At 44.9% G+C, this 67,107-nt stretch overlaps 1 protein-coding gene and 1 non-coding gene across 2 annotated transcripts; both read right to left on the bottom strand.

The window, feature by feature from the left end:
- Positions 1–6,538: 6,538 nt before the first annotated feature.
- PIWIL1 (piwi like RNA-mediated gene silencing 1) lies at positions 6,539–37,985 on the bottom strand. Its single transcript, XM_041729247.1, has 21 exons — positions 37,964–37,985; positions 33,039–33,124; positions 32,456–32,567; positions 28,150–28,275; positions 27,251–27,465; positions 26,775–26,896; positions 26,557–26,637; positions 25,712–25,909; positions 25,177–25,288; positions 19,037–19,163; positions 18,733–18,850; positions 18,116–18,230; positions 16,875–17,062; positions 16,433–16,505; positions 14,687–14,887; positions 14,476–14,579; positions 13,339–13,409; positions 13,028–13,181; positions 9,317–9,442; positions 6,812–6,959; positions 6,539–6,655 (listed from the first exon to the last, which is right to left on the bottom strand). The coding sequence occupies exons 2-21, from the start codon at positions 33,114–33,116 to the stop codon at positions 6,539–6,541; spliced, it is 2,586 nt and encodes an 861-aa protein (XP_041585181.1). The 5' UTR covers positions 33,117–33,124; positions 37,964–37,985.
- Positions 12,391–12,497, bottom strand: LOC121475867. Its single transcript, XR_005983819.1, has one exon. It is a non-coding gene; the product is annotated as a U6 spliceosomal RNA (small nuclear RNA).
- Positions 37,986–67,107: the final 29,122 nt, after the last annotated feature.

Genomic DNA, 67,107 nt, shown 5'->3' with positions numbered 1-67,107 from the left:
CACTGGTGCCCTGTGGCAGGAGAGCCCCATTGCACCCGTGTGGGCCAGGGGCGTCGTGGGGCCACACTGGTGCCCTTGCCCCGAGGCTTGTGGGAACCTGGGGAGGCTGGCCCAGCTGAAACGGAAAGCTTGGCCATGAGGGAAATAGATGGCTTGAAAAATAGGGAGAAACATAAAATGGTGGGAGGGGGCCGACGGAGGTCACTGGTACACAGCTGTCACTAGACCGAGTATCTGGGACCCCGAGAGGAAATCCGACCAACCCAGTGTCGTCTTGCTAAGTCCGTGGGGCCCTTGCCCAAGCAGAGCAGTTTATCCCCGTGAGGGAAGGCTCCAACAAAGCCAGGTGCATCGCTGAGTGCCCTCCACTGTGGGCGACTTGCAGGGCTGGACCCTTGCTCCCGAGGATGACATGGTCCTCCAGTGCATGCATGGGGGGGGGGGGTGACCGGAGGCCCCACGTGGAATGAAACACTGACAGACAGGCTGGACTGGCTCTGACTGACGCTAGAGCTGAATGCACACTCATCTATGGAAGGCCCCTAAAAATCTGGGGGGAAATAGGCCACCGAAGGCTATAGGGGACGAATGACCAAGGTTAGACAAAAAGCCTCTATCAACAGATGGGCAGGCTCCGTCCTGTGCATGTTAACCCCGTTCCTGAATATGTTGTGGGCGTGAATCTTCTACAGGATCCGGATCGAACCAGGCCAGGTGAATCTGGGTGGCATAACTGGAGTCATCCCTCAGCTCAAGCAGCCACATCACTACAGGCGTAAAGTCAGGAGGCTGGGGGGCCAATACCAGCAGGAGCCTAGAGCAAGGGTCATTCTGTGTGGCAGCTCCCTGGATGACACAGAAGTGACACTGAATACAATACGAACCTCCCCCAACCCTGAAATGGTGCAGGTGTTACAGGCTTTTGCTGGTTGACTGGAGACCTTTTATTCCCCATCTAGCACATATATTAAGACTTTTGTATTATTTGGTTGAGAAGGGAGTCAGTGGGCGCAGGGTGCTAATCCACAGGCGAGCACGGTGGTGAAACAAGTCCGAGCCCTGGAGTGCTTGTGCCAAACCTGAGTGGTGAGCTCCGCGTGCGCTCAGGTCAGGAGGGTTTGGCTAGGGCCCGGGGCAACGACAGAGTGAGCAATCCTCCCTTCCAGTTACTTGCATTGGTTCAGTACGGATCTGTTCTGGGAGCGCTGGTTATACTGCTGAGGCTTAGACTGGAAGGTCGTATCTGAGAGAGCCATGGGTAGGCCGAGGGGACCAGAGAGCTTTAAGAACAGAGGCTGACTTTATGGACCCAATGAAGCAAGCCCCTTGGGAGAAACTGGCCTGGTACCTGGCTTCCAGGGCTCCAGGGGGAGGAGGGAGGGGCGCTGACCAGGTGAGTAAGGAAGGTCACTGCCTGGCAGGTGCAGGAACCTCAGGACATTCGGGGGACCTCAAGAAGCGAAGCAATCCTATCTGTAGGTATTGTGCGTGTGGTGGCAAACACTTGGCTGGGCTCTTAGCCTTGAAAGGCTATTAAAAGCTCTGATAGTCCTTAGAAGTTCTAGCAAAGCAGACTCAAAAGAACCTAAATGACCAGGGACTATTCTTGCTGCACTCACATAAAGAATTATGCAGGAAAAAAAAGAATTATGCAGGTTTGATAAAAATGGACTTATTTTGCCTCTGCTATAAACAAAACTGATTTTAGAGCAGGGGGTGGGGAACCTGTTTCACTAACACACTGTCATGGGTGCTGATGCCCATTTTCACTGTCCTTGAGTGGGTTATCCTGTATCGGTAAAACTAGGCTGGATCCTTAATTCTGCCTTCCTTGCATATCTGGCAGATTTTCTACCTCACTACTTGCACACTGTAGGTCTGACCTGTAGGACCACCTCCTCAAAAGAGACCACTGTCCAACTGGACTGACCTCTTTAGGGAATGTGGAAGGACAATGCTCAGCCCGTGCCTGCAAGTGCCAAAATAATGGCTCTAACGATGGTGGCTCAGCTTAGTGTAGGGTAATGTCTACAGCAGATGCTGGGCAGCTTCTTGCTTCCCAGGTCCTAAACTCTGCCTTTCCAGCAGGAAGCAACTACAGCTCTCACTGTCCCCCCTCCTTCAACCACGAGGAATGGAGCAACGCTAGGGTGGTGCTGGCTCCTAAGAACCAAACTACTACTATGCTGCTGGAGAAGCCTGGAGCGGCTGACACCGCCCTGACCCGCCCCCATTGCAGTGTGAGCCCCCACTTCCACTGAAGCTCACAGGCAAGGAACTCTTGCTGAGATTGCTGGGGAACCCGGAGCTGCTGTTTGTGCTGCTGCTGTGGCTTAGGGCTGCCAGTCTGTTCCCGGTGCCTAGCTGTAGGGGCCTGGCAGTGTGCAGGTGGTATGGGCCAGAACGATATACGAGGAGGTGGGGGGAGGGAGCTGGGCAGGAGTGACAACTCTCACTCCCATCCTCGGGCCTCTGTTGCTTTCTCCCCTCTGGCCTGGGATCTCCCACCACGCTGGTCACTCTGTAACAACTGTGGGTGGTAGTCCAGGCTGGGCGGATAAATGCTGTGTAAATGCCCCGCATTGCCCTTGTCCACGAGTCACCCTGCGTAACTGTGTCATCATTTGGCGTGGCTTGCTCTTTTGGTTCTGAAGTACGTCTCAGGCCCGAGGAGACCTTACTGATACTCCTCTACCTTCAAACTGGGGAAATAGAGGAAGCAGCTCTGAGGCACAACAGGGTGCCCCAAAGGCCTTTTTTTTTTTTTAGGATGGAAAAAACACTGCCAGGTTTGTAGGCTGCCGGGGATAAGAAAAGAAAATGCTGATGCAGGGACAGGAGAGACATGATTATAAGGAGCAACCTCCCTGAAGAGCCAGGTGTCTTGTGCACAAGTGGCTGAGGGTAGATTTAGAAGCGAAGAGCTCTGTAACCACAAACCCACAGAAGACTCCATCTGGCGGTCCTTCGGCTGCTACGTGGAAGTTCTCAGCGGTGCTTGAAAACAGCCGAGAGCAGGGTCCAGAGTGGACAGGGAGCATGGCTATGGCACGGCAGGTGTCAGGAGGGGAGCAGGTGTAGGTGACCTCTAGGACAGCAGAGCACAAAATTGGGATAGGACTCAAGCTGAGCAGCATTCGAGGCCTCTGTTATAGCCACAGTGAAGCAGGGCTGTGGGGCACATGGGACACAACAGTAGGAAAATGCTGTACTGAACTGGTGGTTTTGCCATGTGTGAGAACGAACACGACCACATAATGAAAGCAAGCCAGGGACTGAAGTCACCACCGGGTCTGAGCCCAGGGGGTACAGAACAACAAGAGGAGGGCATGTGGATGAAGTGCGGGGCACCTGGCTGCTCTAGGCCCAGCGGACTGGAGGTGTGGCAGACACAACAGCACCACCCGAAGGCAGGAAGTGTCCTGGAAGAAAGCTAAGTGTCCTGGAAGAAAGTTAGGTGTTCAGAAGGGATGGGAACTCCTCAAACAAGGGGGCTGTGAAGACATGATGGTGAATTCCAAAAGGCTCCATGAGAAGTTCCAGAAGAGCAGAGGACGGGGTCAGAAAAAGCAATCTCAGGAGGTCCTCTCAGATTCTGAAAAAGAAGGATGATGGGAGCACTAAGCTGTGTGCCAGTGGTTCAGGGTGTGTCCAGGGATTGGGGGGGGGGCGCCTCTGGGTAACCAAGGCAGGTCAGGAGGGGTATTCTCAACACAGAGCCACGAGGGCTCTCCATGGACATGATCCCTTTTTCAGAAACTGGGTTGGAATAATATACAGCCAGATCTACACCTAGCCCTTGAAATCTTGTGTCTAATGACACCACCAATTACATGAACTTGAATCAAACCTTAAACTATACAAAAATAACCTGAAGATTTCCACCACAGCATTAGACTGCCTTTGCTGCTGGGAAATGGAAGATCTGACACAGGACAGTGAGCAAGAATTCCAGGAGCACGCTCGGTGCAAGGATCTGTGTGCTCCAGGAAATGCCACACCGAATCTACAAAACTGAACACTACCTGAGGGGTGAGGGGAGAGCCCGTGTCTGCCCCTACAAGTAGCCTCATCCCTGTATGCATTTCTCTGCAGAGCCCCCACCCAAGCACAGGATTACCTCAGGGATTCCTGAGACTGATGGGTCAGGCAAGGGCTAGGAAGGAAGAGCTTTCCCGGGTAGAATTCATGTGGACTTCTCACTTTAAGGAAGCAGCCCAGATTTCAGTCCATTTCTGTTGCTTGAAAGTGCCACAGCAGATGCCACAACAGGCCAGACTCCTGCACAGGCATTCTGTACACTGCTCTCTCCAGAGCCAGATGCAGCCACCACTGGCATCAAGGAGCTGACTGTCCTGCGTACTCCGTCTTCTGGGTGTGGCCCTCAGGACATTCCTACAGGGAGCTGTTCCTTCACCAATGCCTGCATGGGCATCCTACCACCCACTCCTGGACACAGCCCATGAGCCAGGCTCCATCCATCCAGGTGGCACATCCCTCTGGTTGCAGAAAGTGTAGATCACCAAGACTTCTAAAAGGGTGAGACAGACCACAAAACCTAGACTTCTCTGCCCATCAGTCAAAACCAATGTAGAAGAAAGCAGGAACAAGTGAGCACCCCCATATCCTCTCATCAACCAGATTCTAGGTGCTGTCTCAGTTGGCATTCGCCCAAATTCCAGACAAACCATGTGGGATGTGTCTAAGGAAGGGGTCAGCTGGTCTCCCTGAGCGGTTCTAATTCTGTATCTGGCATGGGCCCAGTGTTCGCTGTTATTACAAAGCAAAGTAGGTGATGTTTAAACAGATTAAATTCTGGAAACTACACCTGGGATGAAGGACCAAGCCAATCCGTGACTCCTTTGGCTGAAACTAATTTGAGCAGGTTTTCTGTTCCCGATAGCAAAGTCTTTTAGACTTTAGTGAGGGTCTCTTGATTACTGCAACTTTTCTAGATTTCATTTACCAATTTCTCATGGTTTTAAAGACATTAAAACCTTTACACTTTAAGAGATTGTTAAAACCGAAGAATGACACTTTAATGACCTAAAAGCTCCTGACTAGGCCTACAAATCTGTAAGTAAAAAATACCCCAAACCAATCTTCCAAGTTGTAGGGTCAGACTTCCTCATACTCCTTCATACCAGGACAGCCTCAAGTGACTTCTGTCACATAATCTGGTCTCTGGCCCTCCTCTAAAACCTCACACTTTCTGTTCTTTTTTCTTCTACTGTTTATAGCCCAAGCAGGTTAAGGAGCCTGGGCTAATAAGCCAATGACAGTGTTAACAACAGTTATGAGCTTGAAGAACTAAAAGGAAAATCAAATGGTTTTCATTCACGTTAATGAGGCTAACTCCAAAAAGGATTTATTTGATAAGACCAAGTATAATGATGTTAAGACAAGGGGTTCATGTATGAGCGCTAATGCGTAACATGCATCACAATTACAAGTAATGTTTAAAGGGGTTCTCAAAATACAGGTTTTACTCATTAACTGCATGCCAGCTCTTTGCAAAATTTCCTGAAAATTCCTACAAATACGTACATGTGAATAATTACAATCATCAACTTCCAGATAATGTCCTGCTCAGTCTGCATTTCCTTACAAGCTTGGGCTCTCAATTCTTGTCCTATGAACACTGAGGTTCAAAAGTGATGCCGATTTAGCTTTTATAAATGGAACTGTATCCTTTTGAAAGAGCAAGCTCTCCAGCATTCAAAAAGAATTCTTTAAAAATGGAAAGAAAATGCATACACTTTCAGTAAAAACAAACTACACTATTCATGGATAAGGTGATGATCCAATTTTATTTTATTTTATAACAAGTAGAAGGATGTCCCTGTTGCAAACAAAATAAATAGTAATGTTAATATAGGTTACTGACCTCTTTTTGTTAAAGAGTCTTAAAATGTTTCTTTGGACAGAAATTTAAAACTTTTCAACCATCTTCTTCGAACCCCCATACCACCTAGCCCCAAAATGAAATAAAAAAATCAGCCTACTTCTTCATAGAGTCTACCATTCCCACACCTTGTGTAAGTTATTCAATGGCAGTTTTATAACTTTAAAATAGATCAAGTAAAATAAACCCAAATAAAACCCTACCTTACAGCTGTAGTGAGTTTCCCACTTTTATGCCTTTCTCTCCTTTAAATTAAGAATATTTCAAAAAGATTAATTAATGTAGGTTTACAAAGCAGGACTTGCTCACTCCTGAAAGTACTTTCAAGTAAATTACCACTTTTCAAATAGTTTAAGAAAGTTTGTTTATAATACAAAGTACGGTATCCACATTTTTTTCAAAACAAAAAATTCTCACAACATATTTGAGAAGTAAACAAGATAAAATATAAAACTTTAATTTTTACCTATAAGCCAGTCACAGCAGCAATGCTACACACGAGACTCCAGACCTAATTCCCTTCCCAAGTTTCATCTAGAAAGGTAACAGCTAAAAAAAATAAAAACTTTAAAAAAATCCCAAAGTTACAACTTCAAACAGAAGAAACGGCTGCGTTTCGTCGTCTCCTGAGGGTCAGAGGTAGTACAGGCGGTTGGACAGGGACAGGTTGGGCTCCCTGTGAATGCTCTGGCCCACGAGGAAAGCCAGCTTGTGGGCGTACTGGCAAGGAGCAGGGACTCGAATGACGCCCTTTAGTGGAAGAAACACAGGGCTGTTACTCTCGATCTGGTCTCCTGTATCACACATCTCAATATTAACTTTAAAAGTCTCTGAAAACAGTAACTCCTTTTTTTGAAAAGTGAAGCTCACGTATGTGAGTTCATGTCCCTAGGGAAACACACTTACTGGCCAGTTATAGTAGACGTGACACAGCTTGTATGTGAGCCTCTGTATGTGGTCTGGCTTCAAGCCACTGCTGTCATAGATGACGTTATAGTGTGTGGGAGAAACACTGCCACTTCTCACTGCCTGGCTCACGATAAAAAAATCATACCTGGAATTATAAGAGAAAAGCCACATGGATGGGAGGCTCATCCGTCTGAAAGCTGAGGTTAACATGGGTCCAGTTTTTCACAGGGAGAGGTCTCATATTCTCATGTAACCTAACCTCTTCAGGATGAAATGTGCTTCCTTCACATCCATGACACTTGCTGTTCATGGACCATTCTGGAATGCTTATGTGTGACAGATGTTTAAGAAACCACTATTACTTAGATTTTAATTATCTGTCACTGACACCTCAGGGAACTCCACACATGCCCAGGCCGCCAGTTACAGCGCCCGGCGTAGGCGAGGCACTCACAGCTGTCCACCTGCACGCCTCAGGGCACACTGGTGTGGCTCACAGACCACAGAGGTCCTAGAGGGCAGCAGCAGTGGGCGAAGGTAGAGGAGCTCTCCTTTCAGGCACTGTCATTCCCAAAATATGCTTTTGCCCTAGAGCCTTTCCCCTTCTTGTTCCCACTGTAACAAAAGTATGCTTCATTTTCATCATCAAGGATGCAAAGCAGATTCTTAGAGGACTTGAGAGGCCCCAGGGACAGAAGCAGAACTAGTGCAGGACCCAAACAGTAAAGCAGATACCAGGAATGCAAACAGAGGAACAGGGTATCTGTTCTTCCCACTTTCTGAAGCAGCAATAACACATCAATCCAGAGATACTGTAATCTGACCTAATAAAGCTATAAGGAAATTACCTGTGCAACTTGCTAGCTCTGCTGAAACTAGACAAGTCCGAACACCACAACTGATACAGAACAGATTATTTTTATTTAGAAGGAGGGTTTCAGAGACATTAAGCCACTTGGCCCAAACCGTAGAGAGACCACAACAGGGCTAGAGTCAGACCCTCAGTTCCCCGACTCAGGCACATTAGCGTCCAGAGTACTGGCAGCTAATGGGACTCTGCTGGTCCCTACAAGTTGGGTTCTCCAGGTGCATGCAGAGCATCAGCAGCTAAGTTTTAAACAGCATCTAGTAAAAAGTAATGAAGTGTTTTCATACTTCATAATTCCACTTGGATTTTACCCAATCTGTTTATGTCAGCTGTCTCCCAGTCAATGTCTGCCCTGAGCTGTAGTTAGCACAGCAGGAGTGTTAGTAGAAGAGCCATGGGGTCACTCGGAGTGGTTAGAGGGTCCTGCAGGAAAGAACTTTCTATGTTAGCATCTTAGCCACTTTGTCTCCCACAGCTGATTTTCCCACTAGTAGAATCCTCTGGCACTGCCATAACTAACACCTGCTTGAGAAAAAGACAGAAATCCAAGACAGGGTGGCTCAGAGGTCTGCCTTTGGCTCAGGGTATGATCTCAGGGTCCTGGGATTGAGTCCCACATCGGGCTTCCTGCAGGGAGCCTGCTTCTCCCTCTACCTCTGTCTCTGCCTCTCTCTCTGTCTCTCATGAATAAATAAATAAAATCTTAAAAAGTCTCCTCTCATGAAAAAATAGAACCTTTTTTTTTTTTTTAAAAGAAAAGAAATCCAAGATAATGCATCTCAACGTAGTAATTTCCATCCATGGTCACCTAACAGAACTGACTAAAGAGAACTAAAAATCTGTGTTCCCATTTATCTACATAAAGTTAGTGTTGTAAAGTCTCATTTACTCTAGGTCTGTATAGGAAGGGCATTCTGCATTAGCAGCTCTGCACCCAGGCCCACTATTTATCCTAATTAAAGCTGCCTTTTTAAAAGCTCCAACATGTTGAAAAAGAAGAATGGTCCTAACAGTGTGCTCTCCTGAAGACAGCACTACTGGACTGACAGAGGAGCCACTACTCTCAGCAGCATCAGGATCCCCTACCCCCTAGGCCTCACCCCATAGTGTTTTTGAGGAGCCAGTTTCAGCAGCCAATAGCTGCTGGGTACGAACACCATCAGCAGGCGGCCCCAGTGTGCCTGCAGACATCCTAGCTAGCTGGCTTTTCCATGGCAAAGTGTAGCTCCAGGCTACATAAAAAGCTTTGTTTACTACTCAGAAGCTCCTTATCTGCAGCTGTGTTTCAGATGAAACTTTCTGACCTCTGGATAACAAAGCATTATCAATCTCAACATTTTTACTAGGAAACAATCTGTGGATGAGGTCACATGTTAAAAAAAAATACAAAAGCAATCTACAGTAGCAATTCTTACCCTCTCTATGTCTAATCAGTGCCACAGACAATAACCCTATTCTCCCAGAAAAACTACATGAAAACCTATTCCCCCCAGGCTTCACCAATACTAAATCATAGGCTTTATTATTATTACTGGATCAAGCTAATTGAAAACTTTATAAGAAATAGGAGAAAAAGTAAACATGTTGAAGTTGATAAAGCAAAAAACAATTCCACATAATCGTACAGAACTTACCATTCTGGTCTGGTAACTTCTACATCAATAACCGTCCCGGGAAGTGGGTTCTGAAGTCTTCCTCCAGACTGAGCAAAAAATCTGGCATTCACGCGTTTCTTCACCACAATTACCGTTAGTCTTGGGCTTAAAGGTGATGATGATGAATGTAATGACATGGAGTCTGTCATGCTTACAGGCACTCAATCATTGACATTCACATTCACATACTCCATTTAAAAAGAAACCCTCTCCCTGGGATCCCTGGGTGGCTCAGCAGTTTAGCACCTGCCTTGGGCCCAGGGCATGATCCTGGGTCCCAGGATCGAGTGCCGTATCAGGCTCCCTGCATGGAGCCTGCTTCTCCCTCTGCCTGTGTCTCTGCCTCTCTCTCTCTCTGTCTCTCAAACCCTTTCCCTTTCGAAGCAGAGTATCTGTCCAAGCTATGAAGGGACACTCCACACTTTGTACAGACTTAGACAGGGACCAGGAGTCAACTGTGAGTAGAGAACAGGATGGCATGTGACATGAGGTCACACACATGTTCCATCAACAGACAAGCATGCTGCTCACCTGGCACACAGAAATGACAGATTCAGCATGCTTCAAAGCACACAATTTGGAACACTCTTCAGTGGGCATTTTGTACTAGGTGGAAAATAAGATCTGAAGTCTAAACTGGCTGGTAGGGAAGCTAGGTGGAGCACTGTCAAAGTCTAACCCAGCATTACTGGTTCACGAGGTACTGGGGCCCCCTGTCTCCCATCTTCCTCTGGGGGCCCCACCACATGCTGGCAGAGGATGTACCCTTTGCATCCCCCGCTGCGTCCCACTGCCCGATCCAGCTGGTTTCCATATACCATGATGAAACTCTCTTCCCCTGAGCACCCAGTGCAGCACCAGAGGCCACCTGTTGGCCCTTTATGTGCCTTCTGGCTCTGTCTGGGGGACAGCCCTTCAGGTGGCAGCACACATGTGCTTGAATACCTTTCACACCTTTTCTACCATCTCTGAAAGGTCCATTTCAAAAGCACCCCCTGGAGTATGTGGGCTGGCATATGGAAGGTACTCAGGAGTGTGCTGGAGTATATCAGACATTTGAGAGAAGTACTGATGCCTCCATTTTTCCTGTGCCTTTTCCCACCTGGAACATTAGCTCTTACAGAGCAGAAATACACCTGACTTCAAACTACATGACACAGAGGGCTTACACGCAGTGGGATCTGGTCTGGCTTGGGAAGGTAGTTGACAATATGCTGTTGGGACAAATGATCAGAAGGACCCTGATGAGGGAACTTCTGTTCAATGATAAATCTAATTTTGCTCCCTCATGGTATGAGTAATCAAATCCAGAAGGGATAGGGGGCTGATTTTACATAAGCAGAGGGTATTTTTAGAAATATCACCATCTACCCAAGGAGGTCTATTACTGCCCAGTTACTGTAGCTCTGGATGTAACAAAGTCAGTCTCAGGAGCCAAAAGACAAAGTGGATTTCAGTTCTCTGATATCACAAGAAACAACATAGGAAATGTCAGGACAGAAAGACAGGTTGTAAGTACGAAGTGACGTTTTTGATTTATCTAATATCCTAAATCAACTAATCCATTTTACTTTTTTGTAAAAAGCTGACATCAACATTTCAATTAAAAAACAAATAAATTGTGGTTCTAAGAACAATTACAAATATTTACATCCAAACTGCAGCTCTTCAAAGTGAGGAATAATTCTTGGATATTATTTTATTTTCTACACAATTTCAAGCTTTTTCTGGATAAGCTATCTACCGTTTACTGAGTACTTACTGGGTACTGCATGAAATATTTAATTATTCCCATTTATTCCTTTTGGTACCCCCTTGGTTACCTGCTTCCCTGTTTCACAGATGAAGGCAAAGCTGGGATGAACCCACCTCTACTCCTGGGACACCCTGCACTTTATCACTGATCTTGGTAGCCACCAAGTACAGCACAATTCACACCATGGAATCCACTTCCTGGGACAGCTGGTTATGCTTTCATTCAGGCCTCAACTTGAAACCACTTCCCTGTACAGTTTACCCATTGCCTCAGTGGGAACTGGGCAGGTAAGCCCCAGTAGCCGCCACAGTAGCCACCCCATACTAGTGCCGGACACCAAGAAGGACTCTGGTCAAACGCTCACCAGGGCCACCATCTCTTCAAAGGCAATTTTTGCCACTGCTTCTGGGAACCAAGCCCAAAGGACTCAAAAGATTCAAAGTAGCAGACATGCAGGCACCGCCAGGGTCACAGGGAACATTTCCCACGTATCAAACACGCAGCTCAACTCAAGACTGGAAGAGAAGCTTGCTCTATAACCTCTACTCTTTATTTCTTGAAAACTCCCTCTCCTCTAGGTGTGTAGAAAAGGTCACTGAGGCTGGATGATGCTGAGGCGAAAGCAGTAAACAAAGAGGAGACAAGAAAGTGGCCACCACGTTGGACTGCCCCTGCCCCTATGGCCACACCGCATCATCCGTGTGGACAGCACTTCCAACTCTGAGAAACACACCCAGCAAGGTTTACAAAATTTCAGAGACCGAAAGAAAATCAGTAACATTATTTTAGTGAGAAAATACAAGCATTAAGTTTTTTAAAGGAGACAGAAAAGAACATTAAACTTTCGTTTCCAAAACATTAGAAAATGCTTGTTAGCATTTTAATCTAAAACACAATTACTTCAAAAGAAATAGAAACATCCCTGACTTCTCTGAGAAGTTACTGGCATAATAAACTAATTTTAAGAAATGTGTAGAATCAACACTTAGCATCTGGCCACAGAAGCCTTGGAAATACCTTTCAGTTCAGCTAGAAATAAGAAGCAAGCACTTAATGCTTGCCCTACAGGTCCCAAATCACACTAAGCTCAGATAAAGTCAATGGGTTTCAAAAATCCCTCATTTCTACAATACCAAATGCTGGCTGAAAAGGTCTGACAAAAATAACCAGTGTTGCAACATGTATGTGCAAACAGGCCTGTTGGATTTCTTAAGTATCCTTAAAAATCAAATTCACAAACCTTTATGATTTCACTAATCTTTATGAATTCGCTAATAAGCTCTTATTTTTTTTTTAATAAAATATGGAACGCTTCACGAATTTGCGTGTCATCCTTGCGCAGGGGCCATGCTAATCTTCTCTGTATCGTTCCAATTTTAGTATATGTGCTGCCGAAGCGAGCACGCTAATAAGCTCTTAATACAACAGTCCCCCACCTCAGCTTGCTCCCAATCCGACAGAGACAGTAGCAACAAGGTACAGCATCTCCCAGGAGACGAGACACATGGCAACCATCTTCCCTAGATCAAGTATCAGTTCAACCAAGTTCACAAAGAAATTAAACAAGTATTTGTTGGACAAAGAAATCGAGAAAGAGTAAATTAATATGGTTTGGAATTTATTCTAATAACCAATTCTGTGGATGCCTACAGAAGTACCAGAATCTCAGATTCCCCACACCTCAAGGCTACAGGTGAGAAAAGTGGCAGGCAGAGAATCGGCAAAGGTATCTCCATACGTCTTATCTCTCCCTGGCAGGAGGGACCCTTCTCAGGACCTCTCTGCACCTCTGGCCCCTCCCCATTCCACACCCTCCAGCCTCCTGCACTCCTGAGGCTGGGTTCTCACTGACCCTTGCACCAAGGAACTAATTAATTTGAAAGACAAAAGGTATAATTTTATAAGAGAAAATGCTTTGCAGTTTGCATGCTTACTTGTAACCTCTACCAACAGATTTTAGGCAATCCAAAAACTGTGGTACTTCATAGTTAACCAGTGTTTTCAGCTGACCATCTCCTACACCATCCCGATACACAATAATTCGACTTGGCATGTATTCATTGCAGCTATTCCAAGCCCTCAGAGCAGCTGAAAGAAAGCCAGAAAAGTTTTAAATAAATTAACACAGAACAAAATGGTGTGTTGCTACCAAATTCTGGGCACGTTTTTCAATAATGTAACTTTAGGATAATTTCTTGGAGACCCCAATTCAGACACCAGGACGGTAACCCTCCCGGAGACTAACCTTGCAAGCAGACTTTGAGCCCATCTACAAGCTCTTGTCCTCGATCTTGAAATACACAGCGAGAGAACCAGCTGTTTGGAGAGACCAGGACCAGGGTGAGAATGACATCAGGTTGTACCTTTTGGAGCACTTTGTATTTATTTCTCTCTCAGCAGCTTCTAATGTTTAACCCCTTTTAAGATAACTGCTAGTATCTCCAATACTTTATGAAATCTTAAACAGAAATAACAAGATACACCTAACATCACAAATGAAACTTATTATAAATCAACATTCTATTTCCCCTGCTGAGGAAAAAATAAAATTTAAACTAATACCCAGAGAGAGCTTGCAGATTTACACCTAGTACACACAGATCGCACTTCTTGCTCTGTTCTTTGGAAGTCATTTATTACAGGTTTCACTCTTATAAAAGCTACAAGACCTTGAAACACACCCATTAGCAACACACGTCAATATACCTTTAATTTCCATCCTTTCCTATTCTCAGCAATTCTTTTTAAGATTTTATTTATTTGAGAGAAACAAAGTGAGAGAGAGAATGAGCAGGGAGGAGAGGGAGAAGCAGACTCCCTGCTGAGCTGGGAGCCTGATGCGGATTTGATCCCAGGATCCTGAGATCATGACCTGAGCCAAAGGCAGACACTTCACTGACTGAGCTCCCCAGGTGCCCCTTGGCAATTCCTTTAGTTCTAAGAAAAGCACTAAAAGGTGATGCACTATGTTGATACACAAGTGACTGGGTAAAATGAAGTGGGTTTTTCCAAAATAAAGTCAACACAAAAACTTTGTATTTCAGCAGTCAATAAAAATTATTAGAGAAGTTTTAGAGATGGTTGCATTTAATGAGATGTACCCTCCCCCACCCCCAATCATAAAACAGCCTGAAATGCAATCTACTATAGATTAAGGACCAATGAACAAAGTTGAAAACAGCAGGGCAGCTACTTATTTTACTTCCCTACTTTTCTTGCTTATCTAATGTAAGAGAAGTCAACAGGTTGAAAAGAAGGAAGGAACAGAATCCTAGAGCCCAAACCTCGCAGACCCCCAGAACATGGGCCCTGCACCCCCACCTGCTCCTGCCCATAGTCCAGCAGCTAATGAGTCATCACCCTGCCCCCCACTGGCACTTACCGGGTCATCCCTTCATTGATACTTGCAACAAATCCTGCAATTGACCTCCGTCCAGCTGTGGTATCATGGTAACAGTCAATGCCAACTATCATGGCCAGCTTTAGCTTTAACAAAAATATTGTAGTTTTAGATACAACGGAATACCAGCAGTAGTTAGAAAGTAAATCCATTGTTCTCAAACAATGAAAACTTATGCACCACTTAAACTTACAGGCATATCAACCCTCCAGAGCTCCCCTCCCATCTTGCAATTCATCTGCAGGGCGATTTTGGTAGCAATGGCCATGACGGTTTGCTGTTTGCCAAGGGTCCGGGCCACCACACACTGACTGGGAGTAGGGCAGTCTGTACACAAATATTTCTTAATGGCATCATACTTGTCTTTCCGATTACTCGACAATAGACAAACAACCTGCAACCAAGAAAATGTTCTCTTTACAAAGAATCAGGAAGCTGATGGTAAGGTTCAAGGAAGAGAAGAGGGAACCACACCCACCCACTGGATGTAAAACATCTGTCCAACACTGTCTCTGCCACAGAGCTGACAAGCTCCACGTAAACTGCTAGATACTGTTCCCTCCACTCACCTCAGGGATAGATGCTAATAACGGAAAGAAACCCCATGAGGCCAACAACTCAGAGCTGAACACCATAAGAACTTAGCTAAACATGCTCTAGTACCAGTTTGGAATAACTTCAAGATAGGGAATAGAGCAGAACAAGTTAGCAATAACCTACAGGTGGACAAACAGGTCTTCCACCATTCTCACAGTTCTCATTTGCTCACCACCCACCGAGGATCATGGATTTCAAACTTTTAAAGCTCAGGCTGCTCTCTGCTCAGTGGGAAGTCTGCCTCTCCTTCTCCTCCTGCTCCTACCCCCAACTTGTGCGCACTGTCTCATAAATAAATAGAATCTTATTGAGAACCTGATTACACTGAAATTTCTTACAAGTCCATGGACAATTCTGGGGACAAACGAGAGTGCCTTAAACATATGCCTGCTAGAAATGGGAAGACATCAGTCAAAGGGCACAATCTTCCAGTTATGAACTGAGTACATTCTGGGGATCTACTGTGCAGCATAGTGAACACAGTTAACAACGCTGAGTTGTGTACTTGAGAGGTACTCAAGACTGGATCCTAAATGTTCTCAGTACCAAAACACCCACCTGTAATTATGTGAGTTGATGGAGGAGTGAAGTAGCCTTGCTGTGATAATCACTGTGCAACATACACGCATATCAAATGATCCCACTATACACCTTAAACCCAAAGTGTTATGTCCATTAGATCTAAACACTAGAAATAAAACAGTCCATTCCTGCCCAATCCCAGTTTGTATTCTAGAGCTGAATCCAGCTCTTGGACTCATTGCTGTGTTCTCCAATTAATGCTCTCAGATTCTTCTCTAGCCCCTGACAAAATCACTTTGCCATCCTACGTGTCTTCATTACTCCAGACAATGGTGACAGTACTCTGCCTGTGGCATCTGAGCAGGAGATGAACAGCTAGAAAGGGGACATATTAGTTGAAGCCAATTTACTTCTCAGGTTTAAAGCCACATACACATGTTCACATGTTGTTTATCACTGCATCTGTCTTTGCCACCTTATTACTTCATACCTGGACATGTGCTGAACAACGAATTGCTTTTACTATTTGTGCCTATTCCCCATGAAATTTCATGGAATTAAAGGCTTTGAGTCCAAATACATTTCAGATGGTCTTGTTCCCCCCACCTTCCCACACCAACTGCAGTGCAGATAACAAGCTTGCAGACACACAACTAAAGCCAGCATTAAGAGAACTACCTTATGAAGGTAAAATACATATTTTGTGGACAGTTTGTGAACCTAATTACAACATTTCAAACTCAAATTCTAAGATTTACAAATGCCGTTTTTAAACCAAGTCAGTCCAGGACAGCTGCCTAGGTACCAGTCAGCTACTTACTATCTGGGTATCGGATGTAACTTTCTGCTGTAAGACTCTCAAATAGGCTTCAGTTCGATCATCCACTTCAATCCTAGAATGGAAATTTGTTAGCCAACATTCAGAAAAAGTAATGAAAAATGTACTATGCATAAAAAATTTCCTGTAGTTTATCACACATGAAACACTTCTGTATAAAATACAAAACACCAAGACTGGCCATTTAGGCAAAAGGTTGTTTCTAATGCGAATAGCAGCAATAATTTGGGTAACAGTACTGCTTGTCCTCCCACCCATTCTTAGTTACTAAAATACGTTTCTGCATCCTCATTACAGGGAACTGTATCAGATCTTTAAACATAATCTAGGTAACGTGTTTAACCCTTTTATCACTTTTGCATTCCCACACCCTCCAAATGACTACTAATCAATTTTCAGAGTAGAAATGACTTGACAGACTTACATTATTGCTTTTTTCATTTGTATACCCATGGCTGGTGTAACTTTAAATAGATTTTGTATCAATGAATTGGCTGCTTCATAATTTCTTCGAGTATAGATCAACAGCCAGTTATCTAGCGGCTTAACGCTAATTAATGGTGCACCTCTTGTTTCTTTTGACCAATCTGCAAATTGTGGATTGTAATCGAACTAGAAGAAAGTTCAGAGACACTGTGAATTCCTCTGCATGTTCTCAGTTACACACCCAATAAGCCTGTAACAGTTCTCCTGTGGCATTCTGACCCTTAGGGGACTACTCTTCCATTTGGACTTGATGGATAAACAAAACACCCCAAGAAGGGAGAAAAGTACAGTCAGGTGCCTGAGGATGATGGGACCCTGTCACAGCTAGCACATGAGTGCTTCTCACACAAGGCCCTCCCCTTGGTGCTGCCTGTGCTCTCCTTCATCTTCTAACACATGACAAGGACAGGTGCTACCTCCCCCTCATGATAAAGATACAAAACAAATACAGCTTTAAAAGTTAAGCAACTTGATGGAGGTGTCCCACTGAAAGCAGGCAAGGTAGAAAGCTATCAAACTTGAAGTACACTGACGTGGTGCTATTTCTCATAGAGGAACAAACCCAGTGCTTCCTCCGTGTCCTACCCACCTCCCTCACAGCCGTTATAACACAGAGATGTATTCTGTGACCAATTCTACAGGGATCATAAAAACAACTGCAGTTAAGACATTGAGCTGTATGTTTAGGTTGTTTTTCATAGAACATGTAGAAGGCAGAAGGGTAGTTTTCTATAAAAGGATTTTTAAAATTCTGGTACTTGCAGTGCTTCAATTATACAAAAACATTTTTAGAAGACTTGTTTCCCTTTTCTGAAGATAAAATATATAGGCATCACAATATTTATGTCCCTACAAACAAATGGTCCAGGCAAAAGTGAAGCCAGATAAATTGAAAGTTTTCTGTATTAGTGGCAGACAAAATACCAACCCAATCGCATAAGATTCTTCTATACCTTAAGTAATTCAGTTCTTAGAAACAGATTAAGCCAGCTTTCAGTGAAGTCTCATGGATGATCAGAGGACCATGTGTATCTCTGCTCATAGAAGGTGAAAGGGTAGGTGGGGAGGGATGGGGAGGGGGGAGGAGGAGAGCAGACTGGCATGTAATGGGGTTATTCCTGCTTTACTGTGCACCAGACCCAAATCTGATGTGACTGACAACTTTAAGAACTGCCTTACTGTTTTTCCACCTTGGTGAATCTTTTCAGCTTGCAAAATTCTTCCTGAGAAGGACAGTAAGTTGGAGTCAAAGCTCAAACCCCAGTCTCGAAGCTCCCTCTGAACATTGTCATCTCTGTAAATTTAACATATTTACGTGGCACTCAAAGTAAGGAAATGCAGAAAAACCAGACATATGCAAATAGAGATCCAGCACAACCCACAACTTCTCTCAGGACTGAGAGCGTAGTGAGGATGCCAGGACACACAGATGTGCTCTCCGTATCTCCCTCATCATGTCCTGAGGTCCTTCAGGGTAGCCTCTAGCCTACACTTCTGATACCCAAATGACCTTCCCTTCAAAGTAAATCCCTCCATGTTAGAGAGAAAATAGGTTTGTCTTAAAAATTTCACTTTCTGCTTGATTACTGTTTTCTAATAGAAGAATAAGAAAAGGCCACAGGCTAGAGTTTAACCTTAACATTCCCTGACAAACAGCAGGCTCACCCACAAATACCAAGAACCCACCCCAAATACTGAAAACACAAAAGAAAAACAAAATTATTTTCTATCACTCCCAACCCACAGAAAAGAACACAAAACCGAAACCATGCCCCAGTGAGAGGCAGAGGACTTACTTATGAATGTAATCAATGAGTCTTCCCACTTCACGCTGCCTTTGTTCTGGAGTCAGCCTTGTATGAACAGCTAAGTCTTTCATCACATTAAAATCATTACGCATCTTATCAGTTAGACCTTCAAATAAAATGTTGAAAGGTATATGATTATAGAAACAAGGATCACATCTAAACGTTTGGAGTGCGGGGTGGTGTAGAGTGAGGGAAACGACAAGGGGAATGAGGCAGCAGTAAGGGCTTTTCTGGGGGGCTGTGAGGACTCCAAGAGGTAGAGGCAGGGGAAGCAGCCCGAATACAGCAGTACCTGTGAGATAGCAGAGCTCGGGGATGAGCATCGCAGGGCCCGGCAAGGTGCCACCAGGGCCACGCCTTCTCTTAGGCTGACTGACCAGAACAGGTTGTTTTAAGTCGGTGATTTCCTGGTTGTATTGCTAGTTATAAAAAGAAGGTGTCACTGTTCATGTAAATGCCTTTAGTTATAGGTCAGTGGGCCCATTTGCTTTTTTTAAATTGAGAATTGATGCCAATAGTAAGGCTGGTATCAGTATCCAAGCAAAGCTTAAAAAGTACATCTTTAATCCTGGTAGAACAGGTTGTGACTTACATGTATTACTGAGTACATCAACTTTCTTCCTAAAGACTTAAGAGCCTCACTGTCCTCGACCATCTAAATTCTGAGTTTTAGTCACAGTTCACTTAATTTTGTGATATTTTGGTTTAGAAACAGAAGCCTACGTAACTCTGGGTCCTCACGACAGAATTCCTCCAAGACTACTAGTATTACAGCAAGAAGTGGTATAGAAAACAAGTCTTGCTATGACATATAACAGTACATGGGGAGAAGGAAGAAGTTACCATGTCAGAGAACATTCTTAATTACGAAAAATTTTTACAAAATGTTGACACTTGGTAGAAGCTGGATTTCAATTCAGTAGTCTTTTCTAAAAAGAAGATTTTATTTTTGGGGGGCAGGGAGGGTATGAGAGGGGGAGGGACAGAGGGAGAAGCAGACTCCCTTCTGAGCAGGGAGCCCAATGTGGGGCTCGATTCTGGAACTCTGGGATCATGACCTGAACTGAAGGCAGACACTTAACCGGCTGAGCCACCCAGGCACCCCTCCACTCAGTAGTTCTAAGATTCCCCATAAGCACTCACTAAGGTAAGTTTCACAACTGGTAAAAAGACAAAAAATGCTGACTTTTGTGAGTTCATGTATGCATGAGATGGCTTGTGCGCCTGGAACAAGAGGCTTCCCTGTGTTATCTCGGTTCATCTCTGGCCCTGTGTTCTCTAGAGATCCTCTTGTACCCTCTTCTCCTGGCATCTTTTAACATCCTGATTAATTTGGCTCTTTTTACTTTCAGAGAGCCACACATCTGCATGCAGTAGCACACAGGGATGAGTACCATGATGGCCCTTCTGTTAGTGCCACTTACTCAGCAGCAGAGGAAGTACTTTCTGTTCCCTATTCCCACCCTATGCCAAGTTCCAGGCCACCTAGTCTCAGGAACTAAGAGACCATGAATTCCAGTCTGTTCTGACTTTGTCCTATATAGACTCTACCAACCACTCAGGAAAAAAGTTAACTTTTCTATTTTAGGTAAGAAAATTTCAAGAACACTCTTATCTGATCCCTGCTTCATGTGCCTGCACTACGGATTTTATCACACTGTCTTCTTTATTGAGATACAACTGCTCACAGGCCCCTCCCTTGCACGTCACTTGTTGGGTGCACAGAGCAGCAAGAGTGTGGGAGTAGAGTCAGTTGCATTCCTACATCTGCCCTATCTCGCCAATGGGCCTTTAATGAGTGCTTCCCTGTTATACAAAACTTTGGGATGCCTTTCCTATATTCTTAGGGCCCAAACAAAAACCTGTCAATTCTTTCAACATCTTTTCCTACATCTAAGAACTGAGCTTGTGATTAACATTACTGTCAAACCTTTTCTTTTAAAAACTGACCATGATCTTCCCTTTCAAAGGCTCTTCTCTCTCCCACTCTGAATGGTTCTTAAATATGATTTTTAACGTAGAACTTTCTTAAATATGATTTAACGTAGAACATCATTTATGACTAAAACTGCATCTCTACTAGGAAGTCCCAAGAATGCCGTGATTCTCTAAAACATTTCAATACCACCCCATTCTGACTGACTATATCTACTAAAGACACCCAGTTAGCCCTGGCTGTAAGAGAGAAGTCTTCTAGCAGAAATCATCTGAGCCGACACTAAGCCTAAGAGCATGAGTCAGGCGTGCAGAGTGTTGCAGGCAGGAGGAGGCTGGGGTGAGAGAGAAGGTGAGCACCAACACACAGGCAAGGGCTACATCACTCAGGGTCTCACTGGACATGCATCAGTGCACATCAGTACTGAGGGTGGAAGAGTAACATCAGATCCACAGGAGTTTGAAAATGGGTCAGAAAGCAGGAGAAATGTGAAATGAGACTGACTGAATGAGCATGGGGCCCTGCACTGAAGAGGGCAGCCACTGGAGGATGAGGAGGAGGCAGTATCGCAGATGGTGAGGCCACTAGTAGCACCACACGAGAAGAGGCATGCAGGTCTGAAGTTTTAACTACTCATTCGGACACCTGAGTGCCTTCCTAAGCAGCTAGAGGTACATAAACCACAAAATCCCTGCCCTTATGGAAGGCATAGTCCCTGTACTGATCAAGAGTACTGCACAGGGGCCAGAACACACTCAGCACTGGTCCCATGGAAGGGGACTTTGAGATGTGTGACTACTGCGAACAAGCAGGCCTAGACATGTCTGGGCTATAGCTAGAAACCCAAGAACTGTGAACACAGCACACCTGTAGTCCTAGCCCTGATGAGCCTAGAGATCACCTAACAAGTTAGTACGGAGTAACTGGGGGCTCAAGGAGAACCTGATGTAGGTCAACAAGCAGTTGTCCACTTAGGAGTAAGCTGGCATGTAAGACTCACTACCAGAGAAGGAGAACCTCCCCTGGCCTGGCTTCAGGCTGAAACTGAACCTTCCATGGCTGTGTCCTTTGGAACTGCTATCGATACACACCGTCTCTTCTCATCCTGACAGGGATTAGGAAATCACAGAAAAATGATCATTTCTCACAGTAACTCACACCCAGAAGGAATTTCGGTTAAAAATGGCTGGGGTCCTCAAGGAGTTAAGAGGGTAAAAATAGCAGTAGAGAAATCAAGCTGAGATGGCCCATGGCCTGTTTTCATTTTGCTCAAAATAAGAGCAGCTCTTAATGTGGCTTCTCAGAGAAACATTTTCCCCCAGAGGATTATCTGATCCTTTCATTCATAGCAGAGCAGCTATAGCTCAGGCAGTAGTAGACAACCAGTAAAGAGACATTTCGAAGTCACCAGTCAGATGTGTACTCTGACATAGGATATAAATATATGAGCTGATTTATTCAGCTTTTTAGAAAAAGGAAATGTACTGAAAGTAGGGGGAAAAAAGATAAATCTCAGCACTTTAAAGACAAGTGTTAAGATTTTTAACTGATAAGGGTTTTAGAAATACTACTCCTGCACTTGTAACAAAGTGTATCAAAGGAAATGCAGCCTTCTAAGGACTCAGGTGAGCTCTGCTTATCCCTGAACAACTATGTCAGTGTGTGTTCCGATATAAACATTGTATTTTCTTGTAGTCAGCAGTGGGTCTGTCTTGCTCCTGTTTGCCTCTGTTGTTTTTTCAATTCAATGAGTACTGTACAAATAGCTAGGATCATCTGTACAAAACTAGTATTAGATCACACAATAAACTGATCTAGCCTAGATGAAATAAGCTGGATTTATCTCTATGTAAAATGAAAGTTAAAGAGTTAACCTACACACTAACAATGAAGCAGCAGCAGGAGAAATCAAGGAATCGATCCCATTTACAACTAACTGCACCAAAATCAGTAAGATAACTAGGAATAAACCTGACCAAAGAGGTGAAGGATCTGTACTCTGAAAGTACAGAAACTGATGAAAGTAATTTAGGAAGACACAACGAAATGGAAAAACATTCCATGGTTACAGTTTAGAAGAATATTGTTAAAGTGTCTATGCTACTAAAGACCATCTATACATTCAATGCAATCCCTATCAAAATATCATCAGCATTTTTCACAGAGCTGGAACAGCAATCCTAAAATTTTTATGGAACCTGAAAGACCCTGAACAGCCAGAGGAATGTTGAAAAAGAAAACCAAAGTTGGTGGCATCACAATCTCAGACTTCAAGCTATGTTACAAAGCTGTGGTCATCAAGACAGTATGGTACTGGCAGAAAAAAAGACACACAGATCAATGGAACAGAATAGAGAACCTAGAAATGGACCCTCAACTGTATGGTCAACTACTCTTTGACAAAGCAGGAAAGAATATCCGATGGAAAAAAGACAGTCTCTTTAACAAATGGTGCTGGGAAAACTTGGTCAGCCACATCCAGAAAAATGTAACTGGACCACTTTCTTACATCATACATAATAACAGACTCAAATGGATGAAAGATCTAAATGTGAGACAGGAATCTATCAAAGTCCTAGAGAAGAACACAGGCAGCAATCTTTGTGACCTCCGCTGCAGCAACTTCTAGCTAGACACGTCTCCAAAGGTAAGGGAAATAAAAGCAATAATGAACTATTGCAACTTCATCAAGATAAAAAGCTTCTGCATAGCAAAGGAAACAGTCAACAAAACTAAAAAACAACCCACAGAATGGGAGAAGATATTTGCAAATGTCTTATCAGATAAAGGGTTAGCATTCAAAATCTATAAAGAACTTATAAAACTCAACACCCAAAAAATAATCCAGTCAAGAATGGGCAGAAGACATGAACAGACATGTCTCCAAAGACATACAAATGGCCACTACATGAAAAATTGCTCCACATCATTCAGCATCAGGGAAATACAGATTAAAACCACAAGAAGATACCACCTCACACCTGTCAGAATGGCTACAATTAACAACTCAGGAAACAACAAATGTTGGTAAGGCTGCAGAGAAAGAGGAACACTCTTGTGCTGTTGTCAGGAATGCAAGCTGGTAGAGCCACTCTAGAGAAGTGTGGAGGTTTCTCAAAAAGTTAAAAATAGAACTACCCCACAACCCAGCACTTGCACTACTGGGTATTTACCCAAAGATACAAATGCAATGATCTGAAGGGGCACCTGCACCTCAATTCTTTTTAAGATTTTATTTATTTATTCATGAGACACACACAGCAAGAAGCAGAGACATAGGCAGAGGGAGAAGCAGGCTCCCTGCAGGGAGCCCAATGTGGGACTCAATCCTGGGACCCCAGGATCATGACCTGAGCCAAAGGTAGACACTCAACCACTGAACCACCCAGGCATCCCAATGTTTAGAGCACCAATGTCCACAGCCAAACTGTGGAAAGGGCCCAGATGTCCATCAACAGACGGCTGGATAATGAAGATGCGAGGTGTGTGTGTGTGTATGTATGTATATAACAGAATACTACTCAGCCATCAAAAAAATCTTGCCATTTGCAACAACGTGCATAGAATTGGAGGGTATATTATGCTGAGTGAAATAGGTCAATCAGAGAAAGACCATTATCATATGGTTTCACATTATATGAGAAACATAAGAAACGGGGCAAAGGATCACAGGAGAAGGGAGGGAAAAATGCAATTAGAAGAAATCAGAGAGGGAGACAAACCATGAGAGACTCAACTCTGGGAAACAAACAGGGTTGCTGGAGGGGAGGGGTTGGGGGTATGGGGTACCTGGGTGATAGGCATGAAGGAGGGCACATGATGGAAGGAGCACTCGGTGTGATATGCAACTGATAAATCACTAAATTTACCCTTGAAACTAATAATACAGTATATATTAACTAAATTGAATTTAAATAAATTTTTAAAAAGAGTTAACTCATATGCAGATTTAGTGCAACTTAATGCTAAGGATGTAGCCGTCTTTAACCCCACCCTTGGGTGAGGTTAAAGAAGTGTTCATTATAGAATATGGGTCAGTAAACTCATATTGTTCATCACTAATTACCCTACCTGTTTGTCCTCCCACAAGCTTAAAATCAAACACAATCTTTCATTCTACTGGGAAAAAGGAATCGGGATCAAGCACTTCTCATGTGGTAATGAGCTAAACTGCTATGATTACCTTAATAAATACATTTATATACAGCTTTTTTTAGATTGATTTATTCGAGAGAGAGAGAGAGAGAGAATGGGAGAGAGGCAGAAAGAGAAGCAGGCTCCATGCAGGGAGCCCGATGTGGGACTCAATCCCAGGACTCCAGGATCACACCCTGGGCTGAAGGGAGGCGCTAACCACTGAGCTACCCAGGCGTCCCTCTACACAGCTTTCAAAGCAACAGGTTGCATGTGCACAAGCAAATCCTACTGAAGATAGTTCACATTTTTCCTAAGACCTAAATACTTCACATGAAAAAAAGTCACCATTATCTTCTTACCTTCCTGTAGTACTCTAAGAAACTGACTTCAGAACCATCTGCTTTCTTAAAGGTACTCTTTGGATTCTGGTCCCAGTCAATATCATCTACCCTGTAGGTTTTATTGTTATACCTGTGGAATAGGTGACATTTATTGGTATAGAATTGTAGAATTATTATTAGAAAGAAGCTAGATGTAGATAGTACATAGTCTCTAAGAAAATAAACTTGGAAATCACTCAGTAATACATGATGTCATGGGAAGAGAAAGGGAAAACGTCTAAAGACCATGCTAGAGGGACAGGGGAGTAAAGTACTACTAGAAAATAAAATGAAGACTAAAAAGGATAGAAGTCATCAGATATTTGTCCTTTTCAAAGTAGTGTGCTCCCCCTGAGAATTTGTGTTTTGGGAAAGGTCATGAACACCCCTCTCCATTTTCATGCAATTCCTGCTCCTCTGCTGTAAACTCTACTTTCTAAAAGAATGAACTAGAAAGCCACAGTATCTAAAGATTTGCAAAATGATTATTTTGTATTTTAAAAAGCAGTCTTACTTGGTAAGAACAATTAAACCTATTAGTTCTTTAGAAACTTGTTCTTGAAATTTATGTTCTTCTGTTTGATGATAGAGGTTGAACATGAAATCTAACACGGTTTCACTGCGAAGGACTTTATGACTCACGTCAGTGCAAAGCATGATGTTGTTCTCATATTGAAGGATAGAGGTGGTGAAGCCAGGCCAGATCACCAACCTGCCAAAGAGAATGGGAGCTTGAAGTGGCCCCTGTGAATCATACAAACAGCTTCTGTGTACCAAGTTGTGTTCTTCTCCTTTAATGACTGGGTCTAAAGTACCAAAGTTCTTGAACAGAGTAAATTTAGTTATTTCTAGGTTTATGAGGTTCCAGATAAAGACCCCTCTTTTTAAGATCCTCAACAATAAAGGTTATTTAATAGCATAACCATTTAAGTTCCATTCTGAGTTCATACACTATATTAAACTATTTTTTTATGTTGGAATGACCTGAGAAAGTAGCCAGTCTAAGAGAATCTGTAATTAGTATAATTAACCTAAACTGTGCAGGCTGCACTTGGATATACCACAGGAACTTCTGAAACAATATTCATTAGTTTATAAATTTTGTTCCCTAAGAGCAAATACAAACAGTGTCAGGCAACTCTTCATGCTTCCCCAGTGACAGATGAACAGCATGTGATTTTTTTAAAATCCAAGTATTCGTGGAGGTTTCCTTTATTATTCAAACGAAGTTAAATGTTTACTTAACATGAGGGTACCATTAACAGTCACAGTAATAAATGTGATTATTTCAAACTAGAGTATCACTTTTGAAGTCTGTGAGTAAGCCTAAAGAACAGAAAGCTTCCACTTCATACAAACCTATGATTTGGAATATCGATTGGGTCACTTGGGTTATAATAATTCCGTCCAATCTGCTGTAAATTCATGATCTTCAAGAGTCTAGAAATTGAAAGGTTGGAAGACAGGAGTGAATGCTGGTAAGCATTTCTAATGCATAGGGACTCACCTCACTGGTCTTTCAACTCATCTAGATTTTCAATTTTTCTGAGTAAAATGTTAAGGAAACACTAACATACCTCCTGAAAATAATATTATAGAACTGCAAACAAGTTGGTGATGTAGGTGGGAGTTCATTTGTAAGGGTGATTGTTATCCTCACGTGCTCTCCATTTCGGGTCTGACTAAACACTTCGGTAACCTGAGCCAAAGCAGTGGAAAACCAAACTTTTAATTGTTAAAAGAAACTAATAATCCCAATCACATAATTCCTGCTAGTAAGGCAACAATGAAGATTATAGAAAGGTTTTAAATTTAAAAAAGAATGACTATGAGAAGAGTGGTTACAGGCTCATTATAATTGTCATCAAGTACTTAGGTGGATTTGAGAATGAAGCAATAATGCCAAAGCCCCCCAGCTCCCCGGGGTTCATTACACACATAATCACCAGACCATCACTGGAGTTTCTCTAAAAGCTACCCTAGACTGTGGCAGTTCTGCTCTGAAGTGGAAATTCATCATCACCCTCTCCCCAACCCAATATTTTAAAATAACCTTGTGTTGTAGTCTTTTAGGTAAAAATAATATTGTTCCATCAAAAGCATGACACCTTCCAATTAAATCTTCATGTTGAAAAAGAAGAGCTGAGCGGAGTCTTCTGGCTTCCATCAGCGGGTTATAGTCAATGTGATACTGATATAAAGCCCACTGGGGACGGGATGTCAGTCGAAAATGGTTAGTGCTCAGCCTTACTATAATACCTGAAGAACCTGTAAAAGCGAGTCACGTTTGATTAACATAGTATTGAGTTTATTCTTCCTTGAGATCTTTCCTACCATGACAAAGCAGACACAGTTCTGCAAACAAAAGGCTAAGAACACCATATGACACTGAAGTTCTTCTTCTTTTTTTTTTTTTTTTTTTTTTTGACACTTAAGTTCTAAGACATCTGACTTTGAGGACTGTCCTATCCAGGTAAGTTCCTACAAGTATACATTTAAGAAAAAATCCTCCTTAGACTAATTTACAACAGAACCAACCAAACCTCTCTTATTCATGAGAGACGCAGAGACAGAGAGAGAGGCAGAAACACAGGCAGAGGGAGAAGCAGGGAGCCTGATGTGGGACTCGATCCCGGGTCTCCAGGATCATGCCCTGGGCTGAAGGCAGCGTTAAACCGCTGAGCCACCCAGGCTACACTCTATGGCAAAGTCTTAAAAGAAAAAAGTTATAGAACACTTAATAGAACATTTCAGTGCAGCTGAGGACAACGATAACCTATTTCATCAAATCCAAAAGAGAGATGGAAAAGCCATGCAGGATCCTGACCAAATGTGCCTTCTCTCTCTGTGACTGCATCGTATAAATAACATGTAAAATAAATGGCTTCAATTCAGTGTCCTGTTTACTAGAAAAGTAATCACATGGAACTACAGTCTTCGTAATTAACACACCTGTTTTTGATTCTTTAACATGGTCCAGGTTCTGTCTTGTATTCACACCAAGATCGTGAAAGTCTCTACGACGACCTCCCCTCTCTGCTAATGATAACTCCTGAAATCCAGCAGATATCTGGAGCTCTTAAAAAAAATGATATACTATGTAACATGAAACATGAAATCAAGAATGGTATTAATTCACAAAATGATACCCAAAAGCTACAGAGGTGCTACAGATAACATACAGGAATGCCATCAGAATATCTTGGGTATCTGCTTGGCCAGAGTAGCTTAGTCAGGACTTCTATTAAGCTGTTCTTGCCACTGCCCCAGCCAAACTTAGATGCTCCCCTATAAGACCTATATCCCTGTAAAAGACTAACACAACTGGCCTGGGATTCAAGAGCTCAGGAGCATGCTTGTTGACTAAGAAATCGTTATTCTCCAAGTTCTGATAAGGACCTAAGGGCCTAATAAGCAGTATTTCTCACAGCTTTATGATGAAATTATAGCTATAGGAATTGGTAGTTCATAGGTTTTAACATGTAAACATCTAGAATGTCATTTCCTAATTCCCTTATGAACATCAGAACAGATGGAATCATTCTGTGCATACCCTATGGACTATTGGGATAGAAGTTCATATGGTTTCAAAAGCTGGTTATAATACCCAAAATTAAATCCTTCCATTTGTACAACATGCAGAAGTATCTCCTATCGATAGCATGATGTGGCTCAAAGAACGAACGTGGGCTTTGTCATCCAGTGTTACAACTGTAACATGAGTACCAGAGACTTCAGTTTACTTCCCAATCTCTCAGCCTTCTTTTTAAAAAATAGCTTGTTTAGGGAGTCATGTATCTAACAGACTAGAATTCCACCTTTTCTGTAGGGAATGACAGCCTGAGAGATTTATGCAGAAATTACTGGATCAAACCTCTGGGAAAGTGCCTTGGGAGGGAGTCAGTAACCAGCTTTTCTGCTCTCTGTACCCCCTGCCCTGCCGATCTTGCCTGGAATTTGGATGTGATCGCCAAAACTAAGTCTTAATGACAGAAGTCAGGACAACAGAACAAAATGATTGAAAAGCCCAGTTTGTTTCTGACCACAAATGCCAGGACTAGCCCCGAAATGCCAACTTCTGGACCTCTTTGTTAGAGAAAGAACAGTGGCTTGAGCAAAATATTGGTTCCTGATACACCCTGGAAGCAAGTTATTCTAACAAGAGCTTCAACTCCCTTAACCTGAAAAACTGACCTTCACAGGCATATAGTAAGTTTTCCGTGAGAATGTAATTTATAAAGCTCTTTAAAGGTGTTTGCTAAATATGTTGATTCTCATACCTCAGGATATTCAGAGGCACTATTTAAAAATCCTTTAAATCTATAGCTGTTTTGTTTCCCTTGGTGAGCTTTTTATCCCAGAGACTTTCAACTGAAAGTAGCCTTGGTCTTGGGTGATTAACTAATATAGGTCAAACATACTGAATCCAAGCTAGTAACAACCACAGGTCATAGAGGCTTTTATCCTGAAAAAACTGAATTTGTCTTAAAATTCAGTTCTGGATACAAAAACCTGACTGCAAGTTTCTGAATGTAAACAATGATGAAGTCTGTTTCCCTCTCTACACATACTACAGCTTTTATATTTTGCCAAAGCTTATCCGTCCATCTGTAAAAAGGACAGGTTTCAGAATGAATAAAATTGGAAAGCTAGATAATTATATGCCCACCTTATTTTATTGTGCTTCACAGATAATGCATTTTTTATAACTGCAGGTTTGTGGCAATCCTGTGTTAAATAAGCCTGCTGGTGACATTTTTCCAACATTTGCTCACTTCATTTCTATGTCACTGGTAATTCTCACACCATTTCAAACTTTTTTTTTATTATTATATTTGTTATGGTGATCTGTGATAAGTAATCAAAACTTGCTAAAAACTCAAATAATGGTTAGCATTTCTTAGTATTTTAAAATTAAGGTATTTATGTTGCTTAGATGTAATGCTACTGCATAAATAGAGTATACTAATATCAACATAACTTTTGTAATGCCCTGGGATACCAAACAATTCATTTGGCTTGCTTTATGATATTTGCTTTATTGCAGGGGTCTGGAACCAGACCTGTGGCATCTCCAAGGTGTGCCTAGAATCTCTTTCCATGCAGCTGCTAGAGTGGTTAAAAACAAAAACCGTATCTCACTACGGCTCTGTTTCAGAGCCCTCCACGTGTCCACACCCCATATACAGAATGAAAATCATGGTCTGAAGCAAGGTCTCATTAAGAATAAATCTGTTAAACATCAATTTCTAAAACCTAGTAGATACTTTGAACATTTATGACAAATACTTCTCAGATATAATCCTTACAAAAGCAGTGAAAAGTTATGAAATAGAGCCTTGCATTTGTTATTCCGGGTAATATTTAATCCTCACAGAGACTCTTCCTATAAATATAAAGTTAGATACTAGCTTTTTAGAGATAATGGATAGAGTTTCATAGAATTTAAATTCATGCACAACTGTTAAATTATTAATAAAGATCAATACAGAGCATGTTTAAGAAGTTAGACTTAAGTACTTCCCACAATTGTATTTGCATTCCAGGACTGCATCAATAAGGAAGTGTTTTTAAAACAGCTTCAGCAAATCTTATTGTATGTGGAACACAGTTGAAAGTCAAATATTTTAAGTTTCAAAAGAACTCAGGCATCTAGATTAGAGAAAGTGGATAAAATCCTGTAAATTTAAAAGAAATGAATGCCCATAAATGAATTCTCATCAGACATCTTGAAAAGTAACACATGTTGTATCAGAAAAGTAACAGATAATTGGATGCACTTGATCTTAGCCAAAAGGCAGAGAAGCCATCAGATAATTGGATACATAAACAAAAGACGTTCCAGTCTTCTAATTGATTCTTCAAAATGCAGCACTACTGATATTCTTTCTCAAAATTGTCTATACAAAAACCATACATACACATGTGTTCATTAACACAAGGAACACTGTTTCACCACTTGATTTCATAGGGTGTACGGCAGGGTGATGAAGTGGAGCTCTCCTATTAAAATGCTGTGGTTCTGACTCTTAATGGGTCTAGGTTTCTGCAGTGTGGGGCCCAGAGCAGGACAGTTAGCACCGCCCCCCCCCACAATCATGCTGTACGTCTCCCCAAGTCTGTCGGGTCCATGCCCACGAGGGGATGGACCCGACAGATGGTCCATCATGGTTGCTACACATGACGGGATGCCATCCAAAAGTTGGTACAACTGGACAAGCCTACAGGGAGCAGCACTCCTGTTTTACAACTGCCAGCATGGGCAAAAAAAATGAAATGGTGCAGAACAGGTAAAAAACCATTCATTTGGTTAAAGTGCCTTTACAAAGGCTCAATGTTTTTATCAGCCTTGCATGTTTCAATGCACTGCCTCTTCATTTTCTTTCTCTGCTCCGTCACCCTCTACCCAGCTTGTTAAACATCATGGGTCTCACAGGAATGCTCCGTGTGCTGGAGAGACTAGCCACTGTCATTCCCCCAGTGTGCCCTGGGCACAGACAGTAGTTGTCACAGTACAACTTAACACCATTCTAAGATCTTATATTTGTCCTCTACTGTTTGTGGAGGTCGCCGGCTGCAATGAAACATTTGGAGTAGGTGAGAATATAGTGCAAGGAGTAAAGCAGCTATTTACTTGCTATCTGGCTGCCTGCACATGAGTTTACCCAAGACCCCACCTGGAAAGCTACCTCCTCACTGTGTGCATAGTGGTGTTTCCTGTATCAAAACCAAACTCAGCTGTGGAAAAATCTTGCATCAAGCATCCAAATACACTTTGTTTGTAACAAAGTACTGAAAAAACAGTACTGGTGTTCTGACCTCACCAGGAGTCATAAACTTGGCCTCAGTTTTTGCACCTGAGAAACAGGGCCACCACAATACAGTGAGACTGCCTATTATAAACCAAAGTTACAAATGGAAAAGGTGGTCCAGCTTGTGATGGAATCACAAGATGCTGAAACAATGTTCTGATTCATGAATAAGCAAATGTATGCTTAGTTAATCACTTTGGAAGAGCTAATACGGGGCCCTGGCAAGGATAGGCCTTTTCATGTCCAAGGAGAAAAGAAATCAACATTTCTAAGTAGCAGTGGCATTTCCCTAAGTAGCAGGCTGCTCAGCTGCAAGAGGGCCCATTGGACTTTAAAGGACTGCTGGGACCCCGTTTTTATCAAGACCCCACACACTGGTTACCACTTCACATCTACTACTACTACTGCACATGTGCACACACTAAGTCTGTGCACTTTCCCTTCACCTTGTGACTTGGCCGCTGCTCCTACTGCTCCTCTCTGGCGTCCACGGCCAACTAATTCCCCTTCGGCCACGGGCTGCTGAGGCCGGGGCTGCACATAGCCAGGCTGCTGACTCTATGGGATATGCAAACAAACAGCATTCTTTTCATGTCAAAAAGTCACAGGTCAGAGAAAACAGTCTTCAACAAGTCTAAGATATTCAAACAAAACTGATTTAGGTTAGTAACCAAATATTGTATTCCTCTAAAGAAGTTTCTTCAAGAAGGCTCACTAACCGGGTGATGGGTGTTAGGGAGACACGTGATGTAATGAGCACTGGGTGTGATATGTAACTGATGAATCACTGACCTTTATGTCTAAAATTCCTAATACGCTGTTAATTAACTAAATGTAAATTAAAAAAAAAAAGGTCACTAACTAAAGAAGCAGCTTTTCAGATGCTCAGGAAATAGAATCATCCTTGTATAACTACTATATCCTTCACAGGACACAGTTTTAAAATTTATTTTCAATAATCTATGCCGATAAAGATGGAACAAGTTTTTGTTTTTTGAGGATACTGCAGGTGAAAGGTACAGCACTCACCACAGCGGCACCCACGTGCTGCACCGTCTCCTGCCCACGGGCTCGTCCTCTGGCTCTTGCTCTGGCTCGCCCAGTCATTTTTTTTCCTTGAGGGGAAATAACAGTAAAGACAATACTCAACATACACAATTACATTTTACTGTTTCTGCAATATTTCTTCGGAACAAATATTTAGGACTCCACAATAAGCTCCTGAATCATCACATATTTTTCTAACCTCTCGTAACAGAGTTTAAGGCAATGTCCCTACCTTCAACAATCAGAAGTACTTATGTGGATTGGGCAGCATGCTGGGTAGCAGGGCTAAAGTGGAGAACTTGTTTTAATACAGCCTTTCCTTTTTCATTGAATTACTATTTTAACCACTTAGGAAAATCTGCAACACGGAGGTCAGTCACTAGCTCTTTCACATGTGGGAAAGTATGTAAATGGACCCAGGTGTCATGTTTGAGGCCAGGCCCTGACCGCACCCCTCCTGGGTCCACCCACAGAGCCACATGTAGCTTAAATGTACCCAAACCACTATCTTTCTCAGTACATCATTTATGTCCCACAATTTCATTCTTGGTGAGTGGCAAGACCACCCACTGTGCCTCTAAGGAAAAAGGATGGAGTCCTTTATCTCTCAATGCCTCCTCTGTTGCTTCTACTCCTTCTGACCCAACAGTGCTCTGCATCTCAACAACACCTGTCAGGCATCAGAGATACCCTCCACCCCCACCCCAGAGCAGAAAGCCATATCAGATCATGCAGAGTGGAGGCCTCAGAGCTAGTCTGCCTGAACCTGACTCCTTCACAGAAGGGACAGAACCTCAGATCCATGTCTTTGTGTGTCAAACAAGGGTTTTATTAACCTACCACACAGCTCCAGCGTGCGGTTCAATGAGGACACACAGGAAGGGCTTATAAAGCACTGGGCATACAGTGAACATTCCACACATCTTAGTCCCAGTGGGAAAGGCAGGTAAGATTTTAACTACAAATTGTCCCAAGTTTAATGAAGGAAACAAGCAGAATGTTCTTAATAGAAAAGCAGGCAGGAGCTACTTTACATCCTGGTGCCTGCTTCCTGGGAAGTCACCACATAAGCAGATACAAGGAGGATCAGGAAGTGGCAGGCATTTGCGAGCAGACTTCTAGAAAAGAGCTAGGTGTGGAGAGTGGCTCACCTGCGGAGCTGACAGATGCCCTGTGTGGCTTCAGCACAGTAAAGAGGGGGAGTGGGTGCAGCCTGAGGGATGCCGGGTCAGGATGTGTGGGCCTTGTAGGCCACAGGGGGAGCTCAGATTCCACCTTCACTGCCACAAGACACCACTGAAGGTTCTAAATACAGAGGGGCAGCCTACAACATCATTTACATTTAAGATCATTCTGGTTTAAATCAGGTTTTCATCTTTTTCAGTTTCACAGCTTCTAAAATTCTCATGAGGGCCTTCCTAGAGAGGCAAATCTAATTATATTCTCCAATTGTGAAAGACCTGACTTCCTATTGTGTTCTGCAAATGCGTGAACTCACCAAATCCTAAGAACCTTCGCAATTTGACTCTCACTCAATAATTTCCAAAGTTGGCTACAGAATACGATGTGCTGGGTTGCCAACATGTTAGAACCATCTTACACTTTTGTGCATTTCTACTGTCTGTACTAGGATGACAGCCTGCACACGGGGCCTGCTGCCGTACACGCTCAGGTCTCCTAGGGATGGCGTGCAGAATCAGCAGACTTCTCTTCCTCCACACATCACCAACAGAAGCTCCATGACTCACTGTGCACCGTGGAACAGCCTTTGCTAGTGTGCCCTCCCCTCCCCACCTGTGTTACCACACCTACCACACTGCACTGCACGGTGATTCCCTTTCTCCTCCCACACCCCTGCAGACTAGGCTGCTAGTTGTGGCTTGGTCCCAGCACCTAGCCTGGCAGTAATGCTAAGTTTGGGTTGGCTCCTCCTTTAAAGCAGACATAAGCTCAACTATCTTGTCCGGTATTTTTACAGTGCAGTTCTCAAAATGCGATCTCAGCAACATCTGGGACATCTTGGAAATGCAAATTAGGCGGACGGGGTCCATGCTCCCAGAGCTACCCAGTCTGGTATGCCAGCAGGTGATTCTCACATAACTGGAGACACCCAGGTAACCACTCACAGGTGGGGCACGCAGGCCCCGTTTGGAGGGCAGTCCCCCATAGCTGTGCTACCAACACAGGACACAGGACACAGGTAGCTGTGTCCTTCCAACCCCAGGACACCTCCGATGGGCGACAAACCACACGGTCCCCCTTAAGTGAGATGTGGACGTGGTGCTTCTTACCATCATCCCAGCTAGAAATGGGGCCCGGGCAAACCGCTGTCCATCCAGGGGGCCATGCCACCCTGATCCCACCCCTGTGGGCTGCAGGACAGCAGGGCAACAGGTGTCCCTACTCTCCTGACCCTGGGCAATGTGGGGGAATGCCCTCTGGCCCACACACGGCCCCGAACTGGATAGTGCCTCCCCAAACCCTGAGCAGCACTGCCCAGAAAATGCCACTGACCCTGAGCATGTACAGGAATGTGCCCTGACCCAGACAATGCCCAGATAATGCCCCCACCCTGAGCATGCCCAGGAACGCCGACTGACCCAGATGGTGCCCAGACAATGCCCGCAGCCTGAGCATGCTCAGGAACACCCGACCCAGATGATGCCCAGATAACGCCCCCCAACCTGAGCATGACCAGGAACGCCCCCTGACCCAGACGGTGCTCAGGTAACAGCCCCCACCCTGAGCATGCCCAGGAACGTCCCCCGACCTAGACGGTGGCCTGATGACAACCCCCACCCTGAGGGCGCCCAGGAACGTCCCCTGACCCAGACGGTGCTGATGACGCCCCCACCCTGAGGGCGCCCAGGAACGTCCCCTGACCCAGACGGTGCCCGATGACGCCCCCACCCTGAGGGCGCCCAGGAACGTCCCTGACCCAGATGGTGCCCGATGACGCCCCCACCCTGAGGGCGCCCAGGAAGGCCCCCGACCCAGACGGTGCCCGATGACGCCCCCACCCTGAGGGTGCCCATGTACACCCCCCGACCCAGACGGTGGCCCATTGACGCCCACCACCCTGAGTGTGCCCAGGAAGGCCCCCCAACCCAGATGGTGGCCCGATGACCCCCCAACCCTGAGGGTGCACAGGAACATCCCCCAACCCAGACAGTGCCTTGATGACGCCCCCACCCTGAAGGTGCCCCAAAACACCCCCCGACCCAGATGGTGGCCCGTTGACGCCCACCACCCTGAGGGTGCCCAGGAACGTCCCTTGACCCAGACGGTGCCCGATGACGCCCCCACCCTGAGGGCGCCCAGGAACGTCCCCTGACCCAGACGGTGCCCGATGACGCCCCCACCCTGAGGGCGCCCAGGAACGTCCCCTGACCCAGACGGTGCCCGATGACGCCCCCACCCTGAGGGCGCCCAGGAACGTCCCCTGACCCAGACGGTGCCCGATGACGCCCCCACCGAGGGCGCCCAGGAACGTCCCCTGACCCAGACGGTGCTGATGACGCCCCCACCCTGAGGGCGCCCAGGAACGTCCCCTGACCCAGATGGTGCCCGATGATGCCCCCACCCTGAGGGCGCCCAGGAACGTCCCCTGACCCAGACGGTGCTGATGACGCCCCCACCCTGAGGGCGCCCAGGAACGTCCCCTGACCCAGACGGTGCCCGATGACGCCCCCACCCTGAGGGCGCCCAGGAACGTCCCCTGACCCAGATGGTGCCCGATGATGCCCCCACCCTGAGGGCGCCCAGGAACGTCCCCTGACCCAGACGGTGCTGATGACGCCCCCACCCTGAGGGCGCCCAGGAACGTCCCCTGACCCAGACGGTGCCCGATGACGCCCCCACCCTGAGGGTGCCCAGGAACGTCCCCCAACCCAGACAGTACCTCGATGACACCCCCACCCTGAGGGTGCCCCAAAACGCCCCCCCAACCCAGATGGTGGCCCGTTGACGCCCACCACCCTGAGGGTGCACAGGAACATCCCCCAACCCAGACAATGCCTTGATGACGCCCCCACCCTGAAGGTGCCCCAAAACACCCCCCGACCCAGACGGTGGCCCATTGACGCCCACCACCCTGAGTGTGCCCAGGAAGGCCCCCCAACCCAGATGGTGGCCCGATGACCCCCCAACCCTGAGGGTGCACAGGAACATCCCCCAACCCAGACAGTGCCTTGATGACGCCCCCACCCTGAAGGTGCCCCAAAACACCCCCCCGACCCAGATGGTGGCCCATTGACGCCCACCACCCTGAGTGTGCCCAGGAAGGCCCCCCAACCCAGATGGTGGCCCGATGACCCCCCAACCCTGAGGGTGCACAGGAACATCCCCCAACCCAGACAGTACCTCGATGACACCCCCACCCTGAGGGTGCCCCAAAACGCCCCCCCGACCCAGACGGTGCCCGTTGACGCCCCCACCCTGAGGGCGCCCAGGAACGTCCCCCGACCCAGACGGTGCCCGACGATGCCCCCACCCTGAGGGCGCCCAGGAACGTCCCCGACCCAGACGGTGCCCGATGACGCCCCCACCCTGAGGGCGCCCAGGAACGTCCCCTGACCCAGACGGTGCCCGATGACGCCCCCACCCTGAGGGCGCCCAGGAAGGCCCCCGCCCAGTGGGTGCGGCAGCCTGACCTCTGACCCAGGCCGTGCCCAAGCCCCCGGCGCCGGGCGCGCCCCCCTCCCCCGCACCGCACCCCGTCGCCCGGCCCCCGCCTCACCAGGCCACCGCCACAGCCGCAGGCCCAGCGCCGCGACCCGCGTCCCCTCAGCGCCCCGCCGCCGCCAACCGCCGCCCTCGCCGGATCCCTCCGCGCCGCGCCGGGACTTTGCGGCCTGCGGCCCCCGCCAGGGCGCGGCGCTCCTGGGTCGCGGAGCCGCGCCGCTCACCGGGCCTCGCCGTCCGCCTCGGGCCGTCGCGGGGGCTGCGGGCGGCGCGGCCTCGCGGGGCGGAGGAACACCTGCCCCTGCGCGCACCTGCACGTGACGCGGCCAACGGCGCTGCCCCTGATTGGCCGGCACGTGCGGGGCGGTTGGGGGCGGGGCCGAGGAGCCCGCCCGGTGCATCCTGGGAGAGGCGCCGCGTTCCGAGGGGAGGGGAGGGCGCTGCGGGTCTCCTGGCTCCGGGGGAAGGTGCTGCGCGGCCTTGGGCGGCCTTGGGCGGCCGTGAGAGTGGGTCCCGCTGCAGAGCTGCCGGCTCTCATCAAATAGAGGAATGAGACCGGCATTTTGCGCGCTCAAAAGCACCAGCATCCCAGAGCCGGGATGCTGGGGGGGGGGGGGGGGGGGCGGGGCATGCACCTGCACTTCAGTGTGCACGGAGGCGTGCGGTGTGCACCCGCGCAGGTGCATCGGGCAGCCGCGCCGGCCTCCCTCCCCCGCCTCCTCACCTGGACGACCCCTGAAAGCACCCACAGCTCCGCCCCCTCCCCTGGGGATTCTGACTCTGCAGGTCCAGTTTGCAGGTGAGCGAACCCCCCCCCCCCCCTCGCTCGACACACTGCGGGTCATGCTGACCCGGCGACTCTAGGGCCCACGTGGATACAAGGCCCGACGCAGATGCCTTCAATGGGAATTCGTATCCACGTTGGGCAGACCCAGGACGAAATACCGTAAACACCGTCAAATAGTGCAGTTGTTCGTTGGGATGGAAAATGGGATGCTTTGCATCGCTAGTTGAGTCCAGTAATAATTCAATAGCTTCGTAAGGACTTGTCTTTTGAAAAAGAAAAAAAACAGATTTTATTTATTTATTTATTTATTTATTTATTTATTTATTTATTTATTTATGAGAATGGGGGGGGAGGGGGGGAAGCAGACTTCCCACTGAGTGGAAAGCCCGGTGTGGGGCTGGATCCTAGGAACCCAGGGTCACAACACAAGCCAAAGGCAGACACTTAACCTGCTGAGCTACCCCTGGAGGGACTTGTCTTAGAGCTGCATTGATACAGCAAATACTATGTTTTATTAATACTTAAGCGTGTATTCAGGGGGTTTGGGGTTGGAAGGGGCATGAGTTTTCCCAAACCACCTCCCCAAGTCTCCAGTTGTCTCCTCTTCCACTCAAATGTGGGTGTAAAGCAATAGTGGATTTCAGTGTTTTCCCCACATGCTCGGTTGTAAGCACAAGGGGGAACGTCTGAAAAACACACTTCCAGGTAATCCTGATTCCACAGGTTTGTGATGGGAGCAAAGAATTTTTTAAGGAGAGTCACCAGGTAATTTTTATGCAGAGAGAATCTTGAGAAATTTGAGGCAAGATCTGTGATCCTGACATCATATTCATTCAAGAAAGGATTCATGTGAAAATGAGAGACACCCAAGTAGTTTGAAGTGGGGGGGGTGGCTTCACTTTTTTTTTTTTTTTTTTGAGTATAAAAAGCATCGTTTGGAATATAGCACGAAGCTTAACTTTTCTAGGAGGCATTTAAGAGGTTGGCGAGAAAGTGATTCTGCAGTCCTGCCAGCAGATGGAGGAAGAAAACAAGAAATGAGTCTACGGCTTCAACAGGGTGCAAGGCAGGAAAATAGCCAGAAGGGGCCTCACAGGGAAGAAGTTAACTTTTTCCCTCTGTTTCTCTTCTCTATGTGCCTAAACTCCTTGGAACTGCTAAGGACACAGTGCTTGTATGGACTGTCACTGGAGCATCTGGGTGTGTGCTGTGTATGAGCTGGGTAGTTCCTAAAGACAGGAAGTTGTGATACAGCAAGATGTAGGCAAACCCCTCATTTTCTTATGGTGCAAACAGCACACCTCACAACGCTCACCTAAAATGTAAAAAAAAAAAAAAAAAAAAAGAAAAAATTAGAGAAATTGGGGAAGACATCTTTTCTTTTTTTTCATTTCTATATTGACAGCGTGACCTTGTGGCACCAGTTACTGGATACAACTACGTGCCTAATGCTAAAAACTGAGGAATGAATGGACGTAGATTCTCCTTCCAGGAGCTTGGCCAAAAGCGAAGGGCAGGGAAAAAGGTGGGAATCTATCTCTGAGAGGAAGCAGAGCAGGGAGGTCACCTGTCAGGCACTGATACCTCAGTCTGAAACATTGAATGGGATTTGCAGGAAGCCCTGTGGTCCAAGCAGACAGAGGCGTTTAGGGAACTGCCGGCGATTTGGTACAGCAGGAGTGATAAAAACAAGCAGAACAGAGTCAGGTGATGACACCAGGGGAAGCAGGGGCAGACCAGGTTCTAGAAGTTGAATGACAATAAACACCAAATATCCACGCTGTTGAGCACGCCCTGCTAGGTCCCATGAATAGGATGCAATCTCTGTCCTCTCGATGATGCAAAGCCCTGGGGCCACCAAATGGAATATGCATCATAGCAAGGCAGGTCACAGAACAGGAGATGCAGGGTCTGTGGCCACAGGCCTGTAGACACAATACCTGAATGGGTCAGAGACTTTCGGGTCCTAGCCAGACCTCACCAAGAGGGAAGGAGGACCCAGATTTGCTAGTTCTACTATTATCATTGATGTTTGTTTTGACCCCTTGAGGTGAAATTCATATAACATACAGTTAACCATTTTATGGCGAACAGTTCAGTGGTACTTAGTACATTCATAGTGTTGTGCAAACACCACTTCTCTCTAATTCCAGAACATTTTCATGATCCCAAAGCAAAACCCCATTCTTACTAGGTTGTCATTCCCTGTTCCCTCCTTCCTGCAGGCTCCTGGCCACCTCAGATCTGTCTCTGTAGGTTGATCTACTTTATTCATGTCATATGAATGGAATAATACAATATGTGGTCCTTTGTGTCTGGCTTCTTTCACTGAGCATCGCGTTTTTAAGGTTGGTCTTGAATGCTCCAGCATGGATCAATCCTTCATTCCTTTTTATGGCTGAATAAATTCCTGTGTATGGATATACCACATCTGCTTTTGCATTTATCAGTTGAAGGATGGGTCTAATGTTTTTAAAGAGAAGCAGGGATCTTGAACACCCATGGACTCATTGTCAGCCCATGGCCATTGGGTTGTGGCAGTTGACTGAGGTGCATTGTGGCCACATCACATCCTTGTTTCCAAATCCAATGGACCCCTTTTGAACCTACCTGTCTTCTGTGTACCTGCCTTCCATTACCTGGGTGTTCTTCCTCTGGCTCTGGCTAGTCCTTCTTTGTATGATTCATAGGTGTGCCTTTTTATGCCCATGTCTCAAATGTCCATGGCAGCCGTTTTCAAAGTGTGGTCCCCAGCTTGGCAGCATCAGCATCACCTGGAACCTGCAGGCAATTCTTGGGTCCCACCCCCAAACTGTTGAATCAGGAACTCTAGGGTAAGGCCAGAAACCTGTGTCTAAGCAGCCTGCTGCCTGGTTCTGATTCAGTAGGTATTGTGAGATCCACTGAGCTAACCCACAGAGCAACAGGTGGAGCTGAGCACCCACTCACTCTTGGAGTGGCCTACTTATCACCATGACCTCAGATGATCTCTTTAGCACAATAGCCCTGAGTCTGTGTGTGTAGCTCCTCAGCTCCATTCTGGAATATTCTACTAAGGGTTCCTCTGTTCTCAGTTGCTTTGGCAGTAGTCTTGTAAGCAGGAGGTACAAGACAGCTGTGGGATGCTTGGGAAGAGTTTTTACTCATAACTAGCTTTTTCTAAAAATAAACTAAGCTTCAGTGATATTTGAGAACGTAGGTGTCACTGGTGCCCTCCTGTGGCTCCTGGGTCTCTCAGTGAGGTGTCTGTGCGCAGGGCTTGACAGCTGTCCCGTCTCCTGCCTGTTGTCAGAGCAGTGGGACATGTTGCAGTTTCCTGGTAGCCTGCGGGCAGCGGCTCAGGTTACGGAATCCAACTCACTCTGAACCAACCCTCTCAAAGTGGAAAAGCTTCTTGAACAGATTCCTGCAAGAGAACCATGGTGGAAAAACAATGAAAATGCAAACATCACTAAAAGCAAGATGTTAAAACTGACACTTGTGCTTATAGTATAAGCTTTGTGGAGTCCTAAATGCTGAATCCAACAGGCTTGACAGGCTCATTGCTCACTTGAAAAATATTATCAGTAGTAGTAAGGAAGATCTTTTGTCAAATAAGAGTTTTGTCTTTCGGGGCATGTGGGTGGCTCGGTTGGTTGAGTGTGTGCCGTCAACTCCGTCAATCCCGGAGTCTGGGATCAAGTCCCATATCTGGCTCCCTGCTCAGTGGGGAGCCTGCTTCTCCCTCTCCCTCTGCCCCTCACCCCACTTGTGCTCTCTCTCTCTCTCTCTCTTGCTCACTCTCTCTTTGTCAAATAAATAAATAAAATATTTTAAAAAAGAATTTTGTCTTTTATGTTTTCACTTTAAAGATGAAATTTGATAATTTTTTATTTATAATCTATAGGAATTTATGATATGTAAATATAATTCATATGTCAAATAAACATAAGAAATTAAAATATAAAATAACATGCAAATGTATAAAATATCTATAAATAATAAAAACAAAATAATTTTATAAAATAAAGGTCAAAAAGTGATATTTCATCCTTAAAACTTTTGAAGGTGAAATGTTTATCTGAGATCTTTATTTTGGGGCATATTTATCATGTGGACACAGTATTTTGTAAATATATATCATGGTATATTACAAATAAGTATAAATGTCTTGGATGCACATGTTCTAAACGCCGTTAAGGTACGTGCTAGGCATTGGTTGGAGTCTGCCTTCTACACAGCACAGCCTGACTTGTGGCAGCCAGCCCAGCCCTGTATGCAGAGCACTCCCATGGCTCAACTCATATGGTGCCCCTCCAAGAAGTCTTCCTCCTGAGTTTCTCCCCTTGGAGGGTGCTCCTCTCTGGGCTTGAGGGTCCTGTCCTGCATGTGTCCTACTAGCGCCCATGCCTAGCTGCTTTGAAAATGGTCACTTTCCTACCAATTCCTTTGTCATTCAGGAAGCTTCCTGGAGGACAGGACCTGTGTCCCTGAGCTGGGTGTGAGACTCAGGAAATGCTGTGGAATAAGTGAGCAGAGCTGCCAGCATTCAGCTCTGTGCAAAGCCTTCGTGTGGTGAGCCTGGCACCTGTTCCACAACCACATGCCTCCTGGTGGTCAGGTGAGGGTGAGAGCCATCTGCCATGGGCGTACTGACATCTCCTTCCCCTTCAAATAGGATGTCCTGTGCTCTGGACTTCTTTTTTTCTTTTACTAATAGCTGCAGGTGTTTTGATTTTTTGTTGTGTTATTTTGCTTTGCAGTGGCAATAGTGACTGGCTGTGTTTCTTCCAAATTAAGTTGTACACTTTTTCCTGGTGCCTAAGTCTCCCACGGCCATTTCCTTCTACCTTCCCTTCTGTCATAACCCAGCATTTTGGTGGGTGTCAACCCTCTCTCCAAGTGACTCAAGGTTCATTGTAAATTAGTCTGAACTGTTAGTGATGGCCCCCAAACCTTCACCCGTGAGTGCTTTATTTCAGACCCTGGCATGTGAGATAATTCTGGCCAAAGACACATGACAGGATGCTGGCCGGGTCAGCAGAAAAAAAAAAGGAAGAAAAAAGAAGAAGAAAAAAAAAAAGAGGGCTTAACAAAGAGATGGTGCTTCCTGCCTCTGGACTTTGAAGTTGATGAGGTCCAGAGCTGCTGTAGCCATCATCCTGTGACTATGAGCAGAACTGTGTGAGATGACTTGTCTTCACGGCTTAACCCAGTTGAATCCAGGCTGTCTGTAATTGCAGCCCAAGACACCATAAGCAAATAAGTAGCTGTTCCCACCCCTGTATGTGAGGCAGTACCTCTTGCATAGGAACTTGGTAAGTGATAAGTCCTGGCTCCATGGCTAAGCAATGACCCCCCCCCCCAGAATTGAGCTGAGACCACACACTGCAAGAATCTCAAGTATTACAAGGCTCTCTGGCTGATTCTGGGTCAAGATCAAACTTTGATCAAACTTTGAGAAACACTGACAAGCTAGGTTTCGAAGTCAGTCTGGAAGCAGAAATTAATTTCAGAATTTAGTCTAGGGCACCAATTTTGACAAATATGCAGCCAATCTTGGGTAACTGTTTTTGAGGTGAACATGTACCCTAACGTGACTATTTTGTTGTGTCCACCCAGCCAGCATTTGTTAATATCTATTCAGAATTAAAGCTGAACCTCTAGGAAATCCAAGTTATTTCACATATTGGTAAAAGTTGTTACAAAGTTTCAGCATCTGTAGCACATTAAGGAGACACACAAGAAAGGACTCTGAGAAATATCTTTCAGAGATCAGTTCATATTGTTGCCATGACAATAACACAATCATACATAATTAAATTTGTTGTTAGAAATTTCCATTTCTCCTTGTATTTAATAACATAGTCTGGATTTCTAAATAGTGTAAGATCCATCTGTTTCAGAAACTGTTGAGCCTATCAACTGACCATGAGCAGAGGTAGAAATGACTGGGGCGGGCCATTATAGGTCAACCCAATCTGTACTATTATTTATTTATGTACTGATATCTTTAAATTTTCATCCACGGCTACCTCAATTCTTTACATTTAAACAGCAAAAATGAAACACTTGCAGTTTTGTTTACTTCAAAATTATAATAAATTATGTAGGACTCTGTACATGAGGTGTCACTGGTATAAAGAAATGCACATGATAAGGATTTTCTTCCTTGGTTGATCAGAAAGGTGACTCATACTGAAAATGTATTTGAGACAGTACGTGTAGTATGATGAGCAGAGCTCAGACCTTAGCAGTAGACAGGTCTTGGATTGAGATATGAGATCAGTAGTTCTCAAACTTTGGAAATCTGGAAGCTGTGGGCCTGGTTTTAGAAACATACGTATTAAAAAAAAAAAAAAAAGAAACATACGTATTTACATGACTGTACATGCAACTTTCCATACATTATCAGAATATTCTGGAACCTAATGACTTCCTGGTGCTAGATCCTGGCTGCGGACCAGACTGACCACACTGGGTATTTTGGTAGCCTAAGCACCCAGCCTAAAGCAGGGACCCTATTAGCACTTCTATTTGTGGGGGGGAGGGAGAGGCACAGAGTGATAGGAGCCTGGGCACTTTTCTGGAAGCTCCTTTGCATGGCAAGCACACTGCGTACTTATTTGGGTTGGCATAAAGGGGCTGAGAGATTGTGGATGTTGATGGCTAGAACGCCCCAAGCCATCACCACTTGCTGCCACTGTTGGTACCTCATAAAAATAGTGGCTCAGTGACCTGTCTATTCAGAGAGTAAATGATGGAACACACAATATGGTGGATGACTTTGAGCAAGCCACATCTCTTGATACCCAGTGTCTCATGGTTACACTGAAATCAGTAATTCCAGCCTCACAGGAGCATTGTGGGAATCAAACAAGAAAATACACAGAAAATGCCCAAACTTTCCCACCATATAGGAGGTTACAGTAGGTGCACAATAAATCTTAGTGTCCCACCAGGATGGGCGATCTGCAATCCTGAGTTACAGGCAGAGTAAGTTACAGCTGCTTAGGTTTTATGTACTTTAATGAACACAAGCCCTTATTCATTTAGTAAGTGATGGTACATGGGAAAATTTTGCTATGTTGAGTTTTGTTAATGAGAATCAGGGATAATGCAACTGTAATTGGGTTGAAGCTTATCTTTGTACTGCAAGAAGGGCTTCAGATACTTATCAGTTGTGCCAACGCAATTGCAGAGACAGGCCTAACCTATTTATGAGAGAAAATCATTCTCAAACCCATGGCCTATTGCATTCCATAAGACCTGCTAATACCTTTATTTACCGTTATTTCTATTTGCAAACTCACCATTACCTTGTTGCCATGGGCATTTAAAATCAATCAAACTGCTTTTTAAAAAACACATTCCAAAATCCTTCACATCCCCCACTCCAATCGAACCAGTTGCTCTTCTAGTTAATTCTGATTAGGAACATGTTATGTTTTCTTAAGTAGTCAAATAAGAAAATTACTGAAAGTTTTGGAAATAGAGGGAAAAAAAGCTCATCTATCATCTCAGGAAACCAATAATGCCTTTAACATTTTTGTGTATTCTCCTGTAGGCTTCCCCTACATTTTTGTATATTTCCAGTTGTAGCTTATGCATTCAATTTGGTACCCCACCTTCCCTCTTATTACATGATAATTATGTTACATAAACTTCAAATTACTACTTTTATGACTTATGCTAATAGATTTATCATAAGTTGAAAATTGTCTCTTTTAGATTGGCTTTTTTATTGATTCTTAATTCTCAACATTGTAAACAGTGGTCTACCCCACATATAGATTTTCCTTTCTTTTAGAAATATCTTTAGGATGAATTCCCTAAAGCATGATATTATCTCCCGGGAAATGTTCATTTTTATTGCTCTTGGTATATTATAAAATTGCTTTTCAAAAAGACTTGATGGGCTACTTGCCATTGCCACTAGCTACATAGATATAAGCTTTTTTTTTTTTTTTTTTTAGATATAAGTTTTACTGCCATCCTCTCCAGTGTTGGGTATTATCATTTGGCAAAAGTATAGCATCTACATGAAGAAACTATAAAATCACATAGAAGGTCATAGAAAAAGATCTGAACAAATGGAAGGCCATATCCAGTCCTTGGATGAAAAGACAATTTAAAATGTCATTTCTTCTATATTAATGTGTAAATTAAAGGCTATTCCTTTTTTTAAATAATAAATTTATTTTTTATTGGTGTTCAATTTGCCAACATACAGAATAACACCCAGTGCTCATCCCGTCAAGTGCCCCCCTCAGTGCCCATCACCCATTCACCCCCACCCCCTGCCCTCCTCCCCTTCCACCACCCCTAGTTCGTTTCCCAGAGTTAGGAGTCTTTATGTTCTGTCTCCCTTTCTGATATTTCCTACCCATTTCTTCTCCCTTTCCTTCTATTCCCTTTCACTATTATTTATATTCCCCAAATGAATGAGAACATATAATGTTTGTCCTTCTCCGATTGACTAACTTCACTCAGCATCATACCCTCCAGGTCCATCCACGTTGAAGCAAATGGTGGGTGTTTGTCGTTTCTAATGGCTGAGTAATATTTTAAAGGCTATTCCAATAAAATCTTGTCTTGGCAGAGTTTAAAAATTGTCCTAATATTTATATAGGAGAATGGAATAGTTACCATAAAAAAGGAAAATGCAAACCACTAGCCTTTCTTACCAAGTATAAAGACTTGATTCTAAACAATATGGTATTGACATCAGAATAGACAAATAGACCCACGAAGAATAATAAGGAATAAGAAAGAGACCCCAGAATAAATGGAAATTTGTATTAGCAAGGGTGATTTTTTTTTAATTCAGTGGGAAAAAGATTTTTTGAAATAAATGGGTGACACAACCAATATAGTATCTAAAGGAAAATCACATAGCATTTCCAGCTTAGACTAGAAACTATACAAAATAAAATATTTTCCTGGCCAAATACAGATTTACATGCACACAGTAAATGTAAATAGTAAAAACATTCAGGAACAGTTGGAAGACTTAAGTTTCAGTCTGAGTATTGAAGAGATCTTTGTAACTTCAGAAAACCCAGAAACCATAATAGAAAGATGAAGATATTTAAGAATCTAAAAATTTTGAATGGCAAAGAGTACCATAAAGCACACATAAAGACAAAACGTATTTTGGAGCAATTATGTGCAGTGACAGATAAGGAGTTCATACCTGTAATATATGAAGAGCTCCTGTAATCCAATAAAACAGCAAGAAAATGATATGAATAGATATTTCGGAAAGGACCATTACAAAATGGCCACAAGATGTTAAGCCACTCAAGTAGTGAAATGTAAGAGATAGCAATATCAGAGATTAAAAAAAAAAAAAAAAGATACCCAGGGGGCAGAAAGAGGCTACAATTCAAAGACTGCTAATCAAAATAACACTAGATTCTTTGATCCAAGCATGGAAAGCTAGATACTGCTTCATGCTTCTCTGTGGATGCACGTTGGAAACATGATGCTGGGCACCAAGGGCCCATGCTATATGATTCCATCCACATGAAATACCCAGATCAGGCAAATCAACAGAGACAGAAATTAGATTAGTGACTGCCTGGGCTGGCATTGTTGAGGTGTAATGGGGAGTGACACTGATAGGTACAGGGTTCCTTTTGGAGAGGGGGTGATGAAAATGCTCTAAAACCACAAGTATTTCACAACCCCGTGAATGTATTAAAAACCACTGCACTGCACACTTTAAATGGATGCATTGTATGAGATCTCAATAAAGCCCTCACGGAGGTAAAATGAAATGCTTAGCACAGAGGCTAGTACGTCTTAAACTCTCACTGAAGGATGGCCTTGACCATCAATGACAACACCCTGCACCCCCGGTAAGCTTGCATCTTTATAATGTTTCATTCTTCCATCCAGAAGAATGGCACGCCGCTGCAACATGGGTGTCATTACTTTAGCTCATGTAGGTCATACATGTTTGGGCCACGGCTCACCAGCACATCCCGTAGCGTGGCTAGCCATAAATCAAGTGTCCATACCCAGCATTTACTGTCATCAGCTTCAGGTTGAAAGATAGTTTTTCTGTGTCATCATCGCCATCATCATCATACACAACTTCTGTTGAACGTTTGCTGTGCATCGGGCACTTTGCTGGGTGGAGTGACATCATCATTCATTCAGCCCTCACCTCATCATTCATTCACCTCACCTTCCTGAAGCAAGCCCTGTTATCCCTGGAGAAACAGGCTGGAGCAGTCAAGAATTGGTGGGAGGACACATGTTAGCCATTGGAGATTGTGGGCGAAGGTCTCTCTGGGCCCTACGAGCATGCTCTTAAATGCTCAGCTGCTCAACCTCCTAAGTGCAAAGAAGCTGTGCGTGTGTTTGTATTTATCCACTTAAATAAATGCACACATATATCAACGCACGGCAAAGGAGGGCCTTACAACCACATTGACACAATTCTTGATGTATAGCTCATAGACACTATCTCCTGCATGAGTTTATTAATATAAGGAAATGACATTTGCAGATTCACTTAAAGTAATGTGCTCATGTGCCCCTTGCTCTCCCAACACAAATGGCTGGATTTGGGTTTGGTATAGTTTTTTTATTTTTATTTTTGGGGGGAGGGGGAAGGGCAGAGAGAGAGAGAATCTTAAGCGGGCTCCACCCCCATTGCGGGGCCCAACGTGGGGCTCAACCTCATGACCCCTAGATGATGACCTGAGCTAAAATCTAGAGTTGCGAGCTTAACTGACTAAGCCCTACAAGCGCCCCTTCAGTTTGGTACAGCTTAAATCACACTAGTGATGTGCAAGATACCATAATGAAGATGATACATCACCAGTTAAAAATAAAAGTTATTAGCATATACAAAATACAGTAGTCATGTAGGCGGTATATTTGGTTTTTCTCAAATTTACATGCCCCACGCTATTAGGATCTTAGGGTGTTTCCCAAATCTGGCTTTCATTCACCCTACTTGGGCTTCTCTTGTGCATCAGCTTCACATCTTCCCGAGGCCTATCCCTTTGTTCCTCAAGGGTATTTGATGTATTAAATTAAGGAAGTGAACTCGTAAACACTAAGTTGATGATAGTTGGGAATTAGCTGATGGTTCTGTTCAAATATGACTTGAATTCATTCACCCTAAAATAACCGAGTATGGGTCCGCCTCCAGCTAAACATCACAAGGACCAAGTGGCCACATGGAAGCAACAGAAACGTCCAGTAACAGGAGACTGTATGACTATGTTATGGGATGGATAGTAGTAATCTACAGAGTTGTTGAAAAATTATGTGTTCATCTATATTCATCGACGTCAAAAAGGTACAACATTCATGACTGGTGAAAGCTGGTTGCAAGCTAGCCCCCGGCACCCAACCTCTCTCTGGTGTTGCACCCCTCCTTGTCCTGTATCCTCTCTGCTCCTCCCTTTCCCCCTCTCCCTGCCTGTATCTCTGTCTCTTTCTCTCCACATACTCTGGACTATGTCCTCTGTGTGCACATGTGCATGTGTGTGTGCGCTACACATCAGTCTACAGATAGAGAAGGATAGACACGATGGAGACTTTGTTCACCATTTTTATTTCTACTTTGTGCATCTTTTAGTAATCATTGGAGTTTTATGCAAGCACATTCCTTTTAATAGATGAAAACAATATTGTTTTTAAAAATCAGGCAATGTTCGATTGACCATAGCCCTAGTGGATAAAAGGTTTCCATTGTGTTTTGGTTTTCATTGCAAAGGCCAGGAACTGATCTCCCCAAATCAAAATGTTGGTGACCCTTTGAAAGGATGACATTTAGCATGTCGGAACTGAGCTCACGAAGAGGTTATGAACTTTTCAACCACAATTTTTATTGCTTCAATATCAATATAGATGAATATTTCATCAAAACAGAGCACAGTTATGCAAGGCATGCTCTCCCCTGATTAGCATTGAACTTGCCCTGGGCACTTTCCCCACAGTGGGGAGTTTTATTATAGAGTAGCCAGCTGAGCTCTTCTGTGGGTCAGGGGTTAAAGCTACAGAAACATGATTTGAGAATCATCTGAGCTCAGCTTTGTTGGAAAGATAAACAGGGATTATCAAAGTCTTTTCACGATATGAGTTAAATGCCCTGCCCTGGTGGTGGGGTGGGGGGAAAGGGAGGGTGACCCATCTAACCCAAACCAAGTAAACACCAGTGTCACTTTCACAAAATGGGAAGGATGTAGGATGCCACTGCTCACTTCCCAAAGTTACATTTGCAGACACAGATCATTTTTAGTTTGGAATTGATCAAACTAAACAATCACTTCTCCTGGTTCCTCCCCAATCCATTAAGTACTGTCAATTAAAATAAATGTCTGTGACTTGTTTTTCTTAGCTATGTCATTTCTCACAGTCCTGGAGCAAATGGCGACAGCTCTAATTTTCCCTTGTGCAGAGGAGCAGTAGCTGTGTCTTTGCAGGGAGCAGGGCCTCCTCCCTACGTAGCAAGCAAGCTGCTTTTACTTTGGTATTAATGCTTACTTGGAGGGACTTTGAGGAAGACTAGCTCCTGTCTCCTTCGCCAGGCCATCCACCATGTAGTGCCATCACCATCTATGTGATGGGAACACATCTTGTGGGATGTGACTGGTTGAAAAGACACTGGAGTCAGTGTGTTGAGGGGATGTTAGGAGGAACTCAGTGGCTCGGAATTTAGGTACACCTGCTGATGATCAGAGACAAAGTAGTTTTAAAGCTGAAAGTTCCAAAAAAGCTCATAATATGCCATTTCATATAAAACTTCTCCCAAAGAAGTCTACATTTCAACATGCCTCATCCTACACGAGGAGCAGCAGCTGGTGGTTATTTGGGAGGCATGGCTTTAAGATTTGCCTTCTTGGGATCCCTGGATGGCGCAGCGGTTTAGCGCCTGTCTTTGGCCCAGGGCGCGACCCTGGAGACCCGGGATCGAATCCCACGTCGGGCTCCCGGTGCATGGAGCCTGCTTCTCCCTCTGCCTGTGTCTCTGCCTCTCATTCTCTCTCTCTCTCTCTGTGACTATCATAAATAAATAAAAATTAAAAAAAGAAAAATAAATAAAATCTTTTAAAAAAAGATTTGCCTTCTTGTAGTCTGTGTTTGGATGTGTGTATGCGAGGTGTATTGCTGTGTGTGTGTATTTGTCTGGTATGTGTGCATGTGGTGTGTGTATGTGTGCATATGTGAGTGTGATGTGATTGTGGTGTGTGTATGCATGGTTTATGTGTGCACATGTGGTATGTGTGCCTGCACGGAATATGTGTGCACGTGTGTGTGTACATGGTATATGTGTGCATCTGCTGTGCATGTGGTACATGTGTGCATGGTGTATGTGTGCCTGTGGTGTGTGTGCACGTGTGTGCCGTGTGTGTTTTCTTTTGCATACCTCACATCCTTTCTCCCCATCCCCAGTGGCTGCAATAAGCCACTTCCCTTACATGTCATCTCTAAATGGAAACAGAACAAAGAAAACAGGACAAAAGAAATCAGGGTATTTTCCAAAGGCACATTTGATGTACAAGTATAAACAGGAAAGAGATGCCTGGGGAGACCAGGATTGCTCCGTAGACAGTTGCTAACGCATGTTGTGGGTGAATTTGTAAAGGAAGAAAGTACAGGAAAGGACAGGGTTCGAGACAGTCCCCACCTTCTCTCCTGCTATTTTAAGGCCCATTAGGGCTAGCAGAACCAGGCACGTGTCTGATTTACTCAGTGTTACGGTGGGGTGAGAGATACGGGGAGGGACTCTGGGAGAGTCTCCACACCTTCTCTCTGTGTGATTCTCCAGGTGTGAAGACCTGGCATTAGTGCCGGCTGGAGGCACATGCAGTCCCCACACGCCCAGGGTCGGGGTGCCAGTAATTAGGAGTCACCAGGGTCTTCACGTGCTGCCCAGTCAAGCCTCATTTTGACACAGGCTGGACCCATTTAGGGAAACCTGGAATATACACTGGATTAGACTTGCATCTGGGTGTCAGTAGTTACGGATACAAACCATAATCTTGTTACTCATTTGATTTTTTATGGCGAGACTACAGGGTCTCAGATATTGTGTCAAATATGTTCTAGAAAACCTTGAGCCAGAAACAAACATTTCTGGTGAAATCCAACGGAATTAAATGGGAGGAGAATAGGAGAAAAATAGGAGAGACCTCATGACATTCTTGGACCTGAACTTCCTGCTTCTTCCAGCAGACACCACGGGGCTGGCAGTCTTTGCTCTCCTGAACATGGGGTTTAACCTGCTTAGGGACGCAGAGCCAGAGGCATTTTCTGCTTTCGGAGTGTCTGGAACTATATATGAAGCAGGGAGCGGTGTCTACGTGATGTGATGATATAAAGAAGCAACCTCCTGGCGCCAGGTGTTTTTGCAGGCACCTGACCTTCCCGTCTCATTCATTCCCAGAATAATCCTGAGGTGGAGATTCCTGCACCCCCATCACCCATGGTAAGATGGAGAGCCCAGATTCCCTGGCTTGCTCAAGGCCACATGGTAGGACGTCACGAGCCACAATTCAAACTCACGTGCACGGGGACCCATGTTTTATGAACAGTCTGCCCTGAATCACCAAGTGAGGGTTTGGGATCAGCAGTGCTTCCTGGGCTTCTTTCCATGACAACATCGCCTTAACGATGTTATGGTGAAAACTAAGTGGATGTGGAAGAAGAATGAATAAAAAAACAATGGGTAAGTCTGGACCCCCGGGTGCCAAATAAAAACAAAAGTGAATTTGATTTTGAAAACCAATGTTAGGCACTCCTGGGATGGAACAGAGTTTTCAAGTCCCATTGCCGATGAGGAGGAGAGTCCATGGCGCTGCTGTCCTAAGTGGTTATTGTACCTATAGCACGAAGGCCGAGCTGTGTCATTAAGTGATGGGCGCTTCAAGTGTCAGGTTTGCCAGTGCCGTGGCTTAACCTTGTTAATGCTGTAGAACTTTGTTCCAGTCAGCTACGTTCTTTTCTTTCTTTTCCTTTTTTTTTTTTTTTGTTCAGAGGCAGCTGCTGGCCTGGAGCCCTTCTCATAAAGAGCAGGAAGGACCCGAAGCCACAGGCAGGATTAAAGGGCTGATCTAAACCTTAGATCTCAGCTTTAAAGTTATAATGTACAGTGAATTTGGTTACATGGAAAAGGAAACAGTAATTGTTGAAGTATGTTTTCTTAAGCTACAGAGTAATTTTTCAAATGCTTGCCTTTAATCCACAGACAGGCTTGCATTTGAGAAAATATTGTCTTGCTGCTTGGGATCAATCTGAGCATCTGAAATGCTGGATCTTGGAGCTACATTTTGTCATTTTTTTTTCTTCAGAAAATAAAAAGATGACTGGCAACCTAGTTTAAGGTTTGAAAGGTTGCTTTTTCTGGCTACTGTAATTCTGGTGCTCTTCTCACTTAATATTTAAGACAGTACCCTGTGTTTTCTCTTTTCTTTTTCTTCCTTTTTCTTTTCTTTTTAAGACACCTGTGAGTTCACTGTAAGCAGACTAGGACCCTATCTAATCATGCCTGGGTAGGAAGGTTGGGGATGGAGAGAGCAGGGTCTGCTTCAGTAATCAAGGCAGATCTTTCCGCACCCCACCCTCCAAGTTCTCCACTCACATCAGAGGAATGTGTATTTCAGGAGCCCGGGAGCACCATTTGAATTCTCTCTTTGCTGCTTCCCAGATCTGAGCCCTCATGTGGTTTGCTCAACTTTCGAAGCCTCAGCTTGTTGGGAATCTTGGAAACCTAAAACAATCCTTTCTGTGTGAAGTGCTTGACACAGGACATGCACCTGGTGTGAGCACAGCCCTGCTGGTCCTGCCTGTCTCAAGAATGATCTGCAGGACTCCTGAATTTCTTGCAGAGATGAAGCGCAAAGCATGTTTAGGGTAGAGCTCCCACATCATCAACCGGCGACGAAGGTCGTGCTGTGGCGGTTTATGCCCAACGTGCAACAGACTGCTACTTTTGCAAAATAGGACCAAAAAAAGGCTCAGAAAAGCGAAATGATTAGAAGCAAAGGCATACAAAATACAAGCTTGGTTTTAAAAATTAGCATTAACAAATAGCATCATCTGATTGGAATAGTGCCTACTCCTGAAATCTATACTCGCTTCTCATCAGCAGACTTTGGGTGGTGCTTTGTTATGCAGTCCCAGGAAATTCACACAAAGGAATTATTATTATTATTTTCTTGTACATCTCAGAAAACAGGCACAGAGAGGTTATCTGACTGCTTTTGGTCACACAGCAACCGGTGAGGACTCAATTTGTGCTCAGGCAGTTGGAATTCACAATTGAACACCAAGAACACGGGTGTAGGATGATGGCTCAGATCATGGGGTCTGGGGCCAAGTTTTGAATCATAACACTTACCATGAGTTTTCCAGGGGTGGAGACTGGAGGCTGAGACATGGGTTGGGAATCTGTAATGACAAGGGCCAGAAGCAAGCGTGGCAGAGGGATGGATCAGAATAGGTGGGAGAGAAGAGTTCAAATTTCCAAAACGTGACAATTCTGTAACTGATACACATAGGCAAAGACGAAATCCTTTCCAGTTTTTTTACAAACCAGTCTAAATCCTGGTTCCCAAAACCCAATAGTTCATGAAAGAAAATGGAGATAATTTTCTTTATAATTAAAGATCTCTAAATCCAAAACAAAATATTAGAAAATCAAATTCAGTACTATGCTAAAAGATAATGCACCATGGCAAATTAAGGCTTTTTTTGATAGTGCAAGGACAGCTCATTATTTAGAAACTTAATGATATAATTCAACACATGAAATGGATAAAGGAGGAAAACCACTGGATCAGCTTGATAAATGCCAGGGAGGCATTTGATTGAAAACAAAAAACAAAACCTGGGATGAGAATGACCCAGCCAGATACAAGGATGAGTATCACCTGGTCAGTTCCTTTCCTGACGGTGAAAACTGGGGTATTTTCATGAAGATCAGAATCAGGGGATCCCTGGGTAGCTCAGCGGTTTGGCGCCTGCCTTTGGCCCAGGGCGTAATCCTGGAGTCCCAGGATTGAGTCCCCCATCCGGCTCCCTGCATGGAGCCTGCTTCTCCCTCTGCCTGTGTCTCCGCCCCTCTCTCTCTCTCTCTCTCTGTGTCTGTCATGAATGAATAAAATCTTAAGAAAAAGATCGGAATCAAAGATTTAAAAACTCATTTCTTGTATTTGACAATGTTTTGGCGAATACAAGAAGGCCAGAAACAGAAAAAGGAGGTATAAATAGCATAAGGAAGGTACTAAGATAAAGCACATCGGGCTCCCTGCATGGAGCCTGCTTCTGCCTCTGCCTGTGTCTCCGCCTCCCCCCCCCCCACCGTGTTTTTCTTATAGAAAAAACCCTAAAACTTTGTGGCTGGCTGCACAGATTACAGGAGAGAAATCTATACTCCTGGACGAGAACACCAAATATTTTTTTTTAAAGATTTTATTTATTTATTCATGAGAGACAGAGAGAGAAAGAGAGGCAGAGACACAGGCAGAGGGAGAAGTAGGCTCCATATGCAGGGAGCCCAATGAGGGACTCGATCCTGGGCCCCAGGATCATATCCTGAGCCAAAGGCAGGTGCTCAACCGCTGAGCCACCCAGGCATCCCAAGAATACTGAATATTGCAAAGGCTTCATTTTCTTTGACAAAATGGAGATGTTTAACTCGAGTCCAATGGTATGGACTTTGTGATAAGTTAAAAATGACTCTAACCCACAGAGAATGGAAATATGCTGCCGAAGTGTGCTGGGTAGCAGGTGATGCTCTGCCAAAGTCGGGCACCCAGAAGCCATAGTGTCTCTGCAGCCCCGAGCCCCAGCCCAGCCCGGCAATCACCTCCGACAAACTCTGGGTGTGGACACCATGGGCTGCAGGCTCTGCTGGGGCCTGCCTGTGCTGGGGCCCTGTCTCTGTGCACCATGCACCTGGCTGCTGACTAGGGCTCCCTCGTGCCTTGGCAGGGGCTGCCCACTGGTGCAGGGAGTGGGCACTGCTCTGATGCTCCACCACCCGGAGGTTACACCTGTATCTTCCTCCATGACATCCCAGCCCAGGCTGCTGAGAGCCCTTCCAGGCTGGGCTTCCTTGTCCTTCGTCTCCTAGCTAGGGTACCCTATATTTTACAGTTAGTCTCTTATCATCATCAAAGGATTCTTCATATTAAACTTTCCTCATTTGAATCACTGTGCAGTTTCTGTCTCCAGGTTTTACCAAGAGTGATACAAAGGTGTATTTGGAGAACTAATGACCAGGAAGGGCTCATGTCACAAATTAAATACATTTTTATAGTGATTAAATCAGACAGGAGGCTGGCAGAGATAGGAACAGACAGGATACAAACTCAAGAATGGTACCAAAGAAGATAGATAGCATTTCAAATCAGAGGTAAAAAATGGAATACTTAATAATTTGTCTGAGGTCAATTACATAAACATTTAGAACAAAATTAATATAAACCCATAACATAACTTTCTCTAAATACATTTTTAGGTGGTTTAAATATTTAAATGTAAAACACGGAACCAAATAAACACTAGGATGCAATTTTACGTGGATATATTTATGATTCCATTATAAAGAATCCTTTTCCACAGATAAAAAAGGCAGACCCCTCACATGATATTAAGGAAAAAATTGATATACATGACCATATTAAGATTTAAACTTTCCCATGAAATTAAAGAATTTCAAAAGCAAACCTAAGATGCAAACAACAAATAATGGAAAATATTTTTGATCAAGTTTTAAAATTTTTAATATATATAAGGCTTCTTATTACTCAATAAAGTATAGCTGTGTGCCCAATGGAAAAATGGGTGAAGAACAGATACCCACACAAATGCTTAACAATATTAAAAAGTCACAGTAAACCTCACTAGCAACCACGGAAATGCAAACACAAAGAGATTTCATTTTATGTTTATCACATGATTGCCTATTGGTGACAATCTACATTAGCACAGTCTTTCTGGAGGATATTTTGGCAGTTCATACCAAACTTTAACATATGCAAACCTTTGACGTATGTATCCTACTATGAGGAATTTGGCTTAAGGAAATCATCAAAGATAAGCTCCAATATTTATAGGCAAAGGTATTTATTACAATACTACTTGTAATATCGAAAACCTGCAAACAAAATAAATGCATAAAGATAGGCATTTGGCCAAACAAAAAAAGTGACATTGGACGAAAATCTATGCAATAATTATTGGTAAAATCCCAAAAGGATCCTTAATGGCATGTGAAAATGTTTATGGTGTTTTTATTCTATTCTATTCTATTCTATTCTATTCTATTCTATTCTATTCTATTCTATTCTATTCTATTCTATTATTTGACAGAGATAGAGCCAGAGAGCACAAGCAGGGGGAGGGGCAGAGGGAGAAGGAGAGGGAGAAGCAGACCCCTGTGGAGCAGGGAGCCTAACGCAGGACTTGATCCTAGGACCTTGAGCTCATGACCTGAGCCGAAGGTGGATGCCTAACCAACTGAGCCACCCAGGTGCCCCCACAGTATATTTTAAATGAAAAACAAGAGACATGTAATAGCAACCTGCATATGTATGATAATTGTTTACTCAATTATTTTAGGGGGCTGTATGGCCAGCATCACATTGTCAGCTCAGAAGGAAGGGGGCTCCTTTCTGGAGGTCATTGTTCTTGTCTGTGTCTTTGTGAAATGACCCTTCAGGGGTAGGCGGTGTCCCTCAGTCCGCAGATGCAGCTGCTTACCCTCTTGCCTTACTTCCATGGAGAGACCCTGTCCCTTCAGAAGTGAGTCGTTCCCTCCCCATTGGATGCACTCCTCTGTCTGGCAGCCAGGACTTGCCCCCGGATCATAGGGTGCCTTTTCTTTTCCAGTCCCTGAGAGTGGGGCAGAAGAAAGTAGGTGCCAACGGGGCAGTCTGTGGGACCGAGCTCTCAGAGGAATGTTATCCAGTGGGACATCAGCAGTGAGTGGTTTAGGGAAGAGAGTGCCCAGGTTGGAAAAGACACCAGAGAATTCAGAGGCCCTGGGAATAGAATAGAGTGTGCACTGACAAGTAACCAAAATCCTGTCCCCCAGATTCCTGTGTTTTAGGGCTGGTCTTAGCCAGAAAATGTTTCTAGAGTGCTGAGCTAAGCCACTCAGCACATCTATGTTTTGCTGTTTCATAAGTAAAGTGAAAAAAAGTCACCCATCCCAGGAAGGATTGTCTGTGGTTTGCACTGAGAAAAACAAGTAAGTGATAATCTTTGTATCAGTCAAATTTCCAGCAGGAGAAAGAATTTATTCACATGGCTCACTAAAAGGGACTAAAACTCCCTTCCCAGGAAGGGACTCCCTGTGAAGGTGGGCAAGGTTAAGGGAAGCTGTGCTAGAGGTGGGGGCACCAGGGAAGCAGTAGTCAGGGGAGTCCCACCTGAGGTCTGAATGATGGGGCCCACTGAGTTCTGGAGCCTGCAGGTGGGCTTGGTCAGCAGGATCTGCGGGTGGCCAGTGACGCAGCCACTGCCAAACCCAGGGGTGCTATATGAGAGGGGCAGGATGAAATGCTACAGCTGTCTCTCCTCCTGCCCTCCGGTTTCTGCCTGTGTCCCTGCTGACTGTAGCCAGTTCAAAGATAGCCAGCAAGGGGGCCTGGGCAAGGCTGCCTGGCTGATCACCTAATGTCCTCCCCCACCCAAATTCATGCTCACACACAATCCCAGAGTGTGACCTTATTGGAAAAGAGTCTTTGAGGATGTAATTAGTTAAAGACTTGAGATAAAATCATCAGGGATTTAGGGGGGCCTTAAATCCAGTGACCGGTGTCCTTATAAGAAGAAGACAGGACACAGAGTGACGCCCAGAGGAAAGGCCATGTGAAGGCAAAGGCAGAGACTGGAGGAGAGTGGCCACGAGCCAAGGGACATCAGGGACTATGGAAAACCACCAGCAGCGGGAGGAGGCAAGACCCTCCCCTAGAGCCTTCAGAGGTAGTGTGGCCCTGCCCACACCTGATTTCAGAAGTCTGGCCTCCTGAGTTGTGAGAGAATAAATTTTGAAAGAAAACCGAAAACATATATTCACTTAAAAACTTGTGCCAAAGAGTGAACAAATGGAAACAATCCAAATGTTCATTAACAGACCAACGAGAAAGTAAAATGTGGTATATCTATGCGATGGGTGATTATTCGGCCAGAAAGAGATAGGACACGCAGTCCTGACACCTGCTATGATTGCACAAACCTTGCAAGCACTGTAGTAACGTCCAACACCACGAACTGTGGGATCCCCCGTGCACGAGATGTCTTGACAGGCAGATTCGGCAGAGACAGAAAGCAGGTTGATGAATCTTGGCTTGGGGCAAATGACAGGGCCAACGGCTGCCAATGGTACTTGGATTCTTTCCATGCTGATGAAAACGTCCTAAAATTAGCAGTGACGCTGCCCAACTCTGAGCAATTATGAAACCCCACTGAACTGTAGACTGAGGAAGGGTTAATTGTATCGCATGTGCATGGTAGCTCAATAACTTTAACAACTCCAGACCTTTAAAAAAATGTATTTTCTTGTGATCTTGCCAAGATCTTTGCAAATAATGTGTATTTTAACGAGGCCATTTGGAGGTCTTGAAATTTTTCCTGAGAATCAACTTCTATTACTGTCACTTTACCATATGATTTACATTCTAAGTTGGGTCACTTGTGTTTGCTTTCTGGTGTGGTGTCCTTAGCAAGAGAGAAAGGGGCTCTTTGTGGCCCTATGCTCCAATGTCTTCATGTTACATTTGTAGAAACATACCCAATTCTTTCAAGGCGAATGGTGTCTTCTGTCCTCATTGAAAGATATTCTAGTCTCTCAACTTTAAAAAAAAAAAATCACTTCTCAACAATGAAATAAAGTATTTTTTGTTTGTAAACATCAAAGGCTCTTTTTAAAACATTTTATGCTCCTCACATGCTATAAATCTTCTTTAATACCTCTGGTTTAGAATTAATCAAGTGGTGTAATATGATCTATAACACTGTATCATATAATAAGGATTTGATCTCTGGGGCTCTGTAGAAAGGGATAGAATATTTGTCACCATAGATAGCTATTTATCAAAGGAATATAAATTAAAAATAAAAACTCTCCATGCTCCAAATGCATGACTCATTTATGAACGGAAAGAAATCTCTGTGATAGGATTTTTTTTTTCTTCAAGGCTAGAATATTTAAAGCTGCATTTCACAATGGAGTTTCATTTACAAGGGTATTTAAATGTGAAAATATCTGTGGGTGGTTTTAGGCTAAAAAATGTCACATGTTTCTAAAGCCTTGACTTCGGATTTAATTCGGGGCTCCGATATCCTGGCCATGTGAATAACTGGGGATGTCTCACTTTAGGGGGTCCTGATTTTGATCCCTTGTTTCTGAAGCAGGCTCCCATCTGGGTTTATACCTCTGACCTTTTGGAGTTCATCTTAAATTAAAGATGGGACTTTATTTCAGTAAAATTCAGGTGCCTCTATGTGTATATGTGCAGATACACACAGAAGGGGAGACAGAGGACAGTGGGATGAAGCCATGGATGAACAGGCAGGCTCTCGAGTCCAGTGACCTAAGAGCAGCTCATCGAATGAGCATACATGACACAGGAGTGAGTGAGGAGTCAAAGGATGCAGATGCTGAGGACGCCTTCCCCCCATTTGCACAGCAATGGGGTCTGTGCAAGCAGCTGGAGTATCTGCCACACCTGTTTGCTCATTTCAGTGCAAAGTCTACTCAGGCTTAGATTATTTAACCTACACAAATACCCCCCCTGCCCAATTATTGTAGTACAGATGCTAATTAAACATGATCTAATAGATTAAAAAACTCAAATTAATCTCATGTGATCTTAAGGACAGTACGCTTTCAAGTACATCCCAGATTCAACTATGAAATCATCACACAACTGTCCTTCGTGGTGGTAAAGTAACAATTACAATGACAGTGACGACTTTTGTGAAGTACTCAGCGCTCCACAGAGGGTGAGACCCATTTCTTTTCTCTGCATTCGGCATCTGCTTTGCCCTTGATGACATCCTGGAATTGCTGCAGCTGGGCAGCAGGTGTGACATGTCTGTCATAGCAGTGTGCCCAGGCTCAGGCTGGCTCCCGGCTGTTCATCCTTCGCTACTTCGCTGACTTCTAAATGTCCTCAGCACCACACATGCTGGGTTTTTAGAAATGTCATCCAAAACCATTCGACAATTTGGTTCTGGAAAGTGGGCCCGCACAAAGGCAAATATTTGTCTTAAGAGAAGTGACTCCAATTCCACATTTTTCTTTCAAGGCAACATCCAAGTGCTTTAGGGAATCCAAGAAAAGAAGACACCCACAAACAGATGAAGCTAAGATACGAGCAGGATTAGCCACCACATGCCAAGCAGAATAGCTAATGGCAGAGAGGAGTGCCAAGACTCTATAAAGAGATGGAAGAAATTTCACAGCCAAGAGGCATGATACAACCATTTCATGTGTCCCATGAGATTATCATTAAGATATTGTGTCATACTTCATCAGACAGGGACTTTTCTTTCTTAGTTGCTACCTAACAAACCAACTTCAAATGCCACTGAGTGAAAGTATCAACAACCATTTACCTTGTGTTACGATAAGAAGTCAAGAGAGAGGGAAGCCAGGTTGTTGTAGCAACTTCACAAGTTCACTGGTACCTGAGCTTTCTTCCATCTTCCTGCTCCGTCGTCTGTAGGGAGTGACTTTGACCTCCACGGCCACCTCATGGTTGCAAGATAGCTGCCACCGCCCCAGACTTGCATCTGTTCCAGGAAGGAAGAAGAAAGAAGATCCCAGACGACGGCTAAAGTTAAAACTGAGCACTTATGGCAGTATCAGTCTCTACGATCTTCTGAAAAATGTCTTTAAAAGAGAACTTAGCATTTTTAGGAGGGGCATAACAGGTAGATGACTAGTAGGTGTTTCGTGCCAGGTTGTAAGAAACTGCTTACAGTATCAGGCAATAGCAGGGCTCTATTTAGTTGGGGGACGTGGGAGGAAATTTGGTTATTTGTATTGATGGCAATAGGAGCCATCAAATGCAGAAATAGCCTCTGGTCGTTCCATAGTGGCCATGGCCATGGACGACACCGAGCAGACTCTCATCTCAGGTTATTGCGCTACCGGAAGTACTCTGTCCCCAGGTGTTGGCATGATGGCTCATTCCCTCCCTCCATGCAGATCTCTGCTCACATGCGTCAGTGGGTCATCCCCAATCAGCTGCAGAGCCGCCCTTCCACGCTCTGCCTGGATGTCCGGGCTGGGACTGTCAGGCATGTCTCTCCTTTGCCGACTGCTTCAGCCAATGAAGAGGAGGGGGTGAGTGCAGGAGAGAGGCCGCAGGGAGAAAGAAGAGCCTGCTCCTCCCTGCTCGCTGGCGGTGGCCGTCAGAACACAGCAACTGAGCAGTGGCTGCCAGCTAGTCCCCACCTTCCTAGGGCACTCCCCGGGGGCAGGCCTGGCTGACCCAGCGGCAGGGTCCCCATGGGCAGCACCCCCTCTCCTGAGATTCTGGGTCCTGGCAACCCCAATGTCGTCCCCTGCTCGCCAAGTCCTGGGATGGCGGGGCTTGTGCAGCTCCTATCACTAGGTTACTCCCTGCTCCCTTTGGCTCCTGTTAGCCCTCCACCACCCATGTCATCCCGTTTCCTGCATTGAGCCCCTGCCTGTTGACATACCCACTGTGGCTCTGACTGAGCTAGGCTGACCCCTGCCCAAGGGACACCTCCGGGGAAGGTCTCCCCACTGACCCCCTCTGAGTAACGCTATCTGTGGTACTCCCCTGTCAGCTTTACTTTTCCATCACTCTCCCCTCGGCTCCCCTTGAGCTGGTGTGCAAGCTGCTGGCGGGGGGGTTCCCTCTTTCGTTCTTGGGCTGTGGCATCCTCGGCCCTTGGTGCAATACTTGGCACATTGTGGGAGTCTGTAAATGCCCACCGAATGAGGCTACCTGCTCAGGTGACCAGGAGGGAAGGGAGTCCTCTAGCAGCCATACTGTTCTGCGGAGAGCCCTGGACGAGAGCCCCTCTCCACAGCGAGCTCACTCACCCACGGCCACCAGCACGGCTGCCCCAGGTGTTAGCAGACCACTGCACAGAATTCCTTCAGCATCATGCATCACCCCATTGCTTTGCTTTGTAGTCATGATCAGAAAACATAATCATAAAGGTTCTTCATTAGCTGTGGACGGGTTCAGGTACACCTGAGAGGGCTGGTGCCATCATGAGCACCAAAATGCCATGAACTGGGTGGCACAGACAACAGAGATGGCCACTTCTCACAGTTCTGGAAGCTGGACGTCCGAGTCCAAGACCGGGGTGCCTGTGTGGTTGGGTTCTGGTGAGAGCTTCCTCCCTGGCTTGCCCAGTGCAGGCTTCTGGCTATGTTTTCACATGCTGGAGAGAGAGAGAGAGAGAGAGAGAGAGAGAGAGAGAACATAGGTGGGTACTCTGCACCTTCTGGACCGTCCCTTCTTCAAAGGGCACTAATCCTACCACAAAGGCCCCATCCTCATGACCTCATCTAAACCTTATTGCCTGCCAAAGTCCCCATCAATAAATATCATCACATTGGGAGTTAGGGCTTCAATATATAAATTTGGAGGGGGCATATCCATAGCAGATTCTCTCTCTCTCTCTCTTTTTAGTGATTCTGTTGAATGGTACATTCAATTTTCCTTCACATTTTTTTCTTTAGTTGTTGGATTGATTCTATTGGATGCCTTAACCTCTTTCAAAAAGAATGCATCTCAGATCAAATGACATTTCCCTGCAGATTCAATTAGTTATGAAGTTAGTTTGGCGTCTGACAGCAATAGCAGGAGTGAGGCAATCCACCAGCTGTTCACACCCACATTCTCGATCGCTGCGCAGAATAGATTTATTTTGAAGTCCCTTAAAAGCACTGATACATCATAAGGGCATAAATTCTCTCATTGCCATGTATCGTCTCTTCAGAAAACTGAATCCTTATCAATTGTTCTCTTGGCTTTACTTGATATAAAAGGATTTTTCTTTTTAATGCTACAGGCAGAAGGTAAAGACACGTTTTGATTACTGGAGTGGATAACTCAGTATCTATCTGAGCAGCCTTATTGGAAATGATGAGCGTGTAGTCCCTTCAGCCGTCCATCCACTGGTGAGGATGCCAGTGGTTCAGGGACACAAACACTGCCCTCTGGGCACTTACAGCCAACGCCAGCCACACTCCGCGCTGGAAGCAGCAGAAAGCCACCTTGGCTGATTTAAGCAAAAAAAGGATTCACTACAAGGACATTGGCAGACCCACAGAGATGGAAGTAGGACGGTGGCAGCCAGATGGGCAAGAGTTCTGCTGGATGAGAAGAGCTTTGGAGGTGGCTGGTGGTGATAGCTAATGTGAAAGCATTTAATGCCGCTGAGAGGTTAAGATGGTAGATTACATGTTAAGTGTATTTTACCACAAGTTTTTAAAAAGTATATTGGACAAGAAAGAGAATTTCTAGGACAGCCAGAGCATAAGGCTTGGAGGCACATGTGCAGGAGTGTAATGCAGGCTCTGCTGTGGGGCTGGTGCCATCACGAGGCACTGACACTGTGTCCTGATGACATCAGCAGCAGCGCGGCCTCTGGAGTCCGGGTACTGCTGCTGCCCCATCCCTGCCTGCCAGGGTGGACTCCATGCATCCCTCCTTCTCTGCAACACAAGCAGCAGATCCCTCCAGTTGTCAGAGCGTGGGCCACCTGCCTACAACTAGCTTCGGCAGAGTCTGGGGGTGTGAGTCTCCACCCTTGTCAGCATCTGTGCCAGGAGGTGAGCAGTGCTGCACAGACTAGGGGGTTCCTCAGACGCAGACCAGAGGGGACAGTGGTGATCATCATGCTCTTTGCTGGATGTTTTCACCTGTCGGTCTGGTAATGTGAACCTGGGGATGCCTGCACCTGGACAGGAAAGCTTCCTGCCACTTCCTGCCATCCTGCTTTCAGGGTGATGAAGACAGAATCCCATGAAGCCAAGCACCCTGTGTGGCCGATCCTCCAAAGGTGGCTGAGGTGCAGACCTATAGGCCACGGAGACAGCACAGTGTGGTTCTTAGAGCCGCACTCTGGACGCATGTACTGCTTGTGTTTGACCGATGAAAAAACCCAGGCATGGAAGCATTGTAGCGACAGTTCACCAACATGTAGGTTTGCCTTAGAGCAGGACTGCAACCCAGGCTGTCCCTTCAGGAACCTACAAAACAGTGTGTGTGCACAAGTGTGTGCGCACGTGTGAGTTGAGTGTGCACGTGCAGGTGGGTGCGTGGGTGCGCACCGTACTCTTGGGGGCACAGACACAGCGCTCTCTCAGGTGTACCTGAACCCATCCACAGTAACACTGTCACAAACCTGTTTTTGAATTCAAAGGGTGAATTGACAGAAGTCCACCAGCGTCGAGGCAGGATATTTTAATATTCTGTCAATTCATCATATTTTTTTTTTCAAACATTCTTTTTTTTTTTAATTTTTATTTATTTATGATAGTCACAGAGAGAGAGAGAGAGGCAGAGACACAGGCGGAGGGAGAAGCAGGCTCCATGCACCGGGAGCCTGATGTGGGATTCGATCCCGGGTCTCCAGGATCGCGCCCTGGGCCAAAGGCAGGCGCCAAACCGCTGCGCCACCCAGGGATCCCCATATTTTTTTTTTTTACACAATTTTCACATTACATGATGCCTACGTTCATAGATGTGTGGGTCAGTGTGATGGCTTGACAAAACCAGCATGGAACAATGTAATACGATGCTCATAAAGACAGGCAGGGGCGCCTGGGTGGCTCAGCTGGTTAAACATCCGACTTCTGGTTTTGATTCGGGTCACGATTGCAGGGTCATAGGATCGAGCCCTGCATGGGGCTCTGCGCTTGATGGGGAGTCTGTTCAAGATTCTCTCTCCCTTTCCCTTTGCTTCTCCCCTGGTCACTTGCACTCTCTCTCTAAGATAGATAAATAAATAAATAAATAAATAAATAAATAAATAAATAAATAAATAAATATTTAAAGAAAACTACAAGAGGCAGCACAGTGCAAAGGTCAAGACCTTGAATCCTGGAACCAGGCTTGGGGTTCGAACCCCAGTTCTCTTGCACATCAGCCACATGACCCTGGGCAAATTGCTTGCCCTTGTGGTGCTTCACTGTCCTCATCTAGAGACTGGGAATAAGAATAACCATTCCCAGGTGCCTTGGTGGCTAAGTCAGTTAAGCATCAGCCTCCAGCTCAGGTCATAATCTCAGGATCCTGGGATGAAGCCCCATGTGGGAAAATCCCTGCTCAGTGGAGAGTCTTCTTCTCCCTCTTCCTCTCTCCCCACCCTGCTCATGCTCTGTCTCATGGTCAAATAAATAAAATCTTAAAAAAAAAGAAGAAGAAGAACCATTCCTGATTTCATACAGTTGTTCCAGGAGTTAATGAAGTGACCAAAGTCCTTAATCTCTCTCTGTGTAATCCAAATAGCTCTGGGACCCTACATTTAGCAATAAGAAATGAGGTTATTTATAGTTTTATTGATATTACCCAGTGTAAACATGCATCATTTCACTGTAGAAATATTATTGCTCTTATAGATGCTACC

This window comes from Vulpes lagopus, chromosome 14 (genome assembly GCF_018345385.1).
Source record: "Vulpes lagopus strain Blue_001 chromosome 14, ASM1834538v1, whole genome shotgun sequence".
Taxonomy (NCBI): Eukaryota; Metazoa; Chordata; class Mammalia; order Carnivora; family Canidae; genus Vulpes; species Vulpes lagopus.
This window is presented reverse-complemented; position numbering and strand designations above follow the sequence as displayed.

Bases quoted from the DNA above. Each gene is read 5' to 3' on its own strand.
- PIWIL1 (XM_041729247.1), bottom strand. From the start codon at position 33,116: ATGACTGGGCGAGCCAGAGCAAGAGCCAGAGGACGAGCCCGTGGGCAG. The intron at 9,443-13,027 runs GTAAGCATGCAA...ATCACCTTTAAG, and splicing joins TCTGTTGGTAGAGGTTACAA to CCCAAGACTAACGGTAATTG. The intron at 6,960-9,316 runs GTAAGTTCTGTA...TTATAATTCCAG, and splicing joins GAAGTTACCAGACCAGAATG to GTATGATTTTTTTATCGTGA.